The sequence below is a fragment of the Salminus brasiliensis genome, chromosome 17, assembly GCF_030463535.1.
Source record: "Salminus brasiliensis chromosome 17, fSalBra1.hap2, whole genome shotgun sequence".
Taxonomy (NCBI): Eukaryota; Metazoa; Chordata; class Actinopteri; order Characiformes; family Bryconidae; genus Salminus; species Salminus brasiliensis.
The window spans coordinates 36696114-36758898 of NC_132894.1; the positions used below are offsets into that span (position 1 = coordinate 36696114).

At 42.1% G+C, this 62785-nt stretch overlaps 1 protein-coding gene across 1 annotated transcript; it reads right to left on the minus strand.

Moving 5' to 3' along the window:
• Positions 1-48086: 48086 nt before the first annotated feature.
• slc6a5 (solute carrier family 6 member 5) lies at positions 48087-60531 on the minus strand (the record flags this gene model as incomplete). Its single annotated transcript, XM_072660058.1, has 10 exons — positions 48087-48245; positions 48909-49076; positions 50149-50249; positions 52684-52783; positions 53361-53492; positions 55804-55916; positions 56789-56913; positions 57242-57345; positions 57556-57690; positions 60399-60531. Coding segments are annotated over 10 exons (1270 nt in total), but the record flags the coding sequence as incomplete, so codon positions are not given.
• Between the last annotated feature and the right edge of the window lie 2254 nt (positions 60532-62785).

A 62785-nucleotide genomic window follows, 5' to 3' on the forward strand; every position in this document is an offset into this window, starting at 1 on the left:
TCGTTGTCAATCAGACCGAACAACTTAAACAAAAGAAGAAATGAAAAGTTTCTGTCTATTTTGGAGGTCAGTGAACTTTTATGAGGACACTGGATCTCCAGCATGGAGCTTCTTTTGCAGGTCCACTGTTTCCATTAAAACGTCACCCCACAAAGAGAACAGACATGCATCTGACATCTCACTCAACATCTCAGCTTCACTGACAATCAACAGAAAGTGAGTCAGTAAGATGTCTCCATATAAAATCTCTAAGGCTTCTAACAATATTTAACACATTTTTTGGTCGAATCTTTATGAGATCCATATGCTCATTCTGAGCATGTGTAGGGGGCGCACTTTAATACTCTATAATGTTCATATGATCCACAAAATAAAAACAAATGAATAATTACAGTGGACAGGTTCATTAATTGTAGAAGTAACTGTTCACATATTTGCATCAGAATGTGTGATTATGGTATTATATATATGTATATACATATATATATATATATATATATATATATATATATATATATATATATATATATTGGGCAAACTCTTAAACTCTTCAAATTTTATTTGTGTTTCTTGTCTCAAAGCACAGCGTCACCATTCAGAGCTGCAGCTGAGGCAGGAGCGTAAATAAAGTGCCCCTTGTTCATCACTGCATCATTAATATGTTGAGAGCAGACTCTGCATTGCAAATGAGCGTTCTGCAGATGAGGAGGAGACTCAGTGATCAGATTTATTGGCGCAGGCCGTTTACACGTCGCAGCAAACCAAACTGCTGTTGATGGATGAAAACAATAGAGCGTGATTCCCATCCTTAAGCAATAAGAGCACCAGTCCTGCAGAAACAGTCTGCAACCCTGCAGCCTCCTACTTCCACTCACTGGCCACTTTATTAGAAACACCTACCTTGTGCTTCCACTGACTGGCCACTTTATTAGAAACACCTACAGTCTGTTACCACTCACCGGACACCACACACCGGCCACTCTTTCTCATGCTCCTAGTCAGGTTTCTCCCTGGAAGTCTTGGAGTCTCATTTTTCTTTTTGAAGTTCTTCCACATTCCTCAGGTGTTCCCCAGCTCAAACCACACCAGACCGACTAAACCGACACTCAGTTTGAGCCCTTAATAGCAGAGCTCAATTCATCCTCCAGTAACTCCATCTAGATTAAGAGCTGAGAAGTGAAGCTTCAGGTCTGAGGGGTAAAGCCAGGTATCAGTTCATGTTCCTCATCTGTAAAAGGTACAGGGACTTCAGATATCCAGCTCCTGTTCCCTTAAAGGCGCCGTGTGTTTCCATAGAACGTGCGGTAACGTGCAGATGGATCTATAAAGTAGGTTCTATTTGATAACAAAGGCTTTTAGACGGATCATCATCTGCCTCGTCTGGAGCAGCAGCTGGTGTTGTTCTACAGCTTGTGAGGCTCCAGATTCTAAATATCAGCTAAAGATGTCAGAAATGTCACAGGAGCTAAATATCTGTTTACCTAATTTTAATTCCTGCAGTTTCCAGCAGTCTGAGAGACGCTGAAGCAAAACCGGGTCTGTAGATCAAGGTAGAGGAACATGAGTAGAAGTTACACTCAGTAAAAGAAAACGACTCATCACAGTAAGTCATTTTAGAAAAAGAGCAGAACATCTAGAATAAGTTCATCCTGTAGTATTTTTAGTTGAGTCTAGAATCTCACAGTGTGAAATACAGAAGATGCTGCACTGAACTCTGTATAGATCTACATAAAGGCTCTATATACGTCTACTAATCCTGTGCACGAGTTATCTTTGCACTGCGTGAGTAAGATTTTCAGAACAGCTGAAGAACACGAGAGCATTAAGCGTTTAGATCAGTGACATTACTGCCTGTTTATCCAGCAGCAGCCCAGAAATACTCACATACAGAACACACGCTGCCTCCCATTCCTCACGGGTCTGAAACCACCAGCAAGCTGAAAGTCTCTCTCTCACACATCCTCTCTCTCTCCCTGTCTCTCTCCCTGTCTCTCTCTCACACATCCTCTCTCTCTCCCTGTCTCTCTCTCACACATTCTCTCTCTCTCCCTGTCTCTCTCCCTGTCTCTCTCTCACACATTCTCTCTCTCTTCCTGTCTATCTATCTGTCTTATCTGGAGAGATGAGTCCATAAGTGGCCTGTTGTATTAAAATAATTGAAGTCTCATATATGAAGCTACTCTTCAATGGAATAATTCAATAAAACTGAAACTTTACAGAAATAATTACATTTACACTTCTGTACACCAAATTTTAAAACCTAAACTTCTGTCTGTCAGATCAATTTTGAATATAAATACTGTGAATAGCCCATCTTCACATATTCATTATAAAAAGTATGTTCAGCAAATTGGACATTGATTCTTATTTATTTATTTCTTATTAACATTTTCTAAGAAAAACGTATTTCTCTAAAATAATAAATATCTGCAGATTATTTATTATTCCTTCTCATGAAAAGTTGGTCATTATTTTGTATGTATTTGTGGAGCACTCTACACTCAAATCAAGGAGGTCTGAGATGATATCACTTGCCAAGCTTGTTTTTTACAGCCTGTTTCTCAAAGCATTAATCGTAAAGTGATTCTTCAAGTTACTTTTTAAAGCGTTCTTCTTCTCTCTGAAGCCTCCCCTCAGCCTGGGAGTGAAACCACATCATCATCCCTCTCTTCTCAGGAGGAACACAGTGGAGGATGGATGATCCACCATGTCCAGGAGCTTCTCCACTCCTTAGAAACTGCAGATTACACACAGCTCTTTGTTATCCAGATGGATGGGCCGCCTCTCTTCTTTAACACAGACTGAGAGCGCAGGAGAACATCACTTCCAGGTATTTCATCTGCTGGAGAAAGAAAGCAGTGCTGCAGCTGGTTGAGTTTTTTTTTTTATTTTTGCTTTAAAACAGGAACAGGAAGAAGCTCCTGCTGATAAACCTGAGGAATCAGCTTCACTGTGGTGATGATGGAACTAGATAAGGCTCCTCCTCTCCTAAACTGTGTTCATGTACAGGCCATTCAGAGCTGGTGTATTTATATGATACTGTAGCTGGGGGTTAGGGTTCTTCTCAGGGGATTGGGGACAGTGATTGAGATGGGCTGGATTCATAATACACAATACTCAGATGCACATAAAAGAAGCAGAAGTACTGTTTGGTAAAGTACACAACAAATAAACAACCGTAGAAAACATCTCAGGTAAACAAACAGTATGGGATCTGGCCTCGAATTTTACAATAATCATTCATTGTCCAAAAGCGATAATCGAGAAGTCAGATGTACAGGACTGACTTTAATTCAGCAATGTTCACTCTTATGAGCCAAAATCTTAAATCATAAATAAAACCTCAAAGCAATAATCTTAAAATGCTGCTATTATAAATAAATTCAGTTGATCTCATCTTGACATGCTTGTTCCTGTTATAAACATTATATTCAGCAACCTGGACATTGATTATGTATTCGTTTTCTGCTACAAACTGCTAAATAATAATATTACATATTGAAATAAAATCATGCAGTAAACTTTTCTGAGAAAGTTTCTTCCTTACAATAATCAAGATGTTTAGATATCATTTATATGTATTATTCCTTTTCATAAAAAAATGTATTAAAAATGTAGTTTGAGCTTTGAGAAGAAATAATCAAATATTAAACACCATATGACACCCCGAAGAGAGCTGTAACAGAGCCCACGCTGACCGCTATTGATTCTGTTGTCCGGTAAATCAGTTAAAACTCCAGCACCTGTAAAACCGAAGCCCCTGCAGCACTAAAACTCATTTACACCAAAATCTGACTTTCTATCACTCCATATCGACTCCACCTCACTGGAAAGAAAAACTGATATTGATCCAAAGACAGCAGAGGAAACTTGTACGAGAGAGAGAGAGAGGGGGGGGCGGGGTAAATATTCTTTAGAGAGGAATAATTGTACAATTACAATTAATTGTTTATTTATTTGTATTTATTGTAATGCGTAAATAAACTCGTACAGTTCAGATAAACAGCTCTACAGATCATTCTCTGAGATGCTCTGAGGCGTTTGCACAGAGCTGTACGTCCCAAAGTTAAAAAGAGTGATGTATACAGTTTTCTGTCCTTGTCCATCACTTCAGTGTGGAATTATTGTTTACATTTAATCATTTGGCTGTCTGTCTTATTCAGAGCAACTTACAAAATATGCAAACAGTGGGTGGAAAAGTGATAAAAAGCCCATAGAGAATATGAATATATTCATAACCTCACAGTCTTATCTCCGCCTTGATCAAATGCAAACGTAACTTAGGGACAAGAAACAATTCAGAGAATAAGAACAATAAGAAGAGCAGCTGAATTTACATTTAGCATAACAACTGCACATATATACAGTATATAGGGACCTCCTTTAAAGTGTCTGAGATAAGTAAAACTAGAGACTCTTCTGCTGTCCACATCCATTACAGTCATTAAAAAGGTTCAATTCAATTAGTATATGGATTCATCTAAATCAGAAACTGCCAATTAATCATTAAGATCTATTTTTATCTGCAGCTTATACCCCTCCTATAGGACCCCCCTATTATAGGACCAACCATGTCTGAATGAGAAAAAGCCCAAACTCTACAGTAAAAAGAACTGTCAGGACTCCCAGACATACCCAAAACCTTCCTGTTTTGTTTCAGCGCCCCCACACACGTTTTTGGGGTTCTGCTCTGTAGAGTGATGAGACAAAACACCACCTTTTTGGACCTATGGATGACGGAGGAGGAAGAATGAAGCATACGCTGTAAAAAAAAAAAAGACCCTGCCTGCAGTGAAGCATGTGAAGCGGTGATGCTCTCTGGCTGCTTCAGCTGCTTCAGTGTGTGGAAGGACACAATGGATTCAGTCCAGTATCAGGTAATCCTAGGACAAAACCTTATAAGGCTTGGGCATCATTGGACCTGATCCCAAGCATACCTCAAAGTCCACCAAGGCTTGGTTTCAGAAGAAGACCAGTAAGGATCTTAAGTAAACATCACAGTCGTCTGACTTGAACCCCATAGAAAATCTTTGATAGGATGTGAAGAAGGTGGATGCAGCAGCAAAACCCAAGAATATCAGTGAACTGGAGGCCACTGCCCATGAGGAATGAGCTCAGATCCCTCAGGAACGCTGCTGCTGAGGTTTGGAGAAAGACCTTGTTCTATTAGTTAGTTCGTTAGTTTAGATTGGTCTTGTTTGATTGGTTTATTGCAAACAGCTGAAATTGAACCAGCTGTAAATGTTGCTAATAAACCGTATTTCAGTCAGTGCAGCTGTATTTCTGCTAGGCTAAAAGCTTCTAGTCTATGCTAGAAAAAGGTCATCAGCTCCTAAAAGTCAATCAAAGCTGTTTAACTTCTTTTGGGTTTCTGTGCCAGGTCGTCCCTCGCCTGATTAACCCATCCCAGCAAGTCCAGTCTACGCTAGGCCTCCATAATAACCGCAGAGTGTCTGCTCCCCCAAGGCATGCTGGGTAAAGCTCAGTCCCTTTAACTCTGCCGAGGATTCATGCCCACAATGCGTGCTCTCCACCGTGAATCCTGCAGCATGCTCGGGCTAAAGAACGCGAGCGCATAATCAGCTTTATGTCAATCTGCCGTCCCAGCACGCTGTAAGCTAGCTGCTAAGCGTCACGGCTTCAACGACACGGACAGATACACCATATCATTGTGCTGCCACTCCTCCCTCAACCTACACACACTCCAACACACTCGCTCACACACACATACGTACACATGCACACTCTGTGGCAGGGTCCTGCTGCTCTGAGGAAACTGCAGGCAGCTGCTGAGCTGCTGGATTTAGGACAACAGAGAAGGAAGCACATCTGAGAGGAGTTTGTTTAAAGCCTGGCTGTAATGTCACTGGATAGTGTGCTGCAGTGTGTGTTAAAGAGTTCATAATACACTCATAAGCACCGCAACACTCCAGTACTTATGAACAGCTTACGTCACTGTTCTGAATGTGACATAAGGTCCTTTGTGAGATGAACAACATTACAGTTTTTCTTGGCCGATTTGCATCAGAATTGAAATTCTCAAAACTGTTAATTCAATCTCCACATCTCCTTGTCTCATGCGCACATCATAACAGCATTTTCACTGCATTTTGCAAATGCTTTTGTACATTCATGCAAAGGGTCTTGTACAATTATCTGCTGTTTTTTGCATTATCAATTGCTTCTGTCATGTTTATCAAAATGTGTTCTACTGATTGTCTGTTGAATTGTCTTACCCTCAAACATTTAGGTGTTCGGTCATAGCCTAGGTCTTCACATGCAAAAATGTTGAACATGTTGTCTTAATCTCTAAGGCATAGTTTGGACATTTCTATAAAACCTTTTTGGCACATTTTGGTAATCTATCCTAAATTGATTAAATTGTTCTCAGGTGAATCTTGGCTTTCGGTTCAGAAGGGGAAGGTTTGTGAAGCTTTAGATCAACCAATAGTCAAACAGCTCTCAACCATAGGTCAGAGGTGCATCTAATGAACCTTCAACTGACAAACAAATATAGACACAAAACACTGCAGGGTCACAAAGTCTCACTGATAAAGAATGAAATGCTTTCCTATCTGATTTTTTGTCAACACATTTCTTGCTGTCAGTCTCCCACATACGGTCACGTGTAGCTCTGTGTTCTGTGTGAGTTTGTATGTGGTGTGCAGTGCGTACCGTTTCAGTTGATAAGCCACTGAATGTGCAGTGATCTGCTAATCAAAAGTTTTGCTAGTTTCCTGCAGAATGTACTCACAGTGTACGCTGTGGCACTGACAGCATGACTGAGTGTTTTGACTGCCTTGTTCATAAGCAACGACACAGACTAGACATTCTGATGGCACTGACAAGTTGATTGACATAAATATTTGCTTTTGAGGCAAAAACAAAGAGCGAGGTATGTGCTTTTGCAGATATTTCATTATGTTTTGCTGTTTGCATTAACTGTTTCAGAATGCCAGTGTAAATCATGATCATGATCATGAGAAATTCACCAAAGTGACTGAGAAAAACTATAAAGCAACGTTCTCAAACAGGCCGAACGACATCAGCACTCAAATACTGCAGTTACAGTCTGTCATAGGGCTATGAGTTATGAGGTCTGTATAAAGGTAGCTTTCAAAAAAGCAGTGTGGACAAATAGGCTTTATAACATGTATGTATATACATATATATATAGTATAGATAGATAGATAGACAGACAGGCAGGCAGGCAGGCAGGCAGGCAGATAGATAGATAGATAATGGGCAGATATATGGATATAGATACACAGACAGGCAGGCAGGCAGGCAGGCAGGCAGGCAGGCAGATAGATAGATAATGGGCAGATATATGGATATAGATACACAGACAGATATATAGATAGACAGATAAACAGACAGACAGATAGGTAAAGTCATTCAGAACACCGTCATTGAGACCTTTCAGGTGAATTAGTCCATCAGTGAGCTGAGCTTCAGTGACGCTGTCTGTCCGCTCTGAATACAGAGGAGGAATAAAACACGAGTGTCTGTTAATGAAGCATAGAAAGTGCAGACAATCCAGCCCTCATAACCAGATCTCCTGCTAATCACTAGATCATCACTTTAGACATGAGAGAGGAGTAATTGAGCTTTATGAGGGATACAAGGAAAAGGTGCAGCAATGAAGTGTCCAATTTAGGCCCAGTAATGAGGGTGAGAATGATGATGATAATAGGAACAGTCAGCAGACTTCACAAGCTGTGAAGAAGGACATTTCACCCCCCTTAAAAAGCTGGAAGGTGTTAGCAGTCCAACACTCTGCCCCAGCTGACCTGATGTGTGTTTCATAATCTGAACAGTGTTGGGATGCACAGGCTTATGATTAAATGACGCTGATGCCTATGTATGTTTTATTTCCAAAAATGAGTTACTGAATAATTGCAGTAATTAGATCGCTAGCTAAGCTACAAAGCTTTTGGACTGGGCTTCCCAAAGTTCTACCCTCAACCATATTAAAATATATGGAAGCTTAATCCTTTTGTGGTCTTAGAGGTCAAAGACGTCACGTTTAACAGCAGAGAGAACCCCTAAATGATCTTTTTTCACCTTTATTGTTGATGCCTTTTCCTAAAGTGACCCCAACTGTGACATTGTGTAAGATGCTGTATGACTAAGAAGCTCCACTGTGGTTCTTCTTTCCTGCTGCAGTTGATATTTAGAAGGATACGCTGAATAAACGTCACACAGATGAATATAACGTGTTATTTTAACGCTATTCTGCTTTTTTTTATTTAACGCACTTGCCAAAACCAGTGAGCTTGAATGAATTGTGTTGATGTAACATATTTTATTATTCATTTGCCCCCACGTCTCACAATTAAATCATTTACTGCTGTCGTCATTTCCCTGCAGAGAGGAGCAGTATGTATACTGAAGGAAGTCTTTCAGTCACTCTGCACACCTCTGAGTACAATATATATGCTAATACACTAAATGTAAGTTAGATTGAGTGTTGAGTCGAAGTCAGTTCAGTAACGTCTGACGGACGTCATCACACACATCTGCGATACAGAAGATTCTGTTGTACACAAATAGAATAGAAGCCGAGTACAATAGCACAGAGTGTTATCACATCCCCTGTGAGAGAACCTGTCCCAAATTGTGAACTGCTGGGAAGAAACACACACACACACACACAAAGAACCCCCCTTACACCCGTCCCAGCACAGTCTATCAAATGGGCTTCTTTTATGAGCTTGCCCAGGAAAAAATCCATTACCTGGGGTACAAATCAATTCCAGATAAAGGTAATTTATTGTTGGGCTTCTCATTTCAAATGGTACTTGAGGACTTGTTATGGTTGGAAGAACATCATGCCCAGCAAAGCCATCAGTCTTGTTTTATTTAAAACTTTTCCTGCTATCGCTGCTGCCTCCACAGCTTAGACACACGCCGCAATAAATTACAGCAGCATCACTGCTCTCGCGCTTTCTTTGGGGGAATCTCCTTCATTCTGAGAGCTGGGGCAGAAGGGATGAGGAAGGCTGTAAGGCCAAGCCAAGCAAGGGCAGATTTCCTCTCACAGCTGCGCAGGGAGTGCCGCTACAGAGCGCTGGAAACCAAAGTAATGAAAATAACGGCGTGTGCTGACGGTGTTGTACGTGTCCTACGCATGAATCCATTTGTCTAATGCTCACTGCCGGTTGTGCTGTAAATAATAGGTGGCATGGTGGCGCTGCAAGGCTTCAGGGCCCTGGGGTTGTGTGTTCAGTCCCTGCGCTCATGGCTTTCTGTGAGGAGTTTGGTGTGTTCTCCTCATGTCTGTGCACTCCGGTATTCTCCTGTCTATTAAAAATACACACGGCCGGTGAATTGGCCAAGCTAGATTGACCCATAGGTCTGGGTGAATGGTTGCGTGTGGTACCCTGCAGTGGACTGCGACCCACTGCGACCCTCACCAGGATGACGCAAATAAGAGGATGGATGTAAATCCTGCTTCAAATAGAGCACAGAGCATGATTCTAACAATAACCAGCGACTGTCATGTTACTGCAGGAGCGCTGAATTCAAAGCCACTGTGTTGTTAACAGGCCTCTTCTTCAATACAACATCAGAGAGGCTGGTAGGCCAAAACAAGCCCATATGGATCAGTTTTATTAACCCTTTGAAGGTTTATTATTCAGTGATTAGCCTGTATGCAGAAATGATTATTCATGAGTTTCGCATTTCATGTTGTGTACCACCAGGCTCTATTTCATTACTGCAATAATAATTCGATGTTAATTATGACAGTAATCTAGTTATGAGTGAAGTAAAGAAGTGTGAGTGAGTGAGACTGTGAGAGTGATAGTGTGAGTGAGTGTGTGAGTGAGAGTGAGTTATAGTGAGAGTGTGAGTGAGTGTGAGTGAGAGTGAGTGTGAGAGATAGTGAGTATGAGTGAGTGTGAGTGAGAGTGAGTTATAGTAAGAGTGTAAGTGAGTGTGAGTGAGAGTGAGTGAGTGTGAGAGTGAGAGATAGTGAGTGAGTGTGAGTGAGAGTTAGTGTGAGAGATAGTGAGAGTGAGTGAGTGTGAGTGAGAGTGATAGTGTGAGTGAGTGTGTGAGTGAGAGTGAGTTATAGTGAGAGTGTGAGTGAGTGTGAGTGAGAGTGAGTGTGAGAGATAGTGAGTATGAGTGAGTGTGAGTGAGAGTGAGTTATAGTAAGAGTGTAAGTGAGTGTGAGTGAGAGTGAGTGAGTGTGAGAGTGAGAGATAGTGAGTGAGTGTGAGTGAGAGTTAGTGTGAGAGATAGTGAGAGTGAGTGAGTGTGAGTGAGAGTGAGTTATAGTAAGAGTGTGAGTGAGTGAGTGTGAGAGTGAGTGAGAGTGAGTGTGAGAGTGAGAGAAAGTGAGTGTGAGTGAGAGTGAGTTATAGTAAGAGTGTGAGAGTGATAGTGTGAGTGTGTGAGAGTGTGAGTAAGAGTGTTGTTCCCCACAGCTTCACTTCACTCTAAAACCTTTAGTAGGATTAGAGAGTGCTCTGGGGTGCTGCAGGGTGAGAATCAAGACCCAGATCTCATTGAGGAAGTGATCCTACAGAGCTAACTCTGGACTCGAGCCGAAGCCGTCAAGATGAGCGGTGATTCCTCCTCCCTCCCCCCAGAAACACAGGTCTGGAAAATAACACCCAAAAACAAATCTCCCCGACTCATTCGGCTTCGTTTCTTCCTCTGTCGACTCCAGCCTGTGAAGATGAGAAAGGGTCGGTGATGATGATAATAATAATAACGGAGAGTGTCCTCTCTTAGCGAGCGGAGGGGAGCGTTATTTGGCTCCCCCGTCGCTCGGCCCTGCTGATGACTCAGAAAGCACAAATGGCCGAACAATACAGACTGATTTTCTGCTTCTCCTCATGCTGTTGTTCAATCACCAACCTGGGAATTTACTTTTCACAATCCATTTTCATCCAGCAGCATGGACGAGAGACAGTGTGTATGTGTGTGTGTGTGTGTGAGAGAGAGAGAGAGAGAGAGAGAGAGAGAGAGAGAGAGAAAGAAGGGAAAGTGAAAGAAGAAAGAAGAAAGAAAAGAAATGAGGGAGAGAGAAAATTAAAAAAGGAAAAGTAATAGAGAGAAAGAGATAAAAGAGAGAGAGAGACGAAAGCAGTGGAAAGGGCGAGAGTGGAAAAGATTGAGAAATAGGGTGAGCGAGAGAGAGAGAGAGAGAGAGGGAGGGAGGGAGAGGAGGAGGCTGTGCTGAAAGTGAGCAATAGTCAGCTTGTTTGGAGGGCGAGAGACATGAGGAATTAGTGGGTAGAGCAGGGACATTGTATTGTGTGGGTTTACAATACGAGGCAATTTATCGTTATGAGGAGTTAATTCATCACTGAGCAAATGGGCCGAATGCCACCGCATTTTTGTCTTCAATTAGCTTCTCCCAGAGCAGATTAGAGTCTGCGATGTGAAGCTCAGACTGAATCAGGGACGCTGGCCTGAATACAATCCACTGTTCAGCTGTGTTGGAGTATCCGTGTGCAGAAGTATAGGAGAGGGAGTGATATGGGAGTGATATAGTGGGAGATTTTGGAGTTGGTCTGTTGACCTACTTGGTGACCACAGTACACCAGCACCAATATCTCACTCTGCAGCACCGCCTCCAGTTAAGACTCCCAATGGCTCAGTGGACCAATGTGCTACCACTGTGGCCTAGGCGTTATGAGTTAGAATCCTGAGCTATGCTGCTTTGCCAGGAGTGCCAAAAGCAATGGGAGATACTGGCACTTTCAGCTTCTTTCACTCAACAAGATGGGTTGTCTACATACTTTTGGCCATATAATATTAGTCAAAATATTTTATACTAACTTTCTCACACTGCAGTTCAACTTTTACAGAAAGAAGACCTGTGAGAATGTCCTCAGATACATCTCAGCTAAAGCCAAGAAGCTCAGTTCCTACAGCAGGTGCTGGAGATTACCCTCAGACAAGCCTGTGATCCTGCAGTCCGAGCACTGCGGGACAGTGTGCTGTAGTCGGCTGTGGCAAAGTGCTGATACCTGCAGAGATATGTGTGTAAACATGAGCCTTTTCCTACGAACGCAGGACTGACTGTACAAATCCAAACCATCTGCACCATAGAACACGCCACAGAAACTACCTGCTACACTATCCTAACGACTCAGGAGTCTACTGTTCAGATCCGATCACTAACATCTCTACAGACTCGGACCTTCTCACAAACTGTCTCAAAATGAACCCCAGTAATCCAATTAACTCTTTACCAGTGGGAGAAGCACAAGGTAGGGGTTTCTAATAAAGTGGCCAGTGAGTGGAATGATATAAAGACACAGTTGGTGGGAATTCTTTCTTATCATTTCTTACATTATTGCCAACTTACAGATCAAACATCTCAAAAAACGTTCTCAAAAAATCCACCAATTACTGTACGTGTGATTATTGGGTTTCTACAGCGGGTCAAATCTGCCAGGATGACCCGAGTGAGCTGAGCCGAGTGTTTGTTGCTGTGTGTGAGGAATGATGGAGCTGCATTAAGAACACTGCACACTTTAAAGCTTTCTTATGACCATTAACACTCTCTCACTTATCACTGATCTCAGATTCAGATTGAGGGTTGCTACAGAAACGCTCCTTATCCTCAGAAAGCCAAAAGAGAGAAGAGCTCCGTTCAGCCCTCAGTAACAGAGGGAGGAGGTGCTGAGGCAGAGATGGTGAAGTGCAGAGGAGGCTTCATGTGTATCGTGGAAGTCTGTGAGACATTATTTCTCAGAAACGTGACCATGACTGAACATACAGACATACAGACACTTACACTGACCAGCCATAAGAATAATACCACTAAAAGGTGAGGTGAAAAACATTTACATATATGCAGGATCTACATGTCAGGCAGCAAGTAAACAGTATGATGTGTTGAAGCAGGAAAAATGGGAAAGCGTGAGAATCTGAGACACTTCAACAATAACTAAGCTGTGATATGACCGGTGAACTGGCCACAGGGTCATGAGCACCCGAGACTCACTGACGCTTATGGAGGCCCCGCCCACCTCACAACTTACAGGATATCATTAAGGATCTGCTGCTAACATTAGTCTTGGTCCACAGGGTAGCTTGGTCCATGACTTGAATGGTCAAGTTTCTTGTGGTGGAACAACGGTGACCTACTTATTATACTTATTAATATTAGACTGGTGGTATTAACATCAAGTCAAGTCAAGTCAAGTGGGTTTTATTGTCATTTCAACTACATACAGAGTACACAGTGAAACGAAACAACGTTCCTCCAGGACCATGGAGCAACATAGACAGTGCATACAGAACACAAGTGCAACAGTGCGGACAGACAAGACAACACAACACATATTTACATGTATAAACAGTGGACATATTTAAAAAATACATTAATTAACTAGCAACACTAAATTTGCTAGACCTCAGTGTATTATTGAGATTATTGCTACTATAATGTTTATTTGTTTGGACTCTTTGCAGTAGACAGGTTTGCCAGTGTGCTACACAACTTCTAGATACTCTGTAACTCAGGGTATACAGTATACTATATTATATAATACATACATATGACATACTACACACACAGTATCCACAGTACATAAGTATGTATATGTATTATGTCATGTGTATGTGTATATATATATATATATATACATGCCTGTCCGGAATCTTTTTGCTCACGGTTTGTTTCTATGTATGCTCACTGTCATGTTTTCACCGTTTACAGTTGTTGATGTTATTGATGAACAAATGATGGATATTTTTGTCTTGTAAACTCAGTATACTCAAAATTTGCCAATCTTCATCCAGATACCCTGATTTCTGCAGCCTGGTCAAAGGTTCTTTGAGCCAAATCCACAAAAGCTCTTTTCATTGGCTTTGCTTTAGATGTTGGCTGCACTGTTCACTAATTTCACTTAAAACTGAGCTCAATAAAAGGCCAAAGGTGCCAAAGACCTCCATCTTCACAGGTTCAGCAGGTATCAGCTCTGTGTGCAGCACATGGAAGAGAACTAAGCTTTTAGAGCCATGAAGCTCGTTAAACTCAGAGCTTTTCTTTAGAGCAGCGCTGTGTACCGGGGCTTATCAATAATTGGGTCTGTCGGGAGCGGAGTGAAGTTAAACCCACATGCAGCTCCCCCGAGCTGAATCAATGACACAAAACCCCTTTTCATTTACCATTCATTGACATTTACAGTTTTGCCTCATTAGGCTCAATAACACTGAGGGTAATTATCAGGAGGGAGAGTACTGGTGCATTCTCACTGTGACAGCTGAGCTCCGTCCTCCGTCTGATTGGGAAAACAAATGTCTTTCATTTTTTGAAGCAGTGTAAAGACTGAAGAGTGGGTGAAGAGTGGGGTGAAGAGTGGGGTGAAGAGTGGGGTGACTGACATCACTAAAGTTCAAATGTTTCCCCTCAAGCTTATGTCATTTACCTTATTTCCCTTTTTGGAGACAGGTTTCATAATGGGTAAGAATAAGGAGAGTTAGAAAAGCCGTCACCCGCTCATTCATACACTTTCTATGCAAAGAAAAGGGCTCTGACTGTTCATGATCAATTCAGTGGTAATCTACAATCTGTGCAGAACCCTAACCATCCTAAACTAACCCTGACCAGCCCTAAACCAGCCCTAACCATCCCAAACTAACCCTGACCAGCCCTAAACCTAACCTTAACCATCCTAAACTAACCCTGACCAGCCCTAAACCTAACCTTAACAATCTTAAACTAACCCTGACCAGCTCCAAACTTATTTGGATGATCTAGATGATTTTTTATGTAATTAAAGATAGATACTTATATAATTCAAACTGAAAGATTATGTATATTGTGGTGAGTATTAACTCAGTCATCAAATCTAATGCAGTGCAGAAGTACAGCAGCAGAGCTACAGATAAACCCAGCGCTCTGGGACTGGTCGACTCTCCATTAGTGGAGATTTTGTGATGCTCCAGGCCTGGATTAGGCACAATAAACACCAACATCTCCCAGTTGGCATCTCTAATGCTGTGCAACGGGGTGATTGGCTTGGTATAGATTGAAGAACACATTAGCCTACAGGTTAGCAGTTATCTTATGAGAACAGGAGCAGGAATTATCTGCAGTTAATGATGAGAGCTTTTCCCTTTAGACGTCCACATAAAGCTAATCTAACACCATCAACAATGGCTTCTCCTTCTTAACTGTGTTCTTAAACAGTTTGACAAGATTAGAACTGCACTGGACTTTAGTGTACAGTCCATTTCGGTGTGTGTGTGTGTGTGTGTGTGTGTGTGTGTGTGTGTGTGTGTGTGTGGTGGGAGGGGGTGTATAATTAGCCCTTTACTGTGTGAATTATTGTTGTAAGAGTGAGTCTCACTAAAAACCATCATGGAACAATAGAACTGCAATCTGCAAAGCGAGCAGTATGAGGAAAACCACTGCACTTCTGTAAGACACAGCCATATTTATCATCCAGGAAAGAAAACAAAACATGTATAACAGCCAGTATGCATAAGTGTATATGAAAAATAAATATATTCATAAAATCCACAACTTGGAATGTAAAAAACTGGCAGAAAAAGGCCAGCACTGTATTTATTTACTCCCACTGTCTGCAGAGTCCATTTCCACTGCTGCCATGTGGGAACTATACTATTATATAATATATATTACTAATATATATTACTAATTATAAATCTAACTAGTTATATAACCATATCTCATTCTACAATTTTACATATAAACCTTATATATCTCTCTCCAAAAAAAAAAAAAAAAAAAGATTCAGCATTCATTACTTCCACCATTAACTGCATGTTTAAACTACCCCACATTGGTGGTTAAATTACACCTTTATTTAGGAGTATATTCATATTAGATGTGATTTTTCATAACATAAGAGGAGATATGAAGATTAAGTGTTATTCTTCAAAAATCTTCATTCAGAATAATTGGTACTGAAAAAAATGTTCATAAATATTTTCTCAACCTCATGAGCCTCACACAGAGAAGTAGGAGTTCAGAGGCTACACCTCTAAAATGTTTAAATAATTGAATTATTAGAATTAATGTCCAATTAATGGGATTAAAGGTGGAGATTGTTCTTAACATACTGTCTTTTTATTGAGAATGTTTGAATTCTGCTTTTCCTCCAGTTTTCTTTCATCGTGGGTGTGTTAAGAAAGGGCAGTAGCCACTGATTACAACACGACCGGATGCGGTTCAACACCACTATTTAGACTTCCACATTAAAGAACGCAGAAGTGTGCTAATGCTCTATTCTCTCAGCCTGTCTTGTCTGTACACCAGTCTGTGCACTGAGCACAATTTCAGGCTTTTAACTTGCTTTATCTGGTCACATGTTTCAACCCTTTTCTCGTGGCATTCAGCAACTGCACATTGGTTTTAATTATAAGCAGCTCTGAGTCTTCTGTTCAGTGGTAAAATTATTGTCTGTGGTAATTGATGGTACTCTCCAGATTCAGCAGAGAGAGATTAGGTTAGGAATAGGTCAATTCCTTTAAAAGCATCTGTAATGGATTGTCTAGAGGAAAGCCAGCCTGAAGGACTGCTGAGAGTGTATTTAATGATAAGTTCAGGGCTCAGAAATGGTCAAGTTCCCAAGTCCCTCTGAGAAAAAGCTCCCTCTGTTTTTGACCATTATATATATATAATTACTTTGCTTGTGGGCTCCCCCTACAGGTGGGCAGAGTAATTAGTATTTTCCCCACTACCATAAATACAAATCATGCTTTGAGCACCTCCCCATGGACAGCTGTACACATGCATTCCAGGGAAGCTTGGTCTGAAGGTGGAGCAGCACGTGGGCTGAGGTGGTAGAGTAAGACTACAGGATTTTACACTAATATGACTCTATGGGTTCTGCAGCGTTACACAGCAGCAGTTCTGGAGAGAGGTTCTCCTCCTGCAGCTCCACCACCAAACATGATCCTGATGAGGCTGATTCTATGTAGAACTGATACAGAAATGTTGCTTCAATTGGTACCGCAGGCAGGATCTACGAGCTGTCTGTGTGGATAATGACTGATTCTACAGTTCCTCCAGAAATGTGGCCCAACACTAATAACAGCAAAATCCCACATTATCCCCCAGATGGAGGGACGCAGCACAGGTTTTAACTTAAGAAAGACGTGAAATAATAACACTAATATACACAGTTACATAACTGAGTACAACTCTACACACTGAGCTGCGTTGAATCTGATTTATATTCTCAATAAACAAGTTCAAGATCTTTTAACAACAAAAAAAAATTCCCATCAGATTCTGATCCTAAAAAACCTCCTCTACTTCCAGACACTAAAGTTCACAGTCTGACCTTTCCACACAGTTCCTCTCTTGTTTCAGTGAAACTATGAGCCAGAAATCATAACCTGAATTTAATAATATAATGTGTGCAGGGCGGTTAGCCCCCAGTGTTTACAGAACTGCAGAAAGAGACAGAGCCCAATGTTTGGAAGCCTTTCGATCAGCATGTCCACGCTGAGCTCTCCAAATGTTCCAGAGGGTTAAATTAGCCACAATTTCCAGCCTTGTGGGCTAAAAGCCCCCCTGCGACCTGAGTGAAGCAGCGCTTTCAGTTGGTGTGTGTATGGCAGCAGTGCAGGCTGCATATTTGTATTTTGACAGCTCTGCTTTGTTGATTTGTTGTAGATTCCACCTTACACACTCATGCTCACACCCGCCTGGTGTTTGTAACACTCACTCCAGATTACTGCTTCCTCAAGTACATATCAGCTTTCCTGCTTTTCTCTTATAACACCCTTCCCTGATTACATACAACAGTGTGTGTTTGATTTTATCCTCATCAGAAAGCAAACAGGAAACTCACAATCAGCAACAGGAGAGTGCTGAGATTGTGCTGCTAGAACATAAAACACTCAGCTTGTGCTTTATATGCAGTCCACCAATCCACCAGTCGAGCCACCAGTCCACCAGGCCACCAATCCACCAGTCGAGCCACTAGTCCACCAGGCCACCAATCCACCAGTCGAGCCACCAGTCCACCAGGCCACCAATCCACCAGTCGAGCCACCAGTCCACCAGGCCACCAATCGACCAGTCGAGCCACCAGTCCACCAGGCCACCAGTCCACCAGTCGAGCCACCAGTCCACCAGGCCACCAGTCCACCAGTCGAGCCACCAGTCCACCAGGCCACCAATCCACCAGGCTACCAGTCCACCAGTCCACCAGTCGAGCCACCAGTCCACTAGGCCACCAAGCCACCAGTCCACCAGTCAAGCCACCAGTCCACCAGGCCACCAATCCAATCCCACTAATGATTGATATTTAGAAGTGTTCATCTCTTATTGGTGGATATTTAGAGGTGCTCTTCTCTTATTGGTGTATTTTAGCTATGTCATTCTCTTACTGGTAGATTTCTATCAGTGACCTTCTGTGTCCTTCTCTTTACTGTGGATTTTTAGCCATGTCATTGTCCTGTTGGTGGATCTACTATCAGTGCCTTCTCCTATTGGTGGATTTTTAGCCATATAATTCTTCTATTGGTGGGTATTTATAAGTGCTTGATTTTAGCAGTTCTGGTCTGTTTTTAGACCAGCTCTGCATTCTGGGTTTTTCCTAGCAGTGGATTGGTAGCCATGCTGTTATGCTATTGGATAACCTCTTACCATATTGGTGGATGTTTGGCAGTGCTCTCATATCCGAGGATGTTTAGTCATTTCTTCTCAAATTGGATGATTTCTAGCCGTTCCCTTTACGTGAAATCGTGACAGTAAATATTGACTTGTGCATCTGTCATAACAGTTAGCGGTTTATGGTTACATGACACTGTTGTATTCCTGAGCACAGTCTGTGCTGACAGCGCGTGGCAGCGTATGACAGTGTATGACGTTGTTATGTCAGTGTTACGCAGGAGAGTAAGTGAAGTGTTACAGAGTGAAGGGTAAACCAACTATTCAAATACAGCAGCACTAACTGTCTACAGGGAGCACAAATACAGTACGCCTGCTCAGATTCAGCTACTTTATTGATCAGAAAGACAATATTTATAACCAGAGAATAATCTGGCACACATCCAGTGTTTACACTGGCTCAGTGAACAGATTTAGCTGCACAAAGCAAGTCAATACATTTACTCAGACACTGTCAGACATTGTCGGTGTGCAGCTGGGAATACAATGGTTCAGTCTCACTGTTCAGGAGAAGCCTCTGTGTTCAGGTGTAGGCCGCACTACACCCTGCAGCATGTATCCCTCCACCATTTTAATGATCTGATTTTAAAAGCAGGTTCTAGAGCCGAACTCTTCTCAGAACTCTGGTAGAACAGGGTCTCAGGCATCAGGCAGCGTCTTCATCACCATTAGGTGAAGAACTTTCTGTGAGGAGCTTTTATTAGAGCTTCAGACGTCTGCTTCCCTTCACCTCCACTGTAGAACCACAGCTCTGACTGGGGGAGCTTATCTAGAACCTCCACTGTAGAACTCCAGCTCTGACCGGTGGAGGTTATCTAGAACCGAGTGTTATTTATTAATTACCGAAAGTAGTTATGCTCAGTCTTTTGTAAAAGTGATGGAATTCTATGAGCAGAGATGTGAAACCGTCCTACCACAGCTTCAGGATGAGAAACAGCAGATGTGGTTTTGAAGCCCACACATGAAAAACCACCTGATGATCCTGCTGCTGATGTGGTTTCCTGCAGAATGGCGCTGATGGCTGAAAGTGTCTCTCCTAATTGCCCTCAATGGTAAATAGTGACAGGCCCAGCATGTCTGACAGATTTTCTTTTCACCTGAACAAACTGTTCTGATGCTTCAATTCTTCCTCTTACTGAGGGAAATGTCACGGATGACTGAACTGTGAAAGACATTCAAACACATTCACAGGGCTTCAGTAAAGCACGGCTGCACTTAAGGCCCATTTCAGTGTGTAGACGTCGTTTCTGAGGACGCAGCTGCGTCTCTGACTGACACACATTAATACTGATGTTACTTTGGCTTGAAATTAGTGCTGACGACTCTGCCTGCTCTACTGAGAGTATTCTGATGGATTATTGGTAAACATTTTTAAAAGATGCCCAATAACAACACAGCCAGACTGAGAGCTTTACACTGTGAAGTCCACATGTTCAATTCCATTCAATCCAGGTCATTTCAGTTTAATTCAGTTCAGTTCAGTTCAGTTTAATTCAGTTTAGTTCAGTTTAGTTCAGTTTAGTTCAGTTAAGTTCAGTTTAATTCAGTTCAGTTCCGTTTAATTCAGTTTAGTTCAGTTTAATTCAGTTTAGTTCCGTTCAGTTAAGTTCAGTTTAATTCAGTTTAGTTCAGTTAAGTTCAGTTTAGTTCCGTTCAGTTAAGTTCAGTTTAATTCAGTTTAGTTCAGTTCAGTTCAGTTTAATTCAGTTTAGTTCAGTTCAGTTCAGTTCAGTTCAGTTTAATTCAGTTCAGCTCAGTTTAATTCAGTTTAGTTCAGTTCAGTTCAGTTCAGTTTAATTCAGTTCAGCTCAGTTTAATTCAGTTTAGTTCAGTTTAGTTCCGTTCAGTTCAGTTTAGTTGAATTCAGTTTTTTTTTACTTCAGTTTAGTCCAGTTTAGTTAAAAAAAACCAAAAAACATAAAAATAATCATTAGGACAAAAAACATAAAAATAATCATTAGGACAAAAAATATAAAAATGCAAAAGAAAGTTAAATTAGGGGTAGGTTGACAATTAAAACCAAAATCAAATAGAATGATAACTTCATATTATCATACTTCAATTAAAGCAGTCACAGGCTGTGTGGAGTTTATAAATGGTTGGGTTGTTAATGTGTAATTACACACTTATTAAAGATACTTCATATAAAGTTGGATCCATTATTTGCAGCATATAGTAACATGTTTCATACTGAGCAATGAAAAGAATGAGAGGGGTTGTGCTCGACTGCTGAATATGAGTTTATTAGTGTTTGTGTTCAGCTGGAGTACAGACTAACGGACTGATAGAGTCAATACGCTTAAACACCTGCTCATATTTCACTGTTGATGCTTGTGGTTGCACACGGCCATTTAGAATTCATACTGGATACACTCCTGTGCCCTGTTGATGCCCATGGGAGGTCATTTTCGTGCCATAACCGTTGGCTGGCAGGCTGGCATTAAACACAGAAACTCTGTTTTCTTGACAGTCTGTTTCTTGTTTTAAGGAGAAAAACTGGGAAATTACTTTATTTACTGGTGTTTTTCTGCAGGAGAAGCTTATTTAGGGTCTCTAATCCACTGAATTATAAAGAGACTGAGAATAAACAATACAGCCTCAGTCTCCTGACTGCGATACGACCAACCCATCAATCAGCTTCACTAAACAGAATCACATCAACACTTCTAACCTGAAGACAAGCAAAGAAGAGAGATTCCATTTACAAACTCCATTCAGTTCAGACCTGTTCAGCTCAGTTCACTCAGTTAAGATGAGATAATCCTTTATTAGTCCCACAGTGGAGAAATCCTCAGTTGCACATGAACGGAATCACATACCCTTACCTAACGAAAAAAAGATTGCAGTGCTCAGCTTGGATGTGTATGTTCGTGTGTGTGTGTGTGTGTGTGTGTGTGTGTGTGTGTGTGTGTGTGTGCAGCACAGCAGCTTTATTAGAGCTTCCGGGGGGGTTAAACTAAAGCCCGGCTGTGTGGAGGACAGCAGTGTTGGACTGGAAACTAGACTGAGTCTTCACCTCAAATACAAACTGAGGGGCTGAGAGACACTCTGCACGAAAGAGATATCTGTGCACACGTGCACACACACACACACACACACACACACACACACACACACAAATTAGTCACCTTGCGTGTTTAAGGTGGTAGTAACTTCAGGCTCCTGCAGATGGCGCTGCACGAGGATGAAGGTGCTATAAATACTTGTCGGATGTGTGACGGGATTCATTGATTGAGAAGAGGTGGTGCAGTGCAGAGGGTCTCACTGGATGTGTGGGAAATGGGTGGTTGTATTTGGGACATGCTGAACACCACAGTGTGACGGAAGGAGCTGAATCTGCAGATGTGTGGAAGCATACGGTCATATGGGTCTACCAGCAGTGGCAGAAACCCCAGCCTACAGGAAACTCTCCTCAGAATTGTGGGCAAAAGAGAGAGGACAGGAATCACAGAGAAGTTATGCCTGTCATGTGGCATCTGTGACGTCCCGGGCTGAGTTCATTCCAAACTGTGGGGTGGTCATAATATTCTGACATGACTGTGAAAGTGGGCAGTGAGCACCTCAGAAACTGCTGACTTTGTGGGATGTTGTAGAGCAGCTGTAGTGAAGGTGACTTGGTAAGAATGGAGTTTTCACACATTGTGTTCCTCCCAAAGGTATAACAGTGGTGCCCCACGGGCCGTTAATGCCAGAGGAGAGCGTTGACTCCGGCAAGTGGTACAGAGCAATCAGCACTGCACTGTGGAGCAGCTGACAGAATCAAAGATGTGATGCTTTGAAGAAGTGGACTGAAGGTGAACTGAACTGTAGCAGAGCTGCAGGAACCAAAAAGTCTGTCTGATCGATAAAAATGCACATGGAGAAGACAGCTCTGCTCGTCTCATCATTCAGCACTCGAAGCTGCTTCGGAATCATAAAACATACCTGGAAGACCGGTTAGAGTTTCCAGAATGTGCTCGGGGGGGGGGGTGAGTCGTGTGATATGAATAATAAGCACAGAATTCTGAAGACAGTCTTGTGTAGAGAACAGAAGAGGATCAATGGAAAACTGTCCTGCCGGAGCAACCAATCAAGATGCATCCCTCTTAAAGGAACAATTTCTAGTGGTGCGTAGCCACACATCGATTGATTGAAAGTGATGGTGCATTTTGGAGTTTCATATTATAGAGCGCCCCCTACACTTCCTGTAGTGTACTACAGTCTGTCAGAGTGAGTGTGTGGATCATATGAGCATTATAGAGCATTGTAGAGCGCCCCCTACGCTTCCTGTAGTGTACTACAGTCTGTCAGAATGAGTGTGTGGATCATATGAACATTATAGAGCATTATAGAGTGCCCCCTACGCTTCCTGTAGTGTATTACAGTCTGTCAGAATGAGTGTGTGGATCATATGATCATTATAGAGCATTATAGAGCGCCCCCTACGTTTCCTGTAGTGTATTACAGTCTGTCAGAATGAGTGTGTGGATCATATGATCATTATAGAGCATTATAGAGCGCCCCCTACACTTCCTGTAGTGTATTACAGTCTGTCAGAATGAGTGTGTGGATCATATGATCATTATAGAGCATTATAGAGCGCCCCCTACGCTTCCTGTAGTGTATTACAGTCTGTCAGAATGAGCGTGTAAATCATATGAACATTATAGAGCATTATAGAGCGCCCCCTATGCTTCCTGTAGTGTATTACAGTCTGTCAGAATGAGCGTGTGGATCATATGAACATTACAGAGCGCCCCCTACACTTCCTGTAGTGTATTACAGTCTGTCAGAATGAGCGTGTGGATTATATGATCATTATAGAGCATTATAGAGCGCCCCCTACGCTTCCTGTAGTGTATTACAGTCTGTCAGAATGAGCGTGTGGATCATATGAACATTACAGAGCATTATAGAGCGCCCCCTATGCTTCCTGTAGTGTATTACAGTCTGTCAGAATGAGCGTGTGGATCATATGAACATTACAGAGCGCCCCCTACACTTCCTGTAGTGTATTACAGTCTGTCAGAATGAGCGTGTGGATTATATGATCATTATAGAGCATTATAGAGCGCCCCCTATGCTTCCTGTAGTGTATTACAGTCTGTCAGAATGAGCGTGTGGATCATATGAACATTACAGAGCGCCCCCTACACTTCCTGTAGTGTATTACAGTCTGTCAGAATGAGCGTGTGGATTATATGATCATTATAGAGCATTATAGAGCGCCCCCTACGCTTCCTGTAGTGTATTACAGTCTGTCAGAATGAGCGTGTGGATCATATGAACATTACAGAGCATTATAGAGTGCCCCCTACGCTTCCTGTAGTGTATTACAGTCTGTCAGAATGAGCGTGTAAATCATATGAACATTATAGAGCATTATAGAGCGCCCCCTATGCTTCCTGTAGTGTATTACAGTCTGTCAGAATGAGCGTGTGGATCATATGAACATTACAGAGCGCCCCCTACACTTCCTGTAGTGTATTACAGTCTGTCAGAATGAGCGTGTGGATTATATGATCATTATAGAGCATTATAGAGCGCCCCCTATGCTTCCTGTAGTGTATTACAGTCTGTCAGAATGAGCGTGTGGATCATATGAACATTACAGAGCGCCCCCTACACTTCCTGTAGTGTATTACAGTCTGTCAGAATGAGCGTGTGGATCATATGATCATTATAGAGCATTATAGAGCGCCCCCTACGCTTCCTGTAGTGTATTACAGTCTGTCAGAATGAGCGTGTGGATTATATGATCATTATAGAGCATTATAGAGCGCCCCCTACGCTTCCTGTAGTGTATTACAGTCTGTCAGAATGAGCATGTGGATCATATGAGAGCATATGTCATAAAACAGTGTTATAATATAATCATATAGCTAAAGCCTGTTTTGTGTAATGGCTCTTATCATTACTGTCCCTTAAACTACAGACCAGGACAAGAATTGTAAAATATCATTGTCATGAAAAGAAACACATTGCTGAGAAAACACTGATAATATGTCAGACTTTCCCTCACTTTTTTCCACTGAGGTCAATAAAATGTTCCTCTATTAAGTCTTACTGTGCTGATATGTGTCTGAATTCATTTCACATTTTTTCTATTATTCACTGGGTTTCAAGTGGACTTCCCTGTATTTATCCCCCAGTGTGTGCAGTCTGCTCTATCTGCACTCCTCCGGTTAATCGATTTGCTCGTGAAATGATAGATTCCATGCGGTAGTTCTCCCTCTCAAGGTCAGGTTAGCTCCGAGAGCAGATAAGATTAAGTATGAATGATTTCCTTGTCAGCGACGTATTGACAAGCAGCAGTCTCCTATCAGCCCGACCTGCGCTAACCACCGTTCAAATAAACAAACAGGGCGAGGGGGGAGTGAGAGAGCTGTGAGTGAGCAGCAGAGGGAGGATATATGCCGCTTCACTGGCTGATCATCCGGGGAATAGTCCAGCATATTCTGGAGCAAGACTGGGGTCAGTGAAAGACTCCGCTCAGACCTACAGTGTTTTGCTTTTACACTCCACTGTTAAATAAACTAATGAATCCTTCTTGGACTGGAACTGTAAGTTCTTTATTCTACAATCAGCTATAAACAACACCACTGCCAAATGAGGTCTACAGAGGCTCCTGTCTGTCCAGGGGTGGATCTACATATCATTCAGTGAGTGAACGGTCAGATCTTGAAGATGATGAAGATGATGAAGCAGGAAAAATGGACAAGTGTAAGAATCTGAGACACTTTGACAAGAACCAAACTGTGATGTTCTAGATGAGATTGGGTCAGAACATATCCAGAACGTCAGGCAGGTCTTTTGGGGTGTTCCTGTATGCAGTGGTCAGTACCTACCAAAAGTCCTTCAAGGAAGGACGACAGGTGATCCGGCAACAGGGTCATGGGCTCCTAAGGCTCATTGCGGTTCATGGAGGCTCCACCCCACAGCCTAATAGATCTGCTTCTAACATGTGAAGGTGTCCAGATACCACAGGACACCTTCAGAGGTCTGTTGGAGTCTGTGCCTCAAAGGGTCATAGCTGTGTTAGAGGCACAAGGGGGACCTACTCAATATTCGGCAGGTGGTTTTAATGTTTTGACTGATTACAGACATTTAGCTCATTTCGTTTACAGTCATTTAGCTCCACCAATTCAGCCTAAGGTTGTTTAGCCCCACCCATTCAGCAGACAGTTGTTTAGCCCCACCCATTCAGCATACTGTCGTTTAGCCCCACCCATTCAGCATACTGTCATTTAGCCCCACCCATTAATACAGTCGTTTAGCCCCACCCATTAATACAGTCGTTTAGCCCCACCCATTTAGCATACAGCAATTTAGCCACTTCATCCTAAAGGCATTTAGCTGCACCAATTCAGCCTAAGTTTGTTTAGCCCCACCCATTTGGCCTACAGTCGTTTAGCCCCACCCATTCAGCAGACAGTTGTTTAGCCCCACCCATTCAGCATACTGTCATTTACCCCACCCATTAATACAGTCGTTTAGCCCCACCTATTCAGCATACTGTCATTTAGCCCCACCCATTAATACAGTCATTTAGCCCCACCCATTCAGCATACAGCAATATAGCCCCTTCATCCTAAAGGCATTTAGCTGCACCAATTCAGCCTAAGTTTGTTTAGCCCCACCCATTTAGCCTATAGTATTGCTCAATTATGTTAATTATACACACACACACACACACACACACTCTCTTTCACACACGCACACACTAACACACACACACACACACACACACACACACACACACATATGCACACACTGTTCCAGATTCAATTAGCAATGCTACAGAGGAACACACGCCATGCTGATGAAAGCCACCTCAGCATGACTTAGGGGTGTGTGTGTGTGTGTGTCCACAGACACAGCAGAGATGTTCTGTGATTTATATACTGTCTGACTGATGACGACTGCAGAGGATGAAATATTGATATGAAATTCTGCTCCAGATGTTCCTCCAGCTTTTCCTGGAACTCCGCCTTTCAGAAGTTCTGAGAACACGTCTCTTCTTTATGACTGTGCACGGCTTAATGACACTGCTTAAAGATAAACACACAAACAAACAGAAAGAAAACAGCCTGAAGAAACAGAAAGAGATGCTGATTGTGTTTGGGACAGAAGTGAGGCTGTGGTTCAGCTCGTGAAGAGAGTCCGAGAATACAGAGGACCGGTTCTGTTGGGTATAGAAATGCATCATGAATGAAGAGTGAAGAGCAGATTCTGATTTAACATAAAAACTAACAGCACCACCATGTGGTCAGTCTGGAAAGTTGCATGGTGGGCTGAAGGAATGCTGTGCTTACGTCTCTGCTCTGTACTCTCACACATGTTTATAGATACTGTTTATAAAGACATATAGCTTTAATCTATGTTTATATATACTTTTCATGATTATGGTCTTTACTCCATGTTTATAGGTACATGTTTTATAGATACTATCTGGAAGTTTGGTCTTCGCTTGAACAATATTGGGAGATGGAGGTAATATAACTAAACCATTAAAACTGAAGAATGTCTTAAAATATCATTAATAAAATGGAATTAATAGAACTGTAAGTTCTATTAAGTTCTAGAACTTGTAAGTGGGGGCTCGAGAGGATTTTATTTTGGGCTGAACTGTCACTTTAAAGTGGTGATTTCCATCTCTCATTTCGATAACTCAAATAATATGACAGTACGCTGCTGAAGGATGAGTATAGTTCTACAGCGTTCACATTATATTGGCCAACATTTGCAATCTAAGCATCAAGCAGACTCACTCTGCAGTCAGTTTGAAGATAATGAAAAGTCTGTTTTTTATTTTTCTGGAGGGATGCCACTGTTTGACAGCTTATAAATTAGTTCTTATTCATTTTGCACATCTGTGATATTATCTAGCTCATTTTTCACAGCCTTATGTTTGCTTCCAAAATATTAACAGGATGTCACTCCATACAAATCAGAAACAGGTAAACAAATCAGCATATTCACTCCTGAATGCTTATGCCAGGTAGCAGTAAGCTAAAAGCAGCCCCCCCCCCTCACCCCCCCACCCCCTCCAGGTAAAGTTAAAGTTTGTGTCTGTAACAACACCGGAAAGCACAACACAAAACAAGAAGGCAGGTTTAGTGATGGTAACGACATCAGACAGAAAGTGAAATTATAGTCAGATAAAGTAAAACAATGGAGCTGAAGAACGGATGGAAAAGAGCATCAGATAAATGCCATTAATGCATAATTATGCAGCATCATCTGCAGAGAGCAAATCAACTCTATACTAATGAGTTTAAGTATCGTATACTACTTTCATAAGATGTATGATGGATGGGAATTTCCCCAGTGGTCTGTGCAGTTTAAGGTGGAGATGCTCTCCATAGTGCTGATGGTAGCTGGTGGTAGCTGTCCATGGTGCTAGCTAATTTCTGAATGAATAGCCCCACCCAGAGTAATTCATAGAAGTTACTGAACAATTCTCAATAGATGATAAATAATCCATGGTGAAAACTTAACAATTCATATAGGATACTGAATAATTCAGAATACACACTGAATTATTCACACTGCATACTGAAAAAATCATAGTAGGCACTAAATAGTTCACACTGGATACTGATGTACTGGACGTACAAGATTTCATTCAGAAGCCTCACATGCATGTCTGCATCTATAACCTTCACCTTCCATATAGCAGAGATGACATGGTGACAGATCCATGGTTAACTGCTAGATGACATTGTGCTTTATTTGACAAACGATCTACTCCATCCCTATTATCAGACAAATATCTCATTACTGCAGTGCGGAGTTGGGGAATGTAATTGCCTGTAGTTGCCTGTAGCATATTAGAAATATTACTGTGTAATGTTATAGAACAGCATTTCATTCCACTCACGTTCCCCACGCCAGCTGCTGTCCTCAGAGCGACAATTTGACCAAAAACATGAACTTAACATCCGGACGATGGCCTTTAAAAAGTATTTGGTATTTCATTATAAAATAGCAGAGTAAGGCCACGGTTACAATTACGTTTTCTTGTTTTCTCTGCTGGAGGACTAATCAGACATCACTGCTGCACTGCAGAATATAAGCTGAGTGAAGGCAAATAAAAGCAGAAAACCCAAAGCGATAAAGCACCAGAGAGTTTCCTGCTATTGTGCCAGCATGCCATAACAGCCCATCTCAGAGAGAGAATTAACACTCTGAGTGGGCTACAGGGGCTTCCAGCCCGAGCTTATACTGTAAACGTTATGTTCCTGTGAAACGAAGCCAAACTCATTTTATTCATCTAAACAAGCAGCTCTGCTTGGGGGCTCTGCTGTTCCATATAAACTCTGTTCCATCAAATGTGTTGCAGCTGCATGAGGAGGCCTGGCAATTTCTGGGTGTTTCTGAGCACAGATTAAAATAATAATACAAATTACATACTACTTAAAATACCTGATATATAAATGTTTGTATATATATATATAATCTAGCCTAATCTGAATTGTTGTCAATTACTTTACTAATTTATGGTCTACTTACACTATGGGTATACTTTTCAGAGACCTAGATATCCGCCAGAGGGTGCACTACTGAAGCTATCATAGCATAAGAGACTTGCGTTGACTTTAAAGGTTCTGATCTTTAAGTGAATCCATAATATGCTGCGTGTGTTTGTAAACAAGTGAGGGCTGTACTTACAGAGTCCGGATCAGAAAACACTGGCTTACCGTGACCTAAAATGTTTGCTGTAAATGAAAAAGACTGGAGAAGCTTGCATTGGTATGTGTGGAGTTTCAGAGTCACTTGAGGACTCTGAGGCTGCAGACAGAAAAACAGAGAAACTGGGTCAATATAACTGAAATTGATTTCAAAGTGTTCAGCTTTATCCATATGAAAGCCACCAGACTACTTCACACAGCAGCCAGCCAAATTAATGGCTCTGCACTCTGCAGTCTAGTGGTAGATGTATTGAGGTGGATTTGGTTTGGAAATTAGCCAAAGAAAGAACTTATATATTATATAATGTTCAGCAGTAATGTTCATAAAATATTAAGAAATGACTCATCTGGGTTTTTTTCAAATTGAATTATTTTAACTTTTCATTACCACCCAAAACAGGATGTTTTAAATTTCTATAGACCTTTATTATACTCATATGATCCACATGCTCATTCTGACAGACTGTAATACACTACAGGAAGCGTAGGGGGCGCTCTATAATGCTCTATAATGTTCATATGATCCACATGCTCATTCTGACAGACTGTAATACACTACAGGAAGCGTAGGGGGCGCTCTATAATGCTCTATAATGATCATATGATCCACACACTCATTCTGACAGACTGTAATACACTACAGGAAGCGTAGGGGGCGCTCTATAATGCTCTATAATGTTCATATGATCCACACACTCATTCTGACAGACTGTAATACACTACAGGAAACGTAGGGGGCGCTCTATAATGCTCTATAATGATCATATGATCCACACACTCATTCTGACAGACTGTAATACACTACAGGAAGCGTAGGGGGCGCTCTATAATGCTCTATAATGATCATATGATCCACACACTCATTCTGACAGACTGTAATACACTACAGGAAGCGTAGGGGGCGTTCTATAATGCTCTATAATGATCATATGATCCACACGCTCATTCTGACAGACTGTAATACACTACAGGAAGCGTAGGGGGCGTTCTATAATGCTCTATAATGTTCATATGATCCACACGCTCATTCTGACAGACTGTAATACACTACAGGAAGCATAGGGGGCACTCTATAATGCTCTGTAATGTTCATATGGTCCACACGCTCATTCTGACAGACTGTAATACACTACAGGAAGCGTAGGGGGCGCTCTATAATGCTCTATAATGATCATATGATCCACATGCTCATTCTGACAGACTGTAATACACTACAGGAAGCGTAGGGGGCACTCTATAATGCTCATTACTTCAAAGAAAAGTTTCTTTTTCCCAGCTGCTAATTGGACAGGAGGGCTATTTCAGGGTCACGCTCTTTGGAGATTGTTTTGTCCTATTAGTTAACATTAGGACAACTTCTCTACAGCACTAAGGACTGCTGCTCACTGTAGCCATACAACTTTGCCTGTTAGCGCGAGTGCATTCCCTGCAATAGGAGGCTAATTATTGCAGTATATTTGCCCTCTACAGTAAGTTGCGTCAGTGTTGCCCAGGTTTGTCACTCAGGATTGTCACAAAATATGTCAAGGCCAAACAGGAAAGTCTCTGTGTGTCTTATTATGACACACCAGTCCCGTGTGTGTTAGCCTCCGCCCTGGGAAATGGCAGATTCAGCAGTAGACGGCGGAGCTCTGGACCATTACGCTTGATTCTTCACTTTTACTCTGGAGCTACACGGCTAATGTAGCTAACAAGTAAACAAACAGTTTTTCAGAAACCCTATTATGCAGGGTTTGGTTTGGTAGGTGTGCAGGTTTGTTATTCTTGTCCACTGAATGTAGAGCGGGCCTGGTTCCGTCCTGTTCTGCACACAGTCACTGTACGATTTACATCGGATCCAGCCAGCACAGATAGCTTGACTTGCTAATTTTCCTTTTCCTGTCTGCTGCGTCTCTCCCTGCGGAGACAGTCTACAGTTTAACAAGTCGCTTTACCTCCCAGTGACTCCAGTCACAGAATCTGGGTCACCTTTCCCTACTGCTGCTCCAATTGCAGCAACACTGCCACTCTAATTACGTTGTTTTCTTCTGTCCTCTCTCTATCTCCTGTTACTCACATCTCCTCACCAAGTCTCCTCACAACTTGGAGGAAGGATCACCAGCATCACACAAGTAGCATTTTTCAGAGAAAGAGAGAGAGAGAGAGAGAGAGAGAGAGAGTTCTTCTGCTCCGACATCTATCACTGTAGATCAGTCAGACTAATTGCCATTTAAAGGAGCTATTACACTCCCTCTTGACCTCACTTCACTGATTCAATCAGGCAATCAATGTGTCTCTTTCGGGTAAACACGTGAAACTCATATTTGCATAAAATGAAGTAGGCTGTTATTATTGAGCTTTGTTTTTTTGATGGTCTGCTGTTATTTCTATGGTTTTAGGTAGCTTTTGAAGACTGAAAACAGCAGAGGTGTCTAGAACATCCTAACCCCATCCTCCTGTAAATGTGTTGCTCCTACAAGGAGAAGACTTGAGTAGGAGAACCAAATTAGCCTCAAAAGAACTACTTCAGCATTTGAGGAACTTTTAGAACCACAGTACAACGTCTTGAGGCTGACTGCCAACCCAAATCTGATATCTGGAGTATCTAGATTATATTCACATTGATTTTTAGTCTGTACTGCCAGAAAACACATGAAATCCAATTTTTTCAAATCAGATTCAAACCACAGGTGGTGGTGGTTTGAAATGTGATTACAATCGGATACAGACGCCTCTCGGTCTGGACGCTCCATGGACTACCTCCATCTCCACCTCCATCATATGAAGGCACCTACCTCAGCAACCCATGCAGATAGGTCGTATAGTCTTCTTAGAAATTCCGGTTTCTCTCTGCACAGGAACTACGCTAGAAGTGGATGCTTGTTGGAGTCTTCTGTCTTAAATGTTCTGCAGCCTTTTGTAGGTCTTTTGAGAAATGCTTTGGACGTGTATATGTTTGCATTGGTTTAACCGTAACATTAAAACCATCTGCCTAATATTGAGCAGCTCCTCCTTGTGCCACCATAACAGCTCTGATCCATCAAGGCCTGGACTTTTTCTGGCCTGGAAGGTTTTCTGTGGTATCTGGCATCAAGACATTAGCAGCAGATCCTCTAAGGCGTCTTGTAAGTTGTGAGGTGGGGCCTCCATGAGTGTCCATGCTTCAAATGATCAGATTTGGAGGACTTATTGATATTAGGCAGGTGCCACTAATGCACTGCTGTATATCCCACCACTTCACATGTGGCGTTGGAACCAGATCACCAATGTTCTTCACATCACATGTCAATGGTTTTAATGTTATGGCTGATCGGTGTATCCTCAAGTGTTGCTGTGACACTTCTTACAGTGGAGGCTTTGATTTCTTTGTTTGATACAACTTTTAAGCAATTAAGCAACTTTTTCTTTTACATCAGAAAATCTCCCTCTGCTCAGAGCTAGTCAACAGTGTGACACGACACGAGATTAGAGTGCCACCGAGTTCAGGAAATAATACCACACATTATAGGAAGAGAGCTAATTATATGTCAGGGATGCAGCTCGGCCTCCTCAGACTGGAAACAAAAAGACTAATGTCATGATGAAGACACTGAACCTGTTTATTCGTGGACGGCTGTAATGAAGGGATTTGCGTAAAGGCAGAGATCAGCCGTGTCAGTAACGCGTCAGCGGTGTTTAGGTATTACTCGGCGTGTTTGTTTCCTCTGGATTGGCCTCTCGAGCTCGCTCTTTAGCCACCCTGTCTTATCGGGCTTTGGCGAGATTAGCCTCGTGGTGCTTGTACAGAGCTTGTCTCTCTGCAGGGCCACAAACATCCAATTTAAGTCAGCATACACTGCGGTAATTCAAGGTTATGGAGTGAGAGTGGCATGTTTAAAGTGGTCCTAATGCTCTCTTGTAAAGGGGGATAACTCTGTGTGAGATTTCTCCGCTGCAGCAGCGCTAAATATAGGCAGGAGCTGGAATCCTGGCATACTAATGCTCTACATGAACTCTGTATTCATATTACGGTTATAAATACACACACTGGCCATAATCACACCCTGACATTATGTCACTGGTAATATGAATATGAAAGCCTTGTAATTGCAGTAACTCTCACTCTCACTCTAACCTGTAATGGAAGTCAATGTAACAAGATTGTTTTTTCTGCAAAAACACGTAAATGTAAATGATCAGAGCAGCAGTATGTGCACATATTCAGTGAAGTAATGATAAAGCACTACACTGCAAGATTTAGTCTAGCAGCATTTGAAGCTAGCTAATGTTAGCCGCACAGTTATATTTTAATGAATTGGCTATTTTAAAGCCCAACCCAGTTCCGATCCTTTGTTTTTACCACTGTGCTCAAGCAGGGCATCCTCTGGTGTTGGGGTAGGGTTAGGGTTAGGGTCCTCTGGTGTTGGGTGCACAGCTAGGTGCAGTGAACCAGCTGTGAGGAGCTTTCTGGGAAGGTAGCAGGTCAGAGTAGTGAGTAGTGAGTTGATGCTGTTTACTTGTGATGCCTGGTCATAACTCACCCGTCATCAGTGAAATCCACAGGCTTTACCAGAGCTCTGAACTAAAAACATCTGCAAACATCTGCAAACATCTGAAAACAACGCAGAGTTTGGGCTCTGCCATTTACTGAACACTGAGGCACAAAGCAGAGGCAGGATCATTTCAGAGCTTCACAAGGAGAAACAATTTCATCTACCTTTAGGGTTTCATCTTAACATGAGCAGATGTTCTAACAGCTGCATAGAGCTTTAGCTGAGGAGGAGGTGCTTGTGTTCAGCAGGAGGATTGAAGACGGACAGCAGCGCTCTGTTTCTTAAAGCCTGAAGCGATTGGTATTAAATTTTGTGTGTGGGATGTCCTACAGCACAAAGCGAACCGCTGCACAAAACCAAAGGGACGATCATAAAGAGCTGGCAGGTGGGCATCATTCAAATTTAAAGCCATTCACAGTGACTAGCATACAGATTAGACTGCAGCTGTGGGGTCTGCTGTGTGTGTACACCGTCTAAAACCGTCAGAAAGAAACACTTTGTGAGGCGGTGAGATATGAACTGGTTTGGTTCAACTCAGATCAGTGATTTGCAGGTTCGGATCATGCCATCAGGATATGATAATGTGAGAAGAGGAGGAGGGAAATCTGACAACTTCGGACTGGGGTCCAAGTGGCTTTTACTTACGGCCAGTGAAACTACACCAGCATATAGGAAAACAATAATAAATAATAAAAATAATATCACATATACATGTAAATGTTTGTGGACATCCCTTCCAATGAATGTATTTAGCTACTTTAATTTGAACTAAGTGGGCTAGAGGAGTATAAAGCCCCCCAGCATTGAGGAGCTGTGGAGCAGTGGAAGAACTGTGTTCTCTGGAATGATGGTGGGATGAGTTGGGGTGGTAATCATCCAGCATATTAACCTTAGTAACGCTCTTGACGCTGGATGCAATGAAATCCTCACAGCAATGCTGCTCCAGAATCTAGTAGAAAGTCTTCTTCTCTGGACAGTAGAGACAGTTACTCCAACAGAAGCAGGATCAGCTCTTTTAATAACCTTGATTTCAGAAAATGCAGTGATTTAGCAACTGTCCCAATACTTTTGTCAATAATGAGCATATACATATAAGAAGATGTGTCTTGCTGTATGTGAGAGAGCAGGAGTCGACACATGTTCTGCCCATGTTCTCCCCCAGGTCATCTCCCAGGAGTGTGCTGGTGTAGCAGAGATTTAATGAGGTTGTTCCCTGAAAGCCCTCAGTGGAGGAGCCAGCCTGTTCCTGACAGCCCAGACCTCTTCACACTAATCCCTCTGTCACCCCTGTAACTAATGAACATTCCTTCACTCCTCACACTGCAGAGACACGTCATGCCTTCAACACAGCAGTGACACAGAGGGCAGCATGGAGAAGTAGAGCCTGAAATGATCTCTAATGAGAGACTGTAGCTCCGCCTCCTCAGTGTATATCACAATACCTACATTTAGAGCGTTATTAATATTCACCCTAATGAGAGACTGTAGCTCCGCCTCCTCAGTGTATATCACAATACCTACATTTAGAGTTATTAATATTCACCCTAATGAGAGACAGCGCTGCCAATCGGGCAGTGTTCCACTGAAAGCTCCTCTGCTCTCCTGTATCGTCAGTCTTCCACTCCGTTACGGTTCTGAGAAAGGGGTTCTATACTCTTTGTTGATGTTTTATCACCTGGGGTGACTTCAGAAGCTTTTAGGAGCTCTTCAGCATGTCACACGTCTTTTAACTCTGGAAGAGCTGCAGCTGAGTTCTCAGACACTATTTCAGGCACTTAATGTGGGTGTAAACTGGGACTCGTATAAATATTTATACACAGCCAGCTATTAAGACCCTCTCACGCAGGTCACGGCCTTTCTCTCCCCTCAAACATTCTTACAAATGGCTGCAAATCTGGCTTTCCTGCTGTCTTTGCAATGCCAGGGGAATATTTATGAGAGTGTGTGAGAGTGTGTGAGAGTGTGTGAGGATACTGAAACAGCAATAGCAATCTGATCCTGATTGAATATGTATTTAACCTCGCTTTGCCCTACACACTCACGCACACTCTGAGCACATAGGCTGAAAGGGGTCTGGGTTAAGTGGCCAGGATTCCGGGCTCATTCCAAATCACCGGCGGGTCTTAAGGATCCACCGCTTGGGCCGCCCTCACTCGGCCATGCTGTAATCACACATAACGACGGGTCATCACATGCTGACCCAGGAGCATCAGCACACACTGCCTGATGAATACACATAAAGGGCAGATTAAGCGTAAACAACTGCCCAGTCCTGAGCGATTGGCCCACTGCAATTTACACAATTTACATTCTCTTATCCAGCCGTTTATCCAGACATCAAAAAGAAGGAAATTAAACAGCAAACTTTACTTTACTTTACCCCTTTCAGACCAAAGGTCACCTTTCTTCCATCATGACCATGAGCCACGCTCATGTGGGGCTCTCATGGGTGGAAGGTGGGCTAGGTGAGTGGGTTTGTACCAAATGGCTTCCCAAATGGGCCCCGTCACTACAGCCCACCTTAATCTTACTGGGGTCTCATCTAGGCCCTGTATGCAGTGTGTTTAACTCCTCCCGGTCCTGGGCATCCATATGTGGGGCCAACATGGAGCCTGAAGACACAACTTTCCGGTTCCCAGGTCAGGCTACCCATACAGTCCTCACACGGACATGTTAGCTGGGTGAAGAACCAAAGTGAAATCCAAATCACACAAATCATATTTTCTGTTTAACTTTGAAAAACATCAAGATTTTCCTCAAGAGAGGAAGGTGCAGAGGGATCAGTGTTCATAACCTGAGTGTTTAGATTATTATTTGTGTTACTGTTCAGCTGCAGTGTGCTATTAGTTATTGTTCTCTTGTCATTATATTACATTATATACATAAAGCTTGCTAATAAAAATAACCTGTACTGAAGTGAATAATCCACACAGCAGCAGTAACAATCAAACCTAATTTACTTGTATAACTTTTTACAACTGTTGTTGTTACAAAGCAGCTTTACACAATCAGTAATTAGTAAATAAATAAATAAATAAAAAGAACTCAACAACTGTCATGACGGGTTAGACACAGAGGGATGAACACTCACAGGGATGGACCAATGCAAGTATAATTATTAACAGAATATAAGAAAAGAAAACAGGGCAGAACATAGCAAAAGGCAGCAAGAACAATTTAAAACGATAAACCAAACACAGTCATGACAACTCAAAGAGGCAACACAAAACACACCTGAGGCTGGTGGGACTCCAGGAGCTGAGCTAGAAGATAAACGGGAGGGAAACGAGAGCTGGGGGACCAGCTGCAGAACCAAATGGCAATGCCGAACAGACCTGGTTATCGAGGCTTGCCCATGAACAGTATCACTAACGCTATCCAGATATCAGAAGGTATTTCGTGGACGCCCCTTAAATACCCAAAGCCTCAGGTGCAACACATTAACTAAACAAGACGTGAAACCTGAACAGAACACGTGAACATGAACAAGACACTGAACCGAACACACATGATGTAAATGAACATGAACTGATACAAAACAAAAGACCTTGTGTGAGCCTGTGGGCGGCGGCTCAGCATCGCCCCGGGGGAAGGCGCGATACCGAGGGGCTGACAACAACATAGGAAGACATGAAAACCTAATACAGTCACACTAAGCAGGAACTTTCAGGACCTTTTATCCTGATACCCGACGCCCAGAGGAGGTTAAACCCCTTTCTAAAGAAACAACAAAGGCAACTGAGACAGACGTGGGATAAGAGAGCAGAACAGAGCTGTAAATTAAACTGTACAAAGGCTCATCTGCTGCTGATGAAACTCCAGTTTGTTCATAGTGCAATCGACCAATCATCAGAGGACTGGAGGACTGCTCAGAAGAACAAAACACATGTAAACTAGAGAACCTCGCTGAGAGCTGACAAAAGGCCAAACCAGCACAGCTTCCTTAACTACATTAACACCACTGATAACAGAGATCCCCACAGACACTCAGAGTACAGAAATATAACATCATAAAATATCACTTTCGTTTTCTGAGGTCTGAGCAACAAACCGGGAGAATAAAACAGCTTTAAGAAAGGTGGAGCACAAGAACCCCGTCTCTGAATCGCCCCGTCGCTGAAGCAAAGTCCTCTTCCTACAGAACGAGACGGCGCTCTCGAACATTAAACCCTTTATCTGAGCAGAGTTGAATACTGAGAGTTCAGTACATGGAGGCCAGGTCACCTTTATGGCTACAGCTCTTTTAAAAGACAAGTGTCTCAACAAAAGGTAGCATCCATATAAACACAGATTAAAGAGCTAACAGGACCGAGCAGACCCGGCAGATCAGCCCACTGCATAATCTGCTGAAATGACTCAAACGCCTGAGAGAAGAAATTGGGTTTGAAATTGGACTTGTGTTGTGGGCGAAAAGCAGAACACTGTTCCAGAGTCTCGGGGCAGCTACAGAAAAGGCCCGGCCACCTCTGAACCTCATCCGAGGGCGAGCAATGGCTAAGAGCTATTGGTTGGACGACCATAGAGCTCTTGAGGTGGAACAGAAACAGAGGAGGTCAGAGATGTAACTCAGAGAAAAGCCGTGCAAAGCTCTAACAACAAGTAGGAACACTCTGTATTTCACTGGTAGCCAGTGGTAGCCAGTACAGCGGCAGTGCTCTCGCTTTTCTCTGGACCAGTCAGGAGCCTCGCTGCTGCATTCTGGGCTGAAAAGGCTAAAAACTAATTCTAGCCAATTAATTGTTGACTGGAGCAAGCACCACTGTCTGCATGCTGACTGTGGGAGAAGCAGCGAGGAGGCTAGGGCAGAGAGAGGTTGAGGTGCTAGATAGGTGCTAGGCTAAAAGCTAACTAGGCCCTACTAGACCCTGCTTTAATATCTTCAGCTAGTTATCTGCACACTGTGGCATCTGTAGAGGAGCCATAGAGGACAGCAAGACTATCTGGAGATAAGACTGTAGTGTAATCTTGACCAAAGCCACATCAACCAACTACTGAAATACTCAGTGCAGGCATTCTGTTGTAAATGTGTAGAAATCAGTTGGATAACTGTATAAGAAGTCTGTATACAGTGGGGAGAACAAGTATTTGATACACTGCTGATTTTTCAGGTTTTTCCACTTGCAAAGCATGTAGAAGACTGTAATTTTATCATAGGTACTCTTCAACTGTGAGTGATGGAATCTAAAACAAAAATCCAGAAAAATACATTGTATGATTTTTAAATAATTAATTTCCATTTTATTGTGGGAAATAAGTATTTGATACACCAGAAAAAGAAACTTCATATTTGGTACAGAAACCTTTGTTTGCAATTACAGAGATGAGACATTTCCTGTAGTTCTTGACAAGGTTTGCACACACTGCAGCAGGGATTTTGGCCCACTCCTCCATACAGATCTCCTCCAGAGCCTTCAGGTTTCGTGGCTGTCGCTGGGCCACGCGGACTTTAAGCTCCCTCCAAAGATTTTCTATTGGATTCAGGTCTGGAGACTGGCTAGGCCACTCCAGGACCTTAAGATGTTTCCTACGGAGCCACTCTTTAGTTGCCCTGGCTGTGTGTTTTGGGTCGTTATCATGCTGGAAGACCCAGCCACGACCCATCTTCAGTGCTCTTACTGAGGGAAGGAGGTTGTTGGCCAAAATCTCACGATACATGGCCCCATCCATCCTTCCCACAATACGGTGCAGTCGTCCTGTCCCCTTTGCAGAAAAGCATCCCCAAAGAATGATGTTTCCACCGCCATGCTTCACGGTTGGGATGGTGTTCTTGGGGTTGTACTCATCATTCTTCTTCCTCCAAACATGACGAGTGGAGTTTAAACCAAAAAGTTCTATTTTTGTCTCATCAGACCACATGACCTTCTCCCATTCCTCCTCTGGATCATTCAGATGGTCATTTGCAAACTTCAGACGGGCTTTGACATGCGTTGGCTTGAGGAAGGGCACCTTGCGTGCACTGCAGGATTTTAATTCTTGACGGCGTAGAGTGTTACTGATTGTTTTCTTTGAGACTGTGGTCCCAGCTCTATTCAGGTCATTGACCAGGTCCTGCCGTGTAATTCTGGGCTCATTCCTCACCTTCCTCAAGATCATTGATGCTCCACGAGGTGAGATCTTGCATGGCGCCCCAGACCGAGGGAGATTATCCGTTATTTTGCATTTCTTCCATTTTCTAATAATTGCACCAACAGTTGTTGCCTTCTCACCAAGCTGCTTGCCTATTGTCCTGTAGCCCATCCCAGCCTTGTGCAGGTCTACAATTTTATCCCTGATGTCCTTACAAAGCTCTCTGGTCTTGGGCATTGTGGAGATGCTGGAGTCTGACTGATTGAGTGTGTGGACAGGTGTCTTTTATACAGGTAACGAGTTCAAACAGGTGCAGTTAATACAGGTAATGAGTGGAGAACAGGAGGGCTTCTTAAAGAAGAAGTAACATGTCTGTGAGAGCCAAAATTCTTACTGGTTGATAGATGATCAAATACTTATTTCCCACAATAAAATGGAAATTAATTATTTAAAAATCATACAATGTATTTTTCTGGATTTTTGTTTTAGATTCCATCACTCACAGTTGAAGAGTACCTATGATAAACATTACAGTCTTCTACATGCTTTGCAAGTGGGAAAACCTGAAAAATCAGCAGTGTATCAAATACTTGTTCTCCCCACTGTAAGTATGTCTGTATACTGTAGAAGAAGAGAGGACTACTACATATCCAGACTGGAGTCACCATGGTTTCATTGGTGAAGACGTTATTTTCCAGCGTGGTTTTCTGTTCTGTTTTCTGGTGAGTGATATGTGGCACAAAGCGGTTATCAGGGCGTCTGGAGGGGTTCCTCCTGCTGGCAGACAGGAGCTGGATGCTGTAGTTAATTCTCGGTGTGACTCCTCATTTGCAGCAGATAATCCTTGTAAAGTTCAGAGGTGTCTACATTAGTAGACAAAGCGCTGTCAGATACGCTGATTTCAAAGGGCAGGGTGCTTGATATGCCGTCTGTGAGTGAGTGTGAGCGTGTGTGTGTGTGTGTGTGTGTGTGTGTGTGTGTGAGAGAGAGAGAGAGAGAGAGAGAGAGAGAGAGAGAGAGAGAGAGAGAGAGAGAACATGATTACCAAATACTTCACTAGTTCCTTCAGTTGGGGAGTCAGAGGACATCCAGTATTTTTATAAATCAGCCCATTTTCTGATGCTTTTTAAGGTGGATAAATCTAATAATCCACATCACTAAACTCCTGCTGGGGTTCAGCTGTAGTCCAGTATTAACTCTGAGAGCTCTGCTGAAGCTGACCGCTAGAACCCTGACTGATAGGGAACCCACAGTAAGATCAGGAACCAGCAGCACCTGAGCTTTAACGGTATGGAGGAGTGTGGGGCACTGATTGGACAGCAGCAGATCACTGTTCTTTTTTTATGTATTCATTAGAACCTCAAGATACCTGAAGTATCCAGGTGTAAACAGGGTCAGAGGGACACGAATCTAAAGTTTCCTGATACATCAAACAGCTGTAAAGGTAAAGGTTAAGTTTAAACACATCATGCCGTGAACTAAAGTCCAGAACCCAGAAGACCCTTGTGAGGTGTCAAAACCCTTTCTTAAGTGATGTCACTTCCCAGGCTTGACCCCTCGGAAGGGTGAGGGCTGAACTCTGATTCGGACTGCAGTGACCCAGCAGGCTATGGATTAAGGTATTGGCTCGTTCTGAGATTAGCAATCCTTTCCTCTGAGCCACTAACCTGCTGGAGCCAAACAGCAATTACTGCACACCTGGATGGGTAATGGGGCACTGACCTTTTAGGAACCCCTGAGAGCTGCAGGAAAGCAGGACATCAGGATGACACAAGAGTGTAGGAAGTGTAGACACCTTAACCCACCATCTCAACAAACGGTGTTCAAATGTTTGAAAGTAGTTGAATTAATGTATATACACTTTATTGACAAAAGTATTGGGACACCTGCTCATTCCTCCAGTCTCTTCTAAAATCAAGGGTATTAAAGAGCTGATCCTGCTTCTGTTGGAGTAACTGTCTCTACTGTCCAGAGAAGAAGACTTTCTGCTAGATTCTGGAGAAGCTTTGCTGTGAGGATTATAATTCCGTATAAAGACGAGAGTGTTTCTACCTCACCTCATCCCAAAAGTACTGGATGGAGCTCCTCCACCATCATTCCAGAGAACATAGTTCCTCCACTGCTCCACAGCTCCTCAATGCTGGGGGGCTTTATACCCCTCTAGCCCACACCTGACGTTAGGCAGCATGGTGCTGATAGGGTCATATTCTGCTATAGAGAGTCCTATTCTATTGGCAGTGTTTCTCTACAGAGACTATATAAGCTGTGTGTGTGCATTTGCACATCTGTGTCAGCAGCTTAAAGTAGCTGAATGGTTTGCTACCAGTGGAACTGGTCTCTGCTTAAAACGGATGGAATCTCAAACCTTCAGCTGGACGATTAAGACCTGGACACTGTTAGGTTCTAACAGGACAGGAACACCAAACACACGTCAGAGGTTTGGAAGTTTTCGGAATGGCCTTTAATTCAACTCTTTAATTAAACCGATTCTGCCGAGAAGAGTGGTCAAGCAGCGGCCAATCATTGATGCTCATTGATTAACTTCAAACACAGGGAGATATTTATCTGACACAAAAATTACCCACTGACTCTAGATGGAGCCGGTACCGAGCCCAAGCAAAAAAAGCTGCTTTCACAAATCTGCCACTAGAGGGCGGTGCATGTATGTCCACGTTAGCCGTGGTAAAAGTACTTTTCCACAGTGGGCTTTCCAGCGCGTGGAACCTGCGGGTTCTAAGCAGGTTAGCATCATGTCTGTGGTAGCGTGTGTTCTGTTCAGCAGAGCTAATGAGAGTCGGAACAGTTGAAGTTGAAAACATTGACATTTATTTGTTGATTTCGAGGATATACACTTCATGATTACTCTGCTTTTATTATATTTTCGGCAAAGATACTATACTTCAATTGCATTTCTATACATGAAATACAAAATCTGAGGTAGGGCCTCAAGGATTAATGGCATTTAAAATAAATGATGCATCTTCACATACATGATTATTATTATTACTATTACTGTTTTTTTTTCTTCTGGCACAAGATTCAAAACATAGATCTTTTTTCTCAATTATATATCTATATATATATATCTTTATCTATATACTCATATCATATTTTCAAACCAAGGATGTTATGATCTGGTGGAGGTACATATCTGTATCCATAGGCAGATTTACCTCACGTAAAACACACAGAAATATTCGACATTACCCAAGTAATTAGAAATTTTACCTATGCAGTGATAGGTCCACAATAAAGTGCCAAAAGACACACCATACATTACATTAGAGATAGGATTACATATATGAGTGACTAGAAGCTACTCTGTACTGATATTTTTGAAATACATACAGTATAGTTTTTATTATCAGAGGATATCTATAAGGCCGATGGTTACCTGAAGATGTGGAGTTACATATGGGCAAACATCAGTGAGCACTAAATGGAAAATGAGTGGCAGTATCTCTGTCTCCTAAACACATAGAGTAATATATTCACTTCTCCATATAGATAGAGTCTATTTATATATGTATTTACTTCTTTTATTTAACTTTAAATATCTTTTTAAATATCTTCTTTTTTTATTCAGCTTTATAAGAAGTTCTCCCTCTTTGGTTACCTACTGCCCCTTGTTGTCCTGTAGGCTTTAAAACATACACTTTTTATTTTCTGTGTTCTACTTTAGAAACCTCCTCTCCGACAGGATTTCTGAGGAAAAGACAGTAAACTCAGTAACTCAGCAGTGAGGAAGACATGCAGCGGGAAGGGAGGAGAGGGAGGAGGAGGGGGAGGAAGCATACATGGACAAAATAACACAGCTAACACAAACAGCACATGCAAGCCTGCTACCTAGTTCACCTAGAGCGCCACCGCTCGGTCCTGTATCTCACTGGGTTATAAAGACAGGCTTCCAATATGAAGACGAGCGCAGCGGCGACGAGGCCTGGCGAGCGAGAGTGTACGCCAAGTGTTACGCCACCGGGCAAGGCAGACGGATTCTTCTAGACTCCTCCATGTCTCCAAACAAACAGACTGCAGACTGGCCTTAAAGGAGGACCTCTGTGATTTTCAGCCTAATGTTCATCTGCTGGATCTGCAGATTATGGTTGATCACCACAGATGATTTTTTCAATACACGTCACCATACAGACAAAATAAACTATTGGAAATGCACCTATAATAGAGGTCAAAGGGCAGCTGCTGCATTCAGTGCATGTTCAAGCAGAATCTCAATTAAAGAGGAATTTCACAAAAAGTTCAAAATATAATCACTGAGATTTCAATAGAGTTACTGTGCTTAACTTTAAGAGGCGCTAAACTATTTTAGGCCTTTTGACTCTAGAAGAGTGTTTCACCACAACCCCCTCTGAATGTGTCTGAATGTTCAGTTTACACCTTAATCCTTTAATTATCGTTTAATAATGGGTTCCAAATCAATCTTGTAAAGCTACTTTTACAGAAACAGGAAGAACGTGTGGTTTCCAGCGTCGTGACGTGGTTGAAGTTTTACCAGCTCCATCTCATGACTACGACAACCAGAAAACTACCAGGAAAGTTAAAATACTTAAAACAATTTCATAAGAACATCTATGATTAGACATTCTGCCAGTCAGTCGCATCCATACACTGAGACAGCAGAGTCATATACACCCTAAATCTAGCAACTGCCCATTAAATTCTAATGCATTCCAATAGGGTAAGTGTGTTTTCAGTTCTACACACACAGAATCTAGCTGAAATTCTAATCTGTGGGGATCGATGGATGACGCAGACACAGCAGATTGAGGCTAAATTGAAACCACGCTGGAAAATTCCTTTAATTCCAGTGGGGTCCACCCTGGCATGGGCTGGCCCTCGGCTGCCGCAGCACTGGGACCCTGTGAGACGGGGTTGCTAAATCAAAAAGGCCGTCCCGTTCGTCCTGCTGCTTTGTTTTCCTGAGGGGAAGGCAGGCGTTTAAAGAAGGCGTAGAGCTGCTCAAGTCTTTTTCAGTTTCTGCCGTCTATCTCAGTAGGCCAGGCTGCCGTCCACTAAAGACCGGACGGCTGGTTAAGTATTAATGAAAGCAGTTAGCTACGCACACACACACACACCTCACACACACACATACAGCACACAGAAAGAAGAAGCATTTTGTGGGAATAAATACTGAAGCAATATTTATATTTATATATTTATAGATAGCATTTTTTCTCTTTTCTTTCGGCACCTCATCGTCTTTTCGAGAGCTTTGTTCTTTCCGAGGCTATTCGTGGAAGATGATTGCGAGTCAAACTTCATTTCACAGCTATGAAGAAGCATGCGGCGAGTCCAGACACAGCCGTAAATCTCAGCGTTCCACCTCCAGCGAATCGCTTTCTTAGCATCCATCCCATCTTCCATTAACTGGCCAGTCTCCCCCCCACTTCCCCCCACCCCCACACACACTACGCTCACCATGGCGCCTGTGGCGCTCGGCTATTTTTAATCAAGGCCTGTTTCTTCTCCACTTTGGAGGTGAGTGCTCCTTTAAATTGGCCGATATTACGCCAATAGTCTTCCTGATTGCTTCAGAATGAGCGCGAGGCTTTGATCGGTTATGGCTGGAAAAAGAAGGCCTGATTAGTCGCCCACGGCATTAATGCACATACGCTCTGTCAGTTACGCTATTTATGTGTGTTCTTTTCCAAACAGCTGGAGGCTAAAGACTGGTCCTCGGTCTGAGCTGTAGAAGAGGGAAGATTCCTGCACGCTGTCTCCGTGGCTTTATCAGGATCTGAGACCCTGTGTGATGTCACGAGTATCTGGATTGTGACCTGATAAGCTTCAATCTGATCGCTATGCAAATGATCTTGATTACAACAACTAATTGTGTCTGTATCGTTTTTCTTGCTCTAGACAAGCTGAGAAGATCTCCAGTCCTCGAGGGTGGGATTCTTAACTGCCAGGTTTAGGCTAGCTGGTCTCCTCATGCTGGCAGTTTGAAGGAAAATTTTTCTGTTGAGGAAAATAATCCTCCTGTTCTTGTTACCAAAGCAAAGCAGAGTAAAGCCATTTTTTTTGTACTGCCAACCAAGCCTTACCCTTCTACCCTCCGTAGCTCCCCAGCACTATCAATGCACCCAACACGTCTCTTCCAATACATCTGAAGTCAGTCACCACCTCTTTTCTAAATGCCGCTGATCGCCAAGCAGCTGACACGCTCTGAGGAAATCGCCGGGTCCCCAACTCCACCGCACGAGCTAACAGACGCCTGTGCCGGCCAACATCGCTCAAGAGGGATGAGTAGAGAGAGCGCCATCTACCCACCCGGAGAGACACAACCAACTGTGCTCTTTTGGACTTGGGCTGCTGATGTGGAAGAGGCATGGCCCAGGATTAAAGAGGTGTTAATGCCTGGTGTAAACCAGCTCAAAGTGGATTAACATCTGGGGATGATCTCCATCCAGATCTAATCTAAATCTAAACACTGTGGACGCACAAACCAACCACATGTACTGGGAAGTCTTGAAGGGAATGACAACAACAAGCTCCATCCTTCCATCAAGCCTCAACACCTTCACATTCAAACCCTGTTATTATCACAGTAAGCCTCCAGAGCCGGACAGTAGAGTTATGTAACATCGATCGATCTCAGGATGTTTTCCTTTTCTTGATGTCGCTGTTCCTCCTTCGCAGCTGTAGAAGTTAAAAAAAGCAATTCCACAAAGCCGCTCCACATCCGTGAACATATGGAGTATACCTGAGACCCTGTTTCATGACGAGAGACGCAGACGAGACGAGATGAGACAGAAGCGTTTCCGAGAGGCGGAATGGTCCTCGGACGTCTTTCACGCCATTCCACATCAGGGAGAACATATCTTTGTTCTTCTCTAACCTACAGAGCTACAGAGACGGATTAAGACATCGTATGGAGTGGACGACACTGCACTAACTACCACAGGCTCTCTGCAAACGATTATAGGTCATATGGGACAGCCTCACAGCGAACAAGACACACATTCTACACACACACACACGTCTCTCAGTATACAAATACACATAGATATTATATGGACTTTCCACCACCGTGCCCTACCATAGTCTGCATATAAGAGAACGGGTTAAGGGTCCATGAAAAAGGATCACAACACACAGTGGAAAGCTCTAAGCTCTCTTAGCTGCAACATTTCAAAGCTTGCTGGCCGCTGAGTAGTATCCAAAAGACTAAAGGGTAACATTTACACTTTTGCATGGCTGCGTTTTTTATGCCGTTTACTCAAGAGAGAGAGAAATGGATCTACTCTAGCGCGCCCTGAAGCTTCTGCTCCTAAGCTAAGAGGATATTGAGGAGATTATGTCATTGAGCGATCAATAAATAGACTGAAAGTGAAACACAGTAGAATGGCTCCTAGCTTACAGACAGCTTCCTGTACAGCAGGAATAGAAAGGTTTAGGTTAGAGCTACGCTACGCAATACTACACTGATAGAGGAATCAGAGGCACAGAGTACAGGATATACTGTAGGAAGATACAGGTGAAGAGAAACAGTGACCTCTTCAGGCCCAACAGTCACCTGGACACGCTTTACAGGACACTGGTAACATGTGCGACTGTAGCTCCGCCTCCTCAGTACCTACATTTAGAGAGTTATTAATATTCACCCTAATCAGAGACTCTAAATGTAGGAATTGTGATATACACTGAGGAGGCGGAGCTACTGTCCCTCATTAGGGCTGAATGGGTTGGTTTTTTACCAGTGTTCTGTAAAGCTTGTCCAACCCTTGATCCCATATTGCGGCTAAATAGGAAAGTCCAGTTTTGACGTTCATTTGACCTCCACGCTCAGACTGATGGAGGGTTTCCGCCCAAGCAAGAAACAAATCACCAAAAAAAGAGGGAAAAGAGGTCAAGAGAGGACAGACAATAGGACAGGGAACGCTGCGAGACGTCCCGACACTTTTGGGGACGTTTGTGGTTCTGTTAGAGTAAAGCCTGCGCTCTCGAAACTTCACCACAGCTTTGTTTAGTTTGCACTGGAGAACAGAGGGTTTACCCTATCTGAGGTCTCAGTACCCTGCACTCATTAACTGATTACTGAAAGCTACAGCTAAGATGCTAATGTTGCTAAAAATGATGTTTTTGCGATGCTAACTCTCGACTACGTTTTTAATTCATTGTTAGCAGCATTAGCAAAACTGACTGGACCGTTCCTTAGTTATGAAGTTGAGTCTGTTTCCTCCACTGGTTTTGGGGTTACTGGTACTGGGCGGACATCTGAAAGTCTTTGGGTGGGAGTTTGAGGCCCAGTGAGTTCGTGCCCAGAGGGTCGATCATGTTCTTATAGCGCTCACCGCGGTGCTTCATCAGGAAAGGACCCCAGTCAGGCTGGGGAGAGCAAACCAGCTTCAGACGCTACGGTCAGACAGAGAGGGAGAGAGAGCGAGAGACAGAGAGAGAGAGAGAAAGAGAGAGAGAGAGGGAGAGAGAGCGAGAGACAGAGAGAGAGAGAAAGAGAGAGAGAGAAACTTACATTATACAGCTTAAAGCAATGAAAATATATACCCCATCAATTAGCACTGGAGCTACAGTGCTAATGCAGCTAACAAGCAATGGAAACGCGTGCCTGGAGAGGTAGCACTAGAGCGACGAGGCTAATGTAGCTAACAAGTAATGGAAGCTTATACCCCATCGATTAGCACTGGAGCTATCAGGCTCTCTCTATGCTGTTGTCTACACTACTATTCAAAGGCTTTAAATCACTTGTCATATTGATTGATTAGCTGACTGATTGATTGGTGGGTAAATTGTATTACTAAACAATATTATCATAAATAATAATTATAATAAATTAACTACAAACTAATTTCTCTTCATGCGTCCAAAGCTCTCCCTAACCCTGTCCAGTTACTTACAGTCTCTCTAGTCCAACCTTTGCATGAGTTAACTCTCCCTATAGTGCCCCCTAGCTGCAGTGCTTATAATGCACGCTTGTATGGGGTAAAAATCTGGACTAAGCCAAGGTAGAAGACCAGCTTCAGCCCACCCCCCACAGCCCGCCTGTCACAGAGAGACTACCTCAATCAGAGTTCCTGGCGCCAGGTGCATCTTGATGACGAACATAATGGGAATCCAGATGACAGAGCAGATGACCATCAACCAGCCCATCACCATGGACCAGGTGGGGTAAGTGTAGTCCTCATAGGTCATGACCTGCCACTGGTACAGACTCAGTGCCAGGATAAACTGCAGTGTTGAGAGAGAAAGACACAGATATACTCTTCATATTTATAGAATTAACATGCCATTAATGTTTAATTAATGCTACATTAAATAAACAAAAAGTGGTCAGTGGTCAGTGGTCAGTGAGAGTGTCTACCTGTAGTAAACTCTATATAACATTAGAATAAACCCAAATAAACATAAAGTCAGTGGTCAGTGAGTGTCTACCTGTAATTAACTCTATATAACATTAGAATAAACCCAGATAATCATGAAGTCAGTGGTCAGTGAGAGTGTCTACCTGTAATTAACTCTATATAACATTAGAATAAACCCAAATAAACATAAAGGCAGTGGTCAGTGAGAGTGTCTACCTGTAATTAACTCTATATAACATTAGAATAAACCCAAATAAACAGAAAGTCAGTGGTCAGTGAGAGTGTCTACCTGTAAAACCCTGTGTAGGGACTGGGCAGAGAACGGTTTGCTTTGTCAAATATAGCAGTGATTACATTCCACACCCCTTTCATTTCAATAAAGTGTAGTAACTGTGATTATTAGGACACTCTAGGCCTTTTAAAAGGCAGTTGAAGCCACTGACTGGACCCCCCCCCCTCCCCTCCCCACACACACACTCCATGGTTGCAGTAAAAGGAAAAGGAGCGGCTATCAGCATTAGCCCCTGTCATATTCTGTGCCCCCTGGGGTTTTAGGATCAGTCCCAGGGGAGGACGCTGGTCAGCGGGTGATAACACTGATCTATGAGGGTGTCACAAATATCATTTTCCAGCAGCGCTTTCCCAGCTTAGCTATTAGCGGCTAATGCTGGACATGTGTCGAGCAGCAAAGGCCACAGAACCTGCCATTTGTGGGGTTTGAGAGAGAGCCACTGTGATTTCTCGCCCATAAATGGCAGAAAATTCCAGAAGGGAGACTCTGCTCCGCCTGGGAAACGGGGGGCTGCGCTTGTTTTTTGGCTTCTTTCAAAAGCAAGTAAACGCTTCTTCTTAGCAGTCCATTTCCAGCCCCTCATCTGAGCGCAGACGGGGGGTCGGGGAGGCGTAGAAACGGCCTATTCAGTGTGGATTGGACGTACTGTAAGGATGGTGGGAGTGACAAAGGCCCAGCATATCCTCCAAAACTTGTTTGGCTGAAATCCAATCATCATTTCTATGTCCTCACAAAATCGCTGCAGACCTGCAGGGAGGAGCGAGAGAGAGAGCGAGAGAGAGAGAGAGAGAGAAATATTGACTGAGTGAAGCTCAAAGAGGCAAAGGGGGAAGGAGACAGGAATTAGGGCAGCGGTGGTGTCGCTTCACTGGAACCAGTTTATACTGGAAAAGCCAAGGCTACATTTCTGCACCTGATATTGTGGACATTTAATATAAAAAAACATAATTAATATATAATATATTCAATTTTATCTCAGAATAAAATCCTATTTATTTGATTTTGCAAAATAAACAAATTCAACAAATAATCAGAACATAAATAATAATAAATAAATTAAGTTAAAGTAAATAAATAATTAAAGTAAATCTGTGCAAATATCTCAGAATAAAAGTAATATCCTCATATTTCCAGAGTGTCTCAATCTCACAGGGTTTCCTGCTACAGATGTGTGATTTACTTTAACCCTTTAAACCCTAAAGACCCCACAGTGTGTCACTCTCACAACTACATAACTTACATTGTGCTGCTGAATAACAGAATTCCTGTTAGATTAATAACTGAAAAATAAATATTGATCAGTTATTGCTATTAATATTGAACACTGATTTATAAGCCTGTAGTTTAAGGGGTTAAGGGTGATTAAGGGAATGAGCTCATCTAGCCTGCTAAAACTAACTGGAATGACAAAAGCACCATCTTGTGGTCATAGAGGGAAATGCACAGCCTAACCCAAACACCACTCTCTGACATTTATCTGGATTAAGCCTAGTATAAGACTAAATTACAGGGTCAGTGGAAATACTCTCTATTCTAAGTTTAGACTAGTATTAGGAAATGTACAATATTCTCAGTGAAGTATTAACCTCTTATTTATACATTTTATTCTTTTTATTTCTGCACTATGATTTTTCTTTGTTTAATGAGTTTTCTGTTTTTTGATTGGACAAATTTATTGTTGGGCATAAAGCAATCTATCTTTTTAGACTTGAATTGGGTCTTAATCTGAATTTGTGAATGATAATAGTACACACTAATATTGACCAGCACACTTTTAACACTTGACTGATTCTTTACTCAGAATTTACGTTTTAATAAATGGCTGAATATCACCTTACCTTTGCCTTCATGCAGATATTTATACTGAATGTATTGTAGTTATTGCCTGTTGTTATTATGCAGCTTGTATTGTCTTTGCAGTACTGTCCCACATCCTAATATAATAAGCAATGAAGAACAACATCTAGTGCTAATTCAGTTCTGCTGAATAACCCTGGTTAACAGTGACAGCAGAAGAGTGATCAGACTGCTGAGAGGAGCGTGGTGTGACTCAGGGGCAGTAGTAGGAGCTGTGAAGGACTCTCTAAAGGTTTCTCTGGGTTTCAGCTGTTTCTAACTGAAGCCTCGGATCAGTGCCGGTGTAACCCACTGCAGCAGTGCAACACCTCGCAATACATCTGCTGGTGTTGCTCCAGCTAACAGTAAAACCTGCTGACAGCACCGAGCACAGAACCTGCCCAGAGCTCTACTTTAGGCCGAGCTCCTGCTGAACCGAACTGGACCAGAAACTGCACAGCACACTGCCGGGTCTGTCGTTCCACAGGTAGAACATCCAGTCTAATGAAAGACTTTTTAACTCAACGCTTTAAGGTCGAGTTGTATGCAAAAGTGTTGGCGCCCCCGTTCAGGTGCCATATAGAGCTGATGTTGTGAATGTAAATAAGCCACATCCTCTACAGAGACGCACTTCTGTACATTCTGACACAATCTCGGGTTATTTACCATTCATTTAATGTGGAAAAGTCTGTAATGGTAAACATTCATCCAGTAAATAACAGAAATAAGTTTTAATGATACAGAACAAATCCTATATTTAAGCTTCCTGTAGAGGATGTATTCACTTCTTTACACTCAGAAAATCATGGTAATGGTAACATTTGCATATAGGGACTATATTTGAAAGGTTTGTCAGCTACATAAAACTTTATAATTTCTAATAAACTTATGATCCAGAATAAATAAATTACAGAACCAAAATTAATAACATTCATTTTAACAAATTCAAAAACTGGCTTGTATTTCTATGTAGTGAACAAGAAAAAAATACAGGAACACATTATATTACTAGAGTAGATCAATAAAATATCTGATTATATATATAGATTACTTTTTGTTGCTCCCACAATCCCTAAACAGATCAATAACATACTATTGTCTATGAGCTACTACTGACAAATGACAATACTTCATATGAAAAGTGATTTAAAGTTTAAGTCCAGATTCAGTTTTTAACCCCAATGCAGAAACTATGACGAGTCATTTGTTAACAGTTACAGCATATTTTGTGCCCCTCAGGGTTCTGATTTAGGGTCTACAAAACTATTAATTATGGCAGTAAATGTAGCAAAGACAGTGAAGAACATCCTGGGGTTCACAGGTCTGACAGTGTTAATGAACTCACCGTAGATGTACGAAACTCCAATCAGCTCAAATATTGCGATGATGACCAAAGAATAGGAGGCTGCATAAGTGTCCACAAGCTGTAGCATGTACATCCCACTCTGTAGCAGGAACACACACACACACACACACACACAGGATCATATTTTCTATATATTTCTGTATATTATATACACATTTTTATACAATATCATGATCTACGTTCCCTCCCTATGTTCTCGTGGTTCTCGCGGTTCTCACTGAATGGACTTAATTAGCAGAAGCTGTGTAGGAATTTGCTGCAGGACTTCAACAGAAACTGTATTTTTTAAAGTTGTTCCTTAAGGAACTGAAGTAGACCACGCTTGATTAGCAATATAAGCCTTGAAGCTCCAGTACTGAAACTACATGCAGCCTCCAAGGGGCCATTCTGCTGTTTATAAGTGTTAATAACTCATTAATAAACAGACATAGAGCATCTGAGATGAGGAAACATCAGACTAAACAGGAGGAAATGAGATCAGATGATGATCTGTGAGTAAAAGACTGATCCTGATTGGGCTTCAATAGAAGAGACCTATTGAGAAGCTGAGAGCTTTACCACCGACTAAGAGCTGACCTGTAAGGTGTTTATGAGCTCAGTAATAAACAAATATTTCATGTCTCATGTTGAAGTGGTATCCTGTGTGTGTCTCTAACCTCGGTGATCATGGGGAATCCCAGCACGTAGAAGCACACACAGCACACCAGGGTGAAGATGGGCTTGTGTTTGCGCAGGTATTTAGGGAATTCGTCCGACACGGAGGTGACTATCGTCTCAATGGTGGCGAACTGCAGAAGAAGAGAGAGAGAGAGAGAGAGAGAGAGAGACTCTTCAGTTGTCTGGTAAGTGTGAGGTACAGACTCCAGCTGTATTTGAGGTAAACTGATGGTTTAAAGTCTAACTAAATTATACTGGAATCCCACCAGACTGTAGCTCTAGTCTGATAAAGGATGTAGTCGGATAATTGGATGGAGTAATAAAGTGTTACACTCTCTGGATTAAACAGTACAGTAAATGTGTCAAACTGCTTGGTGGCGACGTCTGATAATAAAAGCGCTACATAAATAAAGCTGGAGAAGAAGAAGTGTAATGTGTCACCTCTAAGCAGGAACGTGAATCAGAAGAATCTCTAATTAGGGATTAAAGCAGCTACAGAGTCCAAACACTCGAACCATGGTTTAATTAAATGACACTGAAATGCTTCAGATGCTCTAACACAGCATCCAAAAGATCTTCATTAATAGTTAACTAAATACAACCATCTGAACTTCCAATGGAAGTTGATGTAAAAGACTGTTCCTGCTCATTCTGGAGGACTGGAGGACATCAAGAACATCACTGCAAGTTCAATTTCTGGGTCATGCTGCTTTGCCATCAGCAGTCGGGGTCTGAGAGAGCACAACTGGCCCTGCTCTCTCTGGGTGAATAGATGGAGCTGCCTAGTGATGCTGCATTGGAGTCAGTTAGAAAAGAGGTGATGAGACTTCACATGTCTCGGAGTGCACTGCTAGTGTTGGGAGCTGATAGGGGGAGTCCTAGAGAGGGGGTGGGTAATTGGTAAAGAAATCCGGGTAATTGGGGTAAAAAAAACAAAACAACTGCCAGATTCATATTATAGAGAAAAGAGAAAATGGCAAAGATGGAGATACAAGGTTTTTATACACTGCATTTCATGTTATTTCAGCATCTTAACAAGCTTTTTCAACTTGGAAATAATTAAAATTATTCTAAAAAATCATTTTCTGATTATTTATGCTGATTTTAATATCTGTGGAAATCTCGGTAATCCTGCAGACAGAAGCGCTCTGCTCTCACCGCTGTAAACGAGAGACGCAACACACTCACACACCTTCACAGACTGAGATTCTGGAGTGATAAACACAGAACACACCACAACAGTAGCAGTGTGTTCACACTCACACACTCACTCATGCTGGAATTCACAGCTGAGGAAGGCGACTGCGGGTGACTGCAGCCTTCAGCTTCAGCACTGGTTAAGAGCCCTGTGTTACTGCGGTGGATTTAGTCGAGCCTGACACTCTTCCCAGTGTGATGCTGTACGCACATGCGCAGGTTATAACAGTGATTCAGCCCACACACACACACACACACACATAATGAACCTGAGCAGCAGGAACAGTAGGCTGCGCTGTGGCTGTGAGTGATCTGCAGGTGTTCACTCTGCTCGTTAAGTGAAGAACCTTCCCTTTGTGAGCTTAATTAGCGCCTGCTGAACGTCAGTCTGGAGGAAAACAAAGACTTTCTAATTAAGCGTGGAGGAGCCGACCCAGCTACAGATCAGCACAGCGCTGCGCTCCTCCAACACTGACCGTGCTAACTCTGAATGATTCTCAGAAAGTCCGGCTCACATTTAGATCAGTTCATTAATCAGCCTGGCTGAGGAAGGGCTTTGTAATCTGAACAGATCGGGATAAATCTGAGCTGCAGTCAGCTGACACACACACATACACACACACACACACATACACACACACACACACACACACACTGACACACACACACACACACTGACACACACAGTGAGCTGACTATACTGTAGATTAGTGCCACTGTTTCAGATAAGCTCTATTTAGTTCTTCTGAAATCAAGAGTACTATAAAGAGCTGATCCTGCTTCTGTTGGAGTAACTGTCTCTACTGTCCAGAGAAGAAGACTTTCTACTAGATTCTGGAGGAGCATTGCTGTGAGGATTTGATTGCATCCAGGGATAGTGAGGTCAGGATGTTGGAAGATGATCATCACCTCACCTCATCATCCCCAACTCATCCCCTCCAAAAGTACTGGATGGAGCTCCACCACCATCATTCCAGAGAACACAGCTCTTCCACTGCTCCACAGCTCCTCAATGCTGGGGGGCTTTATACCCCTCATCTGTGTCAGGTACTTAAAGCAGCTGAATGCATTCCTTAGAAGTAGTGTCCACAAATATTTGGACAGGTAGTATAATTCTTTGTCATATTAAAACTGAATCCAACCTTAAAAAATAATCAGAACTCCTGTGGAAGTGTGTGTGTGTTTCTGTGTGTGTGTGTGTGTGTGTGTGTGTGTGTGTGTGTGCGATGCTGCACTCCTACTCACCATGGTGTCCAGCCCCAGTGTGAGGAGCATGAGGAAGAAGATGATGGCCCAAAACGGAGACACTGGCAGTCTGGTCAGGGCTTCAGGGTAAACAACAAACGCAATGCCTGGTCCTACACACACACACACACACACACACACACACACACACACACACACAGAGAGAACATTAAGTCAGAAAATCCTGTATCTTCTTTTCATACATCCCCTAGTGGCTGCAGAATGGAACTGTACTGGGTGAGTGTGTGTGTGTTTACCGGTGTGACTGTACTGGGTGAGTGTGTGTGTGTGTTTGCTGGTGTGACTGTACTGGGTGAGTGTGTGTGTTTACTGGTGTGACTGTACTGGGTGAGTGTGTGTGTGTTTGCTGGTGTGACTGTACTGGGTGAGTGTGTGTGTTTACTGGTGTGACTGTACTGGGTGAGTGTGTGTGTGTGTTTACTGGTGTGACTGTACTGGGTGAGTGTGTGTGTGTTTACTGGTGTGACTGTACTGGGTGAGTGTGTGTGTGTTTACTGGTGTGACTGTACTGGGTGAGTGTGTGTGTTTACTGGTGTGACTGTACTGGGTGAGTGTGTGTGTGTTTACTGGTGTGACTGTACTGGGTGAGTGTGTGTGTGTGTTTACTGGTGTGACTGTACTGGGTGAGTGTGTGTGTGTTTACTGGTGTGACTGTACTGGGTGAGTGTGTGTGTTTACTGGTGTGACTGTACTGGGTGAGTGTGTGTGTGTTTACTGGTGTGACTGTACTGGGTGAGTGTGTGTGTGTGTTTACTGGTGTGACTGTACTGGGTGAGTGTGTGTGTGTTTACTGGTGTGACTGTACTGGGTGAGTGTGTGTGTTTACTGGTGTGACTGTACTGGGTGAGTGTGTGTGTGTTTACTGGTGTGACTGTACTGGGTGAGTGTGTGTTTCTCAGGGATACAGGTCCTTTAATGTAATGTAATAAGCAGGCTTTAAGGGGGTGTGTTTAAGTGACCCTACCTTCATCTGCCACGCTCTCAATGGGCACCTTCAGCTCGTGGGCCATGAAGCCAATCACTGAGAAAATGACGAAGCCGGCGAATATACTGGTGGCACTGTTGGTACATGTCACAATGATGGTGTCCCTGCAGAGAGGAGTCATGTAGAGAGTCAGTGGAGCTGACCTTTCCTCAAATTCCATAATCACATTATATTATAGATCAGCCTGTGATCCCAGATTAAACATCACTGCTCATTAACTTCATTACAGTACAGCTGTTTAAGAGATTCTGTAAAACAGGGGGTCTCAAACATGTGGACCACTAGAAGGCGCTTCTTAGCCTACTTGTGTTCCACAGCCCAGTGGATGAGAAACCCTGCTGTGGACCATTTCTAGACTTCATTAATTAGACCACCCTGTCAGTGTCGGATACAAACACCCCCCTAAAACAGTGAATGGAGAGGTGTGTTTACCTGTAACAGTTATTATGGAACTTGTTATAGGAGGAGAGGGTTATCAGACCCCCCCACGCTGCAGACAGAGAGAAGAAAATCTGAGTGGCAGCATCTTTCCACACCTGGAGAGAGAGAGAGCGAGAGAGAGAGACCAGTTACGGTAATGTCTTCCCTTTTTACTGTAAGAATTATAATATTCTATTTATTATATTATTAATATTATCATTAATTGTTTGTGAACTGTCCCTGACCGGCACTGAAACACTTTCTTAAGGTCTGGATGTAAGAGTGATCGACTGTCAGTCTGTTCTGTAATCAGCTCTCTCTCTTACTTTAGCATCGTTGAGTTTCTCCCATTTGGGTGTGATGAAGTACAGGATGCCCGAGCCAGCGCCTGGCAGAGTGACCCCGCGGATCAACAGGATGACCAACACCACGTAGGGGAACGTGGCTGTGAAATACACCACCTGAGGATGGGGCAGAGGTAAAACACAACATTAAGAGACTGGCTTACACTGTCCAGTACTGCGGTGTTGGTACCAGACAGCAGAAGGCAGAGCCCACACTTTCATTCAACCCTAAAAGCCCTTTCAAAAACCCTAAAGTTCTCTCTTGAGCCTGCCAGCCCAGCAGGGGGCGATACAATCTCAGTCCTAAGAAGAGCTGGTTCATGGAGAGCCTGGCCACGTCCTATTTCCCCTGCTGTATCACAAAATGACACCAGAGGGAGTCCTGGAGCGAGTCCTGAATGAATGGGGTGAATGGAGCTAGTGGAAATAGTGTCTGACCACTGGTACTGGACCTTCCTTTCATTTTGGACGGCAGAATGGTGCATTACACTGAAAAGCAGAGAACACTCACCTGCACATTTACATTTTCCATTCTACAGCTACTGAAGGAGACGCTGGCCTTACCGCTACTGAGTGCTGACTGGTTGGCGAGCTGATGCTGGAGAGACGGGCAGTTTGGGGGCAGCTAATGCTGTGTTAGGGTTTAATAGGTCTGCCTCTGCGGTATATGTTAAATATACACATTATTACAGTAAAGAAATAAAGATGAGTGGATTCTCCCTGGTCTGCTAATGGCAGCTGCTATACAGCGAGTCTCTAGCTTTAGGACTCTGTCTGCGGTGCTGGAACAGCTGCTGCTCTTCTGGGTTTGAGGAACCTGGTGAATTTTTCAGTTTGAAAATTAAAGATCAAACATTTATAACCTCTGTTTTTGCTCAAATCCTCCATATTAACCCATTCATGTTTTGGACTTGCTCAGGAGCGCCCTGAGCAACACCGTCAAACAGCAGGCCTTCATCAGCCCACATCCAGCACCTGAAGTGGGAAAAAGGGGCGGTGCTCCTCTAGTTTACAAGCTGCCCCCCATCACACCCCATCCCCGTTAAGCCCCCCTTGTGTGTATTATTAGTTTGTACATGGCAGGTAAACCATTTCCTGGATCACTGAGCTGCAGACGTGCCCTGAACTCCTGCTGGTTTCACTGTTTGGTAGAAGCCCCGCCCTCCTCCCCCGAAAGAATGATTCTGATTGGCTCTGCCTCTGAGTTTGACTCTCTGTTGTCCCAATTGTAAATGTGTGTGTTTGTGTAGACCAATAGTGGCAGAGAGAAGGCGGGGGGTGTGGGGGGTGAGATGTCCGGAGGGGGCAGATTCGTTCTGGGATGCCAAAGCGTGACATTTAGAAGTTTGGGTACTGTGTACGGGTGCGAGCCGGCCCACTTCGAGCACCGCCCACATCAGATTCACACAGGTTCATTACCTGACCTCAGCCAGAAAGCTTAGCCCTCATGACATCATAAGCTTCTGTTTCACTAATAAAGGGTTTAGGTAACTCACAGCCTACTACTGTTTCTCCAGTCAGCTCAGTGACAAGAAACCATCTCAAAATACTGACACAGCAATATTTAATAATAATAAATAATATAATAATAATAAAGCAATAAATAATAATAATAATAATAATAATAATAATAATAATATCTGTTTTGTTGTCAGAGTGGGAGGAATGGGTTTCTATACTAATTCCATGAAATGAAAGGGAAATCTGACAAACTGCTAACATGACTCTGACTGAAGCCCTGAAACCTCCCTGAGATCTGTGTTGTGAAACTCGTTATTCCAAAAGCATCAGGTGAGCCGACCAAAACCCCACACCTGTTCAACAGGCCCACTGACCCGTGATGGAGATTTATCACCAACACCCCAAGCGAGCGTGATGCTCCCTGAGCCCTGGGAAACAAAGCAGTACCGCTCTGATGTGAGATTTTTAAAATAACAAGCAAAACCATCCCAGACGGTCCGAACCTACGACTACTCCTCTTACCATGATGGTAAACACATCACAGACAGCCCCCAATCTCTGACCCCTGCTCCTGTAGGTTCCAACTCCAACCCAACTCCAACACCTCCCCGTCCATCACTGACGTCTGAAGGCAGTAATCAGGCCTGGTTGGATCAGGTTGAATCCAAAGTCTGTGAGTTTTCCAGGAGCAGGGCATTTAGTAACCTTAGCACACCTCTGTAGTAAAACAGTCTGCCCACCGACTCACTGCCGTAGTACAGAGAAGGTGCGATGACAAGTAAGCGCCACAAGGTGGCAGCAACTCCTTTAAAATCCTCCTTTAAAACACCAGCGGAGCGCAGCGCTGCTCTCCCAGCTCCAAACCCACCAGAGACACAAAGAAAGACTGCAGACAGGAGCAACCAGCCTCATACAGCCTCATTCAGCCTCTCTCAGCCTCTCTCAGCCTCATTCAGCCTCTCTCAGCCTCATTCAGCCTCTCTCAGCCTCTCTCAGCCTCATTCAGCCTGACTCTCAGCCTCATTCAGCCTCTCTCAGCCTCTCACTCAGCCTCATTCAGCCTCATTCAGCCTTATTTAGACTCTCTCAGCCTCTCTCAGCCTCATTCAGCCTCTCTCAGCCTCTCACTCAGCCTCATTCAGCCTCACTCTCAGCCTCAATCAGCCTCTCTCAGTCTCTCTCAGCCTCTCTCAGCCTCATTCAGCCTTATTTAGACTCTCTCAGCCTCACTCAGCCTCATTCAGCCTCACTCTCAGCCTCAATCAGCCTCTCTCAGCCTCTCTCAGCCTCTCTGTCTCTCTCAGCCTCATTCAGCCTCTCTCAGCCTCATTCAGTCTCTCTCAGCCTCATTCAGCCTCTCTTACCTTTCCTGAAGACTTGATCCCTTTAGCTAAAGAGGCGTAAACGATCATCCAGGCCAGGAAGAGGCACGCAGCCAGGGGCCAGCGAATATCCCCAGGGTATTCAATCCCTTTAGAGATGTGTAGCACATTATACCTGATTAAAATGACAAAAGAAGGAGAGAGGCGTGAGATCCAGAACACACACACACACACACACACACACACACACACTCACACACACTCTACAGTCACTGTGTGATCTGCTGGTGTTGCAGTTAAAGTGGACCTTCATTTGAGTGAAGAAAGAGCAAATCTGGTTATTCTGCAAAATTATACATAAATATTTAGAGAAACAAAACATTAAATACATGTATAAGATTATTATACAGCATTATTAATGTAGCCATGAGGAGAAATGCTTGTCCAAACGTTTCAATCAAGGTAAGAAAGTGACATTACACATTCTGCTCCATTCAATTCCATCAGACCAGTCTGATCATTAACTGTAGCAGATTTAGCATAAAAAATAACAATTTCAAATCCAAATAATAAACATTAACTATTTATATATATATAGCACAATATTTATTATTATTATATAGCACATTATTACGACAAATATTTATTAATATTATATAGCACATTATTAAGACAAATATTTATTATTATTATATAGCACATTATTACGACAAATATTTATTAATATTATATAGCACATTATTAAGACAAATATTTATTATTATTATATAGCACATTATTACGACAAATATGTATTAATATTTATTATTATTATATAGCACATTATTAAGGCAAATATTTATTAATATGTATTATTATATAGCACATTATTAAGACAAATATTTATTATTATTATATAGCACATTATTACGACAAATATGTATAAATATTTATTATTATTATATAGCACATTATTAAGACAAATATTTATTATTATTATATAGCACATTATTACGACAAATATGTATAAATATTTATTATTATTATATAGCACATTATTAAGACAAATATTTATTAATATGTATTATTATATAGCACATTATTAAGACAAATATTTATTAATATGTATTATTATATAGCACATTATTAAGACAAATATTTATTATTATTATATAGCACATTATTACGACAAATATGTATTAATATTTATTATTATTATATAGCACATTATTAAGACAAATATTTATTAATATGTATTATTATATAGCACATTATTAAGACAAATATTTATTAATATGTATTATTATATAGCACATTATTAAGACAAATATTTATTATTATTATATAGCACATTATTACGACAAATATGTATTAATATTTATTATTATTATATAGCACATTATTAAGACAAATATTTATTAATATGTATTATTATATAGCACATTATTAAGACAAATATTTATTAATATGTATTATTATATAGCACATTATTACGACAAATATTTACTAATATGTATTATTATATAGCACATTATTAAGACAAATATTTATTAATATGTATTATTATATAGCACATTATTAAGACAAATATTTATTAATATTTATTATTATTATATAGCACATTATTAAGACAAATATTTATTATTATTTATTATTATTATATAGCACATTATTACGACAAATATTTATTAATATTTATTATTATTATATAGCACATTATTAAGACAAATATTTACTAATATGTATTATTATATAGCACATTATTAAAACAAATATTTACTAATATGTATTATTATATAGCACATTATTAAAACAAATATTTACTAATATGTATTATTATATAGCACATTATTAAGACAAATATTTATTAATATGTATTATTATATAGCACATTATTAAAACAAATATTTACTAATATGTATTATTATATAGCACATTATTAAGACAAATATTTACTAATATGTATTATTATATAGCACATTATTAAGACAAATATTTATTAATATTTATTATTATTATATAGCACATTATTAAGACAAATATTTATTAATATGTATTATTATATAGCACATTATTAAAACAAATATTTACTAATATGTATTATTATATAGCACATTATTAAGACAAATATTTACTAATATGTATTACTATATAGCACATTATTACGACAAATATTTATTATTATTGTTGCTGTTGTTATTATTAGTAGTACTATTATTATTATTATTATTATTATTATTATTATTATTATTAAAAAATATTATATAGCACATTATTAAGACTGTAAGCTTATTCATGTTTTGGTGCAAAAGTATAACAAACCAACCGAGCACGTTTCCACTCATTCAGCTTGTACAGTCAACCTCATATAGATTTAATACAGACCTTTTCTTTTAATCTCATTACGTCACAATAAAACTGCAATAAATCAGTCCTTCATAAATAAACCA